The 55013-nt window shown below is 39.0% G+C and overlaps 3 protein-coding genes and 1 pseudogene across 3 annotated transcripts; 1 reads left to right on the top strand and 3 right to left on the bottom strand.

The window, feature by feature from the left end:
- The first annotated feature begins 8544 nt into the window (after positions 1-8544).
- LOC132165009 (chitinase 1 pseudogene) lies at positions 8545-9762 on the top strand (annotated as a pseudogene).
- A 176-nt stretch (positions 9763-9938) lies between these two features.
- Positions 9939-13747, bottom strand: LOC132166691 (putative indole-3-pyruvate monooxygenase YUCCA10). The gene is made up of 4 exons (XM_059577556.2): positions 13104-13747; positions 11231-11464; positions 10409-10531; positions 9939-10318 (listed from the first exon to the last, which is right to left on the bottom strand). The coding sequence occupies exons 1-4, from the start codon at positions 13710-13712 to the stop codon at positions 10142-10144; spliced, it is 1143 nt and encodes a 380-aa protein (XP_059433539.1). The 5' UTR covers positions 13713-13747; the 3' UTR covers positions 9939-10141.
- A 1783-nt stretch (positions 13748-15530) lies between these two features.
- Positions 15531-16328, bottom strand: LOC148583107 (uncharacterized). The gene has a single exon (XM_088511560.1). The coding sequence runs from the start codon at positions 16326-16328 to the stop codon at positions 15531-15533; it is 798 nt and encodes a 265-aa protein (XP_088367686.1).
- A 38126-nt stretch (positions 16329-54454) lies between these two features.
- Positions 54455-54949, bottom strand: LOC148583106 (uncharacterized). The gene has a single exon (XM_088511559.1). The coding sequence runs from the start codon at positions 54947-54949 to the stop codon at positions 54455-54457; it is 495 nt and encodes a 164-aa protein (XP_088367685.1).
- Positions 54950-55013: the final 64 nt, after the last annotated feature.

The raw sequence follows: 55013 nt of genomic DNA, 5'->3' as shown, positions 1-55013 counted from the left end.
CTCCCTTTCCTTTATTCCACTTGATTTTCAACCACTTCTCCACTCCCATGTGTGGTGATAGCTTGCTCATGATAATAAGTACACTCATCCTCCATGTAGTGTCCGTTAGGATTGGGCCACCAATTGACGTTGACATTCTTCTTCTTGGTATTGTTGAGGCCAATTGATGGGAGATGGCTCCTCCTCATGATAGTGTTGAGACCAATTGATGAGAGATGGCTCCTCTTCATGATATTGTTGAAGGCAATTGATGGGAGAGGGCTCCTCTTGGTATGCTTCTAACTTGGCAATGTATTCTAGCAATTGCATATTGGCCTCACTGTGGCTAATAAAGGAGTATGATTGACCATAGAATTGTGGAGATGACTCATCTTCATGATAGCAAATACTCTCTTCCTCCATATAATGTCCATGATCAGGAGTGGTCACCGACTGACTTTGGCACTCTTCTTCTTCTTCATTAAGGATATTAGCTTCGTGTTTGGGGTGTGCCTTCATTTTCTCAATTACTTGACGTGTCCTATTGGTCAACACTCTGATCTTATATAAAAACTCTTCAAAAACCACAGGAGGAGGTGGTTCAGCCTGATATTGCTGTTGTGGAGCTGATTGAGAGGAATATGAATGATCATAGAACTACATATTTGATTGATGATGCAGTTCATGAAATTGTGGAGCATGATTTTAAGGAGCTTGAGCTTGCCAGGAGAAATTAGACTGTTGGCTCCATGCTGGGTTAAAGGAATCTAAATAGCCGTCGTCCCCCGGTCTAGAGAATGATGTGTTCATATGCCCATAAGAATAGTTAGAAAATTGTCTTGTCAAAGGACAATCTCTAACATGGTGATACGGGTTATGGCAATATAAACATGGTCCATGAGGTGTTGAAATGTTTCCCCACATGAGTAAAACAACAAAAAGAAAATTAAATAACAAAACAAAAATAAAAAGAAAAAGAAAAAGAAAGACTCACAAACTACCTGAAGTGCTGGAACGTAGGTGCTGCCTAATAGTATGCTTGATTACATTGGTTGGTGCGCTCGATCGCACTCGAGGTAGAACTACAAAACAGAAAAGAAAACACAGCGTCTTTGGCGCGGCTGTTTGGCTTTGCGCTTGATCGCCCTGCAGTAGTGCGCTCGATTGCACCGCTGCAGAACAGAACTAAAATTCTAAAAACAGTAACAATGAAATTAAAATAAAATAAAATTAACTAAGGGAAAAAAAATTCTAAACAAAATTAAACAATCCCTGGCAACGACGCCAAAAACTTGTGCCAAATACTACATAAATTAATAGATAATATTTGGTACGTTTTACTCGCAAGTGCACAAGATCAAAACAATAGTATAGGGTGCAAGTACGAGATCCTTCCCATGGGGATTGTTGATTTTGTTTAGAATTTATTTTTTTAAATTAAAATATCAACTTTGTCACAAAATTGATATTATGAAAAATAAATAAAGATAAATGAAAAGGTAGGGCTTTGACATCCACCACTATCATGCTCAATAATATAACAATATGCTAATATTCCAATCATATTATGAATACCTAATGTTTGCCAACCTAAGGGCATGGGTGTCAACTCTTTAAGTTATGATCTCCCTAAGTAACGAATTAGGTATGAGTGTCTACTCTAATTCTTTTCTTTCTCAAAGGATTTAACATGAGTGTCTACTAAATTGTTCATTGAAAAAGCATAAATTTATAGAAATCGACAAACACATGAGGCTTATGGCATGGGTGTCTACTCTCGGTTCCCCATGTTGATTAACCCAAGAACCCATGAGGAGATTCTTTTGTCACTCTATTAAGCCCAGGACTCGATCATCTAAATTGAGTTAAACAACTAATCCATACCACATGCATATGTTGATCAGACACATTCATATGAGGAATTCGATAAAATATGAATTATTTAAGTTAAGCATGACAATATAATTATTACAAAGGCGTCAATATTGAAATATTAAAGAAACACAATTAGGGCTTCAATCTACCCCTACTAAAGTATTTAGTTATACATAATTAAAATAAAGGAAAAAAGAAAGAACCGAAAACCGCTCCTAGAAGTAACCTCCAAATTCTCCTCTCAAAGTTAGCATATAAAAATTTGTCTATTGAATGGTGTCTTGAGTTGTGAGGCTTAGAGGTCTATTTATAGGGCTTAGGAGAGTTCTAGAACCCCTAATAATCCTGGAAATTCGAAGGTCTAGGTCCTATTACAACTAGGACTTGGAAAACCTAGTTTGGGAAGGAAAAAGAGTCTTGCCGCGTGTTTGAATTTTCTCCAGCACCCGAGTGCGCTCGATCGCAGCACATTTGCGCCTTGTCGCACTCCTGCGATCGAGTCTTCATGCAGTGCCTACATTGATTCTTATTGCCCCCCTCCTCATTGCATTAGGGTTTCTTGGTTCATCAACACCCCTTTGTCTGAGTTTTTTAGGTGTGCTACGAGTTGACCTCGATTTGGGTGGCTCAATTTTAGGTTGGTTGCTTCTAGGCCATCAGTCTTCACCTGGCATAGGGTAGACAACGTAGTCATATGCCTTCAAGTATTTCTCCCTACTGTAGTACTCACTAAGATATTCAAAAAGGTCTCCACCTTGGTGTAAAATGGCTAAAATAACATGAGAACATGGGATACCAGTTATATCCCATTTCCTGCAGGCATAAGTTCTACCATCCACATCTACAACAAACCTTTTCCCGAGGCACTCAACTTCAAACATACATTCACCAACATATGTACACCAATAGTGACTGGCTTCATCCTATTCTTTTTCTAGCTTCCTCCTAATCTTTAACCCTAAGGCCTCCTCCACTGAATTGATCAACTCCTTCTTCCTCACATTCCTTCTCATTAACTTACATCTAATTCTTTCCAATATGCTCAAGATTGTCTAGTCACGGAACTTTTTGATCAAAGAATTGAAACTTTCACATGTATTGTTGTGTAAGGGGCCAGACTTGACATTTGTATTGAACCGGCCCCTACACCATGTGTTGGAGTCAATCTTCTCCAAGTAGGCATATGCATCCTTACTAATCCTCTTTATCTTATCCATTACTCTGTAGAACTCTATCTATGTGTAGGATGTGGCAGCTTTCCAAAGAATATCCTTCAATAGCACCCCCCGATGACCTTCTGCCTAACACATGTACGATGCTCAGAGTCCGGACATACTTGTTCTAGGCTTGGAATAAGGCCCTGCACAATAGTTGAAAACATTATTAGCTACATTACACTAAACACTCAGGAGAAATTACCTTTTCCCCCATCAACTACTACGCATTGTCAATTTCCCCCCATGAACTATTAGCCTTACTACCCGACCCTATTAGACTACCATTTTCTTTCCAAAACCCCTCTTCCACCAGTCACACTTGTTAAATTGGATGAAATATTCTCTTTTAGACGTTAAATTTCATTAAAAGATAGAAATGCCCCCAAATAAAAAATTCAAACAAAAAATATAGGGATAGCTTCAGTTTAGACCCTTAAATTATCACCCGATTTGACAAGCTCCCCCTCCTGGTATATCGGTTCGGTCGAAGTCGGTAAATGACCTGTAATCGGTAACCAATTAATCTGCCCACCCCTAAATGTAGTTGTTTAAATTAAAAATCAATCTGTGTAATATAAAAACAATAATAATAATAATTAAGAGATTATTGAGATAGGACAAAATAACAATTTAGTCTCTGTAATCAAATTCCATCAAATACTTGACGAATTCCATTAGTGTATCATGTCGTCACCAATAAAATGATGATATGTGTCATTCTTAATTAAAAGTAAACAAATATATTAAATATATCAATATATAAATTATTTTTTATTTTTTATTTTTTTAAAAATGAGGGGTGACTACTAGTTGGGGGAGGGGGTTACCAACGAGCCACCCCCAGAAATGGCTAGGGCTAGCTTGCCGCCACCCTCCGACCCATGAAGGTGGCGCACGGCCACCCCCAGCCACCCTGGGGTGTCTCGCGTGCCACCCTAGAGGTGGGGGTGGCCTTTGGGCCACCCTTGATCTGGTTGGGGGTTGGCCGCTTGCCACCCTAGCCACCCTAGAGGTGGTCGAGGGTGGTGCGCGGCCACCCCCCGACCCACGGGGATGGCTCATGGGCCACCCCTAGCAAGATTTGGGAGTGGCCCGACGGCCACCCCACCTGAGGGGTGGCACACAAGCCAACCCAGGGTGGTCGGGGGTGGCCGCGAGCCACCCCAGGGTGGTCGGGGTTGGCCGCGCGCCACCCTTGTGGGTCGCGGGTTGGCGGCGAGCCACCCCTGGCCACTTCTAGGGGTGGCTCATTGGCCACCCTCTCCCCCAAAGAGGGTGGCTGCCGCCCTATTTTTTTTTTAAAAAAATTAATTTATAAATTTTATATATTTATATTTTTTTGGTAACTTCCTTTAGACTCCTGAATTACCACGCGATTTGAGAAGCTTTCGAAACATCAAAATCTCTTAATTTAGACCCTTGAACTTTTAATTGTAATCAATTTGAACTCCTCGGTCAAATTTAGCCGTTAACTTTCCAGATCTACCCCTAAAAAGACCAAAATATCCCTGATTTTTTTTAAACTTTATTTTTATTTTATTTTTTAATTTGGAATTAAGGGTAAATTTTGGATTTTATAAAAGATTCAGGGGTATAAATGTCATTGTCTCAGTTTTAACATTTAAAATCTGATGAAGGTGTTCGAATTAATTGCAATTGAAAGTTTAGGGGTCCAAATTGAGAGGTTTTGAAGTTTGGGAGGCTTCTCAAATTACTTGATAATTCAGTGATTTAAAGTGAAGTTACCCCCTTTTAATATATAAAATTCACTCATGTTCGTAATACAAACTTCCACATTTATTTAAAATATGAGAATTTCATATTTTAGAAAATATAAGGGGATTTAGATCCAACGCTATCACGACCATGTTAAATCCATTTGATTGTGGTTAAAAAAGTCCCAATGATTTAATAAAGTTTGGATGACAAATAATCGCGTGCATTGATTGTGTGATTGTTCGAGTAATCGTGAGCAATTTAAGAGAGCGCATGATAGACTATAGTCCTAGTAAATAAATACGATGTACATTTCTTACAAATTAGATTATACTTCAGGAATGAAAAATACAAGATTTTTTTATTGATGTTATTAAAAAAATATGTGAGATATGTTATTAAAAAATAAAAAAGACAAAAAATTTCTAGGATTAGAGGAAAATAAAAAGGAGGTGAGAAGTACATGTTATTAAAAAAAAATTGTAGAAATTTCTTTAGAATTGTGTTGGAGGAAAATTCTCCCAACATAGTCTCTAAAAGTGATATATGTCCCTTTACATTTGAGAAACATATGTTTTTTTTATCCCCTTTTCCCCCTCTCTCCCTTTGAATAGAAAGGAGAAAAAAAAAAGAAAAAAAAAAAAGAAAAAGAGAAACATATGTTTTTTAATAGCATGTGATTTTCTCATGTTTTTTTTTTTTTAATAAAATCAATAAAAAGAAATTAGAAAAAAAAAATATATGCTTCTCATATATTTTTTGTTGTTAAAAAAAAATGTAAGGAACACATGATATTTTTAGAGACTAAATTTTTTTTTTTTAAAAAAAAATTTCTACACTCAGTTCATAAGAAATTTATGTCCACATTTTTGTGGTGGAAAACGTTTTGATAAGTGCTGCGACGTGATATGGGATTTGAGTAGCTATTTTTGGGTATGAGAGACTAGAGGTGTACAAGTGGGTGGTTATTAATTGCCTAAAAATCGCTTACTGCTTTTGTAGGCGGTTGAAAAAATTCGATAACTGTCTAAGACGGGGTGGCTAGCGGTTTAATGATGTCGCTTTGGTGCGTTTGATATAGGGTTTTTGTTTTGATTTTAATTAAATTGATCTTTATTCATTAAAAAAAAAAATCAATAATAATAATAATATTCTTGAGCTTTGTGATATTTTGGAGCCTTCTAATTATTTTAAAAATGTCTAAAATCATCTAAAATAGGCCCTAAAAGGAAGCTCGAAGAAGGCCTAATACACTAAAATATGCCTAAAATGCTCATTTCTAAAAAATTGGTTGTGCAGTGTGGTTATGAGTTTCAATAACCACTAACCGCAGTTATTTTAAAACCTAGATGCCTAAAGCAGAGCGGTTGCGATTATAAAAAATAAAAAATTGCCTAAGGCAGTTTCAGTTAATGGTTAAGGATAATAACCAATAACCGCAATAGCTTGTACACCCCTACGAGATATCACAATTCTCTACTTAAGGTAGAAGAACACTACAATACTTTACTTGGGGCAAGATAATACCACAATTTGACTAATTCTTTATCTGATTTCCTATTAACAACAAAATAATATTTAACTAAAAATACAAGTAGATAACACCTAAAGTGATAACACCTAAGGACCGAATATTCAAATTCAAATAAATTACTCTAATCCTACTGCTCTCGTCTCAAAGTAGAGCTCCCTTGAGAAATTTTTTCTCTCTTCTCACTCCTTCACAATTTCATCCACTCCTTCATCTACTTGCCTTCCACCATGGAACCCCAACTGGCATACATATACAACCTCATTTCCCAAACAAAATCCCTCAAATTGGTGGATAACCCTCATCTCCTGCCTACGGCCCACTGCGACCATCCTGGTAGGATGCATTATATCCCTATGCACAATCCAAAATCCAAAATTAGGAAATCCTTCCAAAACTTCTGGACATTCTTGAATAACCTCTCCTTTGCAAGCATTGTTGATAATAAATTCCTATTTTATTTCAAAAACCTTCAGGAGTTATAGAAAAGTCATTGAGCTTGGCCTTGACTATCCGGGGTCACCCTCTGGTTTTGAAAGCTTGGACGATTAGGGCACACAAGTCATACTGCCTTATGAAAACCCTATTGGGGATATATAATGTCTTAAAATCCAAGTTTATTGTAAGACATTTTAGTTGATATTGAATAATGTTGTTATTTATTGATTTATTTAATTTAGCATATAACATATAATCCATTTACAAGCTTATTTTTATTAATTATACACCATATGCATGTAAATGGTCAATGAATTGTATTGAATATGGCTTATGGTCATACAAGAAGATCTTAAACCATAAACCTTATCAGTTCATAATATATTGTTCGTAGTCAATGGGACTGGACATTCTATTGTATAAGACTGTAACACATCAACATTCCATTCGCAATCAATGGACGAGACATGTCTAATTGTGCATTGTGTTGGACTCTTAAATTGAACCCATTTTCTATTAGTAGATTAGTTGAGAGTTAGCCCCTTAGTAAGACCCAAGTAGTTAGGTGTTGAGTATATATATATATATAGATCACTAGGGCTGAAATAGCGGACGGTTAATAATCACTCACTAACCCCTAACCGTTAACCCCTAACTGTCTAATTGCCTAACCACTTTTGAAAGCGGTTAGAAAAAATTGCTAACCGCTAACCGCTATATATATATATATATATATATATATGAAATAACGTGTTTTTTTTTTAATTTTTTTTAAAAGCAGTTAGCAGTTATTAACTGTTTTTTTAACCGCTAATTAATTACCGGTTATTAAATAATTACTAAACGCCTAGGTAATTGCGGTTAGCGGTTTTAGTTAATAACCATTAACCATAACCGTCTTTTCACCCTTATAATACTAATGAGAGGATTGTACGAAAATTGAACATGAATATGAAAGCCCATTTCCTTTCTTGTTAATCAATTACACAACCCATTTCCAAAACCATTCATCTATCCATTCTTCTTCACAGTTTACATATTCAATGACATTCAAAAAAATAAATAAATAAAGAAGCCCATCACAAAATAAGCCCATTACAATATACAATATTGGGGGCTAAAGGGCTATATTTGGGCCAAGCTTAATTGGTTGATATTGGGTACACCATAATCTAATAACGTTTATCAAAAGCATCGAATTCCTTGAAGACTGGCCATTTGTCGTGGCCACATCCTAGCGTTAAGCGATCGAATTCGGCTTTCTTCCTAGCTAGCAAAATCGCTGCCGTTCAATTTTGGTCATCAAATTCTGGACGGCTTCTATAAAAAAATGATGCTGTATGCTAGCAAATATTGGATCATTAGCATAAACCTGGATGTTCTCACAAAGCAATTGCATAAGTCGGTGCTGACATATTCCTTAGAAACAACAACATTACAAAAATATACGACTTCTTGTAGCTTTCACCAAGTTGTCTACAAATGAACGACCATTTTTGCTCCATTTGTCAAATCAGAAATACCACAATGTTTTGGCCGGCTTACGTATCAAGTAGAAAAACCATATAAAGTATAATTGATTTCTTGGTCCACAAATTCGATCACACAAACATGCCAAGAAGGATGATCAACCTTCATCTCCATCTCCTCCCTATTGCTCTAATCACATTCATCTTACCACGAATTTGTGGTAATTAATGCTAATCATATATTAATTATCATTTTTTTTTCTCTCTCTATGCATATTCTAAGCTATATATTTTCCGTGGGCTTATAGATGGGAAGGTGATGATGGAGTACATTGGAGCCAGCGGCATTCCAGTCACATTTGCTCCTGTTCCGATTGAAGATGGGATTGACTTCCATTTCATACTTAGCTTTGCAATCGATGCAGACCCATCATGGAAGCCCAAGAACGGCAAATTCTCACCATATTGGGTTGAGACATTAACCCCAGCCTCTGTCGCAGCTGTCAAGGCACGCCCCCCCAACATAAAAGCCTTAGCTAGCCTCTCCCGCTGAAGCCTCGGCCGAAAAGTTCTTCGTTGGTATGTACCGTTAAATCTCCATTTATTTTAAAAGTTAGGTTGAATACCTTTTTGGTATTTGGGTTTTAACGCCTCTTATTTTTTTTTACCTAGGTTTCATTTTGTATCATAAATGATACCTAGGTTATAGCTAAATATTGAAATAGTAATTCTGTCTATTGACCCTGGGGGTGGTTCAGCCACTCCCTAATTGCATTTTGAGGTGAAAATCTGTTAATTTTATTAATGGAAGATGGACAGAGATACCATCTCCGTATTTAGTTATAACTTAAGTATTATCTATGATACAAAATGAAACCTAAATGAGAAAAAAATAAAGGCACTAAAAATGTATTTAACTCTTAAAAGTTTAAAGTTATAATAAATAGTTTATTTAATTTATTTAATTTATATTATAACAGGTATGATCCTGTAGACCCGGCCTCGTCTTTGGATATCTAATGCTTTCTCATCCCTCCAACCCATAGTCACCAAATACCATCTTGATGGCATCGACATTGACTATGAAAATTTCCCAAAACACAACTCAACTTTTGCTTATTGCATGGGGGAGCTCATGATTACCAAGCTGAAGAACCAAAGCATCATTTCCATAGCTACAATTGCACCCTTTTATTCAACTGCAATACCCTATGTCCTGCTCTTCAATGGCTATGGAGATGTCATTGATCATGTTAACTACCAATTCTACACCGACAAGGTGACTACTCCTCAGGGATACTTGAAAACCTTTAGGCTTCGTGCTAGGCAATTTGATAGGGAGAAATTGCTGCCTAGCTATGAAGTCAATGGAAGAGGAATTCAAGGGGATCCATTCTTTGAAGCATTGGATCTTTTGAAGGAAAATGGATTTGAAGTTAATGGGGTGATGATCTTCTCTGCTGATGCTTCTTCTTCCAATAACTTCTACTATGAGAGGAAATCACAAGCTTTCTTGCTCAACTCTACTAGTTTGTAATTAATGGAGGATTTTTCTCCTGACATTAATTTGTTTGCTTATTATGATATATGGTTGTCTTTTTTCTTTTATTGGCACGTACTTTAACCATTTAATCATATGCTGATACGTGTCAAGAAGTTGTAAAAGAGTTGTCATCAAATATATCTCGACGTCATTGAAAAATTCATGTGCAAAGGCGGGGGAGAGCTGCCATCTATTTATTAAACCATAAAACTTTTACACACGTTATTTAGGTTTAACATAATATATACATAGTACCACTTAGACGTACGTCCGACAATATATATAATAGACCACACTAACATAATTTCGACAACCAACACCAACTTATTTATATTAAACAAGTACACAAAAGTTCAAAGGTTCTCCAATGCTTCTATTTTCTGGCGCTTAAAACCTTTTCAACATCATTGGCTATGGCCTGTGCATCCATCGCAATCCCATAGAGCCCTCTCTTTGACAATCCAGCACAATACAGGCCATTCTCTCCCTTCCAGTGACATGGGAAACTATTTTTTGGCATTCCTTCATCATTAAGAGCATATTTGTAATCCTACAAAAAAATATTTAATTAAAAAAAATTAATCTTCAGCCTATATATAGGAGATGTAACTAAAGGGTGAAAGAAAGTGCATATATATGCCTTCAGCCAGTGATTAGCTGAGCTTCGATAACCAGTGGCGAAGACAATTGTATCAAACTTTCTCTCAGTGCCATCGTTGAAAACCACTTTGTCTTTCTTAATACTCGATATCTCTGGGACAATCTGTCAAAATAGCAACAGAAATTACAGAATATTGCATGTAATATATATATATATATATGCATATATATTAATTAGAATATTTTAAAAATATGAATAGCAATAAAGATGCATCAATAATGTCATCAATAAAGATGATATTATTTCTTAAGTATCATGATAATCTAAAATTAGTTCCCCAATATATTAATTAATCATCCGGATCAGGATCCCTACAATTTTAGAAAAATTATAAATTCTCAAATTCTGAAATTTAGACTATTTTTATGTATGGAAAAGCTTAGGAAAATGCTACCTATTAAAAAAAGGTGGTATGTTAACGTTACAGTTAAAAATTGAGTATCTTTTCATCTGGTATATATCGAAATGCTTGCTCTTTATGTTGTAAAAAAAGTTTGAGCCAAATATTGTATTTTGATTTTATGAAGAATATGCGTAACTTCAAAAGTGAAGAAGCTTTTTGGAAGGAAAATTCTTTTTGACTGCTTCGATTACATGCAAATAATTTAATATGTGACATTTTAAAAGAGTTTGGATGCTTAGAAATTGCCTAAATTTCGTAATTTGAAAATTTACCGTTTTAGAGAAATTTATAAGAATCCTAATCCGCCGTTTTTATCTTCATCTTCATAAAGGAGAATTATGATTTTATCTTTGTCTTCATGAATTATTAAAAAAAAAAAAAAATGTAAATCTACCTACCTGTATCTCTCCACCTTGGATCTTTTTGATAGTCCCAACGTCGATGACTGGAGATCTTCCTGTTATAGCTTTCTGAGTGAAGGGGCCTATTTTTGGTCGATGAATCCCAAATTTGGATAGATCTCCATATATGAAATTAGCATGCATTATGACCAGAGCATCCACCACATAAACTGGGAGATATTTCAGTAAGGACATTCCTCGAGCAACCGACTCTTTGGTGAGCACATGAAACTGCAACCAATTAATTACATATTACATTATTATTATTATTTTTTTTGAAGAAGAATATTTCAATCTCTTATTAAAGCTCAAAAAGAGCAAATCAGGAAAAGAGGAGAGTCCCCTCCTTCCTAATAATATCACCAATGCATGGTGGAATACAATGCCACCAACATATATAAGTGACATGGGTACAAGCCTCCTTTGCTAGATTATGGGCAGCGGAATTTGCTCCCCTTGGAACATGAACAAAACTAGATATTGCGAGTTCACTCCTAGAACTCTTCACATCTTCTACGAAATGTCGATAGCTACTCTTGCACGTTTCAGTAGAATTAATGGCCTTCACCACCGTTAGCGAATCTCCCTCAAATATTACATTTTCAAAACCCATCTCCTTTGCAAATATCACAGCGTGAAGGGCAGCAAAGGCTTCAGCCACCGTAGGATCCACTATTGTCTTCTTCTTGAATCCACAAGCCGCCATAAATTGCCCATTTGCATCCCTTGCTAGGAGTCCAATCCCAACACAAGATTTTTTTTTTTAATCTATGGCAGCATCCCATACTACCATAGATAAAAAAAAATCTTGTGTTGGGATTGGACTCCTAGCAAGGGATGCAAATGGGCAATTTAGGGATACATATTACATTATTAATAATTAAATAACTATAAACAAATATTAATTACTAGAATATATGATTAATGAAGAAGAAAGTTGGGTATTAACTTCTACTAATTAGCGGTATTAATTACAACTTTAATTTATTACGTTACAAATTATTTATGAACTTAATTATCTGTCTCGATCTATGCAATAGTTACTATACGTTACTCACTAAACATAATTAACTTTACCTTTATGTTTAATGAAATAGATTTCTATTGGCCAGCACACACTCCAAATAGCAACTGGAGAGAGAGAGAGAGAGAGGGGGGGTGGGGTGCATGCATGCAAGACAAATAAGTCCTTAATTATTTATTTGCCTTAAAAGACCAAAAAGATGAAAAGTAGCTATATTGGCATGTAGTTCGTCTATTTTGGCAGGACTTGCTGCCTTGCTACTTGGAGGGGTTCATTTCCTTTAAGTGAAACCAACATTTGCCTAAACCTATAATTAATTTCACAGTTGTCAAGCTGCATGCAAATGAGGAGAGAAACGCTTTTCTAAGCTTAATAATTGTCTCTTATAGCCCTCAACAAGATAAAACAAGCTAATGCTTTGCACTGAAAGCAAACAATGGCATATATATATTAACCGAGGGCGAAGCAATTTTTTTTTTAATTTTATTTCTTAGCTCAAAATCCCCCATGCAAGCAACCCTAAATAAGAGACAAAAATCTATATATAAAAAAGAGGGTACGTATGAGTTGTGTGAGAGGAATTAGTCGGGAAATGTTGCTAATAATTAAATTGATTTTGTCACTTAGCCTTGGTGACTATGAAGCATCATGCCATCTAAGGTTAGATTCCTTTTTAGAGCAAGTAATTTTTTGGAGCTACACTCGCGGACAAAATCCCAATCTTTATCTGACCTGTGTGGGAAGCGTTTTGCACAGTGTCTCGAAAATCTAGTTGAGGCAAAACCCCCTATATCTTAGTTAAAATAATAATAATAATAATGAAACTCTTGTGGAGAGAAATCTTACCGGACTTCTAACAACAATGTAGGGTTTGGCTTCGAAGATGGAGAGGTCATAAGCAATCTCCATCCCAGAATTTCCACATCCAACAACCAAAACATCCTTGTTTTGATATTTCAAACCCGATCTGTAGTGGTTGGAATGTACTATCTCTCCCCTATAGCTGTCCAACCCAGGCAGATCAGGAATGAAACCCTCACTGTTCTCCCCCGAGGCAATGACTAAGAATTCAGCAACATAAACCTCCACCTTCCCTGCAATGGAGTTCTTAGCTTCAACCCTCCATTTCCTCCCAACTTTGTCATACAAAGCCGACTGAACGGAGCGGAAATAACGAGGACAGATGTTAAAATGGGAGACATAATCGTCTATGTAGTGAAGAAAAGCATCTTTAGGAAGAAATGTTGGGGTTTTGGGTGGGTGTGGCATAAACGGCAGGGAACAAAATTCCTTAGCCAAATGGAGACCACATCGGTCATAGGTTCTTTTTTTCCAAAGAGAAGCATAGCAATCTTCCCTTTCAAGGATAACATAGGGGATGGAATGGCGGGTCAAGCAAGCTGCAGTTGCAAGGCCTGAAGGGCCAGCTCCTACTATCACTACTGTTATCTCCATGGCAACAACTGGGAGCTCAAGGACTTGTTCTCTAGTGCCCGGATATGGAGCTTCTTCCACTGCTATTTCCTACTTATAATGGATGAGGGGGGAGGGATTAATGACAGAATCTGGGACATTTGTTGTATGATTTATGCATAATGGAATATATATTTTTTTTTAATGGTTATCTTGAATCCTTTGCATCTAGTGCATGCAGGATGCCAATCTTCCACGTAACCAATGGTATTGGCTAGGTAGTGGGTGAACTGTCTCCGCTAGGGCTGTTAAGAGAGCAAGCCGCTTGCTCGCGAGCTCGGACTCGGCTCATGTTCGACTTGAATATTAAATGAAGCGTTTCATGAATACGAATCCTGGCTTAAATATTAAACGAGCTAGCTCGGCTTGACTCGGCTAAGTTCCTGAGCAGCTCGTATAAAGCTTGAATTGGAAGTTATTCACATAATTCCTCATATTAATATTAAAAATTGATAATTTTTTTTTTTTTTTCTAATAGTATCATTTTATTATAAAATGATGCATATCCTCTCTCTTCGAAACAAAGTGCCTTACTGTATTGACTCGGGCTCTATATTTTGTTAGCCAGACTAAGCAAATGTTCATATGCAAGCTAGCTTCTTAAGCCGTTTAAGAGTACTTGAAGTTTAAATTTATAATAAAAAAATAAATTAATAAATTAAATTAAATATAAGAGCCAGCTCGTGAATTGGCTCGGGTCGGCTTGACTTATTATGAGCTCGAGCTCGAGCTCGATTTTTTGGCTCGAGTAAAATTTAAACAAGCCGAGCCTAAACAAGGGAAGCTCGCTCAAACTCGGGTCGTTTACACTTCTAATCTCCACATGAGAGTGTACGTACTCTTATTTAATTAGGGTGTGTTTGATATTGTAATTTTATAGACAAAATGTGTGATTTTAAACCAAATCGGAGAAAATAGATTGTTTGGAATTGTATTTTTTAAGAAATTGCGATTTGAAAGATGGGTTTTTTTGGAAAAAAAAAACACACACACAAGTTTTAAATGCTAAATTGTGATTTTAAAGGCCAAATTGCTATTTTGTCAAATTGTTAACTGCGTTTTTAAAAATCATGTTTTAAAATTGCACATTGTAAAATCGTACTGTTTAAAATTATAAACCCAAATGGATTCTTAGAAGATAAGTAATATTGCTAGAAATAAGACTTTTGTCTCCCTCTTGTTCTTTCAAATGTGATGTGACTTTTACAATTACGAGTAGATTTTGATCCAATGGTAATTTTAGAAGTTACATCATCTTAAAGAGACAAAAGTCTTCCTTCGAGCATTACTCTTAATAGATTGTTATATGATTGTTATACAGTTGAGATGGTGTGGCAATAAAACTCAACTATTGATTTTTTTTTTTGTTAGTACTGATCTAATGGTTGATTTTTACTACTACATTAGAGCATTATTTACAGCCTTACCAACTTTTTTTTGGTTATTTTGTTGAGGTAATTTGGTGAAAGTGGCTAAAAATTCCCCTTTTCATCCTCAACATTTTAATGAGAAAAAAAATGGTCAATGAATAGTACTATTAATAGTGAGTACTGCTCACTCACTTATAGAATAAAAAACTAATTTCTCTCTCCCTTTCAATTTTGTCGTTTCTCTCTCATCCTTTAATAGTTAGAGAAAAAAATAAACAAATCTTTGACAAATAATATTTAAATGAGATAGTGAAAGTTAACTGTTAAAATAATAATGCTGGGATGTTAAAAAAAAGTGAGTAGTTTTTTTTTTTTTTTTTTTTTTTTTTTTTTTTTTTTGAGTAATAGGTATCAATTTCTCATTATAAAATCAAGGAGTTTGAGCAAATTGCTCCAACAGAAGTAGGTCCCGAATACAATTCGGTGGTTCCCCCCACAAGTGAGTCACCTCATGCTGTACAGCATACTTGGCTAACACGTGGGCTACATTATTTCCTACATTATTTCCTTCCCTCTTAACATGCGACATCTTCCATTGGGAAACATAGAGAAGTTGCTGCTTGATATCCTCCAGCATGTGGCCTAGTCTGCTGCAGTCCACCTCTCCATTATTCACTGCCATCACCACCTCCTTCGTGTCACCTTCAAAGTGGACCCTCGAGAGCCCCACCTCAGTGCACCAGGTAATTGCCATCAACGCTGCAGTAGCTTCAGCCTCCTTAGGAGTTGGATAGCCACGACAAAACATGCTCCTAGCCACAACCAGCTTGCCTGTGGAATCCCGAACCACCATAGCACACCCCATCAGACCCCGGTCAGCCGCCAGTGAAGCATCCCAATTCGCCTTTACCCAATCTTGTCGAGGAGCGAACCAGCGGATTGGAGACAATTCCCTTGTTGACATCAAGGATGAGTCCCTCACCTGCTGGACCTGCTGAACCTCTGTAATCGCCCTAAGCGTCGTCTGGAAAAGAGTGTGTGGTGAAGTCATCTTCCCGTTGAAAACTACTTCATTTCTTCTCAGCCAGATACGTCTGGCTAGGCCAGCAAACTGCACCATTTCCACCTGTCCACAACTGTTCAAAAAGCTCATAAAGACATGCTTGAAGCTCGGTTCAGAGAAAGAACTATTTTGGATTCTTCGACTAGCCATACACCATACATCCATGGCAGACGGGCAATGCCAAAGAACATGAAATGCAGTCTCCTCGGCCAAACCGCACAACGGGCATGAGGAATCTGAGATGATGGATCGTCGACACAGATTTCCTTTAGTAGGGAGGATATCATGGCTGGCTCTCCACAGAAAATTTTTCTCTGAATTTGGGATTGGCAAAGCCCACAATTTCTTCCAGAAAACTCCAGACCCCTCCCCTTATGATGAGCTTTCCGCCTTTCCACTGCTCTCAATTTCCTGTTGGATAAAATACGCACTTTTGACGGTAAACCGTCCAGTTGCCGAGCCCCTCCAAATGAGTGTATCCGGTTGGTTTGTGCAGCTAGGTGTTATAGTCAAAATCAGTCGGACCTCCTCCGGGGTGAAAAGAGTTTCCAACAGGTTGGTATTCCACCATTTTGTTTCCTCCACCCATAATTCGCTAACCGTAGCATTCGGATGCAGCCTGCTAGTCGGAGAGCTGATACGGTATGTGGTAGGAGAAGGAAGCCATCTGTCCTTCCAAATCCTAACTGTAGACCCATTTCCAATTCTCCACACCAAACCCTCTTTTAGGAGATCACAAGAAGTATGGATGCTTCTCCATGCAAAAGAAGGCCTTCTTCCCACTTGTGCTTCCAAAATAGATGTTTCAGGATAGTATTTGTATTTCATCACATTTGCCACTAGGCTGTCCGGGTGGTTCCATAGTCTCCAACTTTGTTTGCTCAAAAGAGCTTTATTAAAGCATGTAAAGTCACGGAATCCCATACCTCCCGAAGCTTTAGGGTGACTCATACGACACCAACTCATCCAATGTACCCCGGAATCTCTCCCGTTTTGACTCCACCAAAATTTGCGCATAAGCGCATTAATCTCCGCACATAAAACTTTCGGGAGGAAGAATAGACTCATACAGTAAGTGGGGATAGCTTGAATTACTGCTTTAAGTAAAATCTCCTTTCCGGCCTGTGACAAAAATTTCAATTTCCAATCGGATAGCCGCTTTCTAACTCTATCAATAATTCCTTTGAAAGCATTAACTCTAGATTTTCCCACCAGGATTGGGAGACCCAAGTAAGTGTCAAAATTTTATGTGGCTGGAATACCTGCAACTTCCAAAATTGCTGCTTTATCCTCAGAAGAAGTATTCCTACTAAAGAAGATGGATGTCTTATTATTATTAAGGCGTTGACCCGAAGCCTCCTCATAACATCGAAGCACATTTGTCAAGGAATTCCATTGAAGAATATTTGACTTACAAAAGAGGAGACTATCATCTGCAAAGAAAAGGTGGCTTATCCGAGGTCCCTTTTTAGACGTGGGAACCCCTGACAAAACCCCCTCTCCGTGAGCTTTTGTCAATAGAGAACTTAAGGCCTCCGCACACAAAAGGAAAAGGTAAGGTGATATTGAGTCACCTTGCCGTAAACCCCTCTTCGGTGTTATGGACCCATACGGTAGACCATTCACTACAACTGCATAATTGACCGTCGTAACACACATCATTATTAGGTCAATCCACCTTCGGCCAAAACCCAACTTAGACATAACTGCTTCAAGGAACCTCCACTCCACTCTATCGTATGCCTTGCTCATATCCAACTTTATAGCCATAAACCCCTGTTTTCCTCTCATCCGAGAATGCATCGTATGAAGTGCCTCATATGCCACCAACACATTATCCGTGATTAGGCGCTCAGGAATAAACGCGCTTTGAACCGGAGATATAATAAAAGACAGAATCTTCTTTAATCTATTGGCGAGGACCTTGGAGATCACCTTATCGAGGACATTGCAGAGACTTATGGGCCTAAAGTCAGTGACACTTATTGGGTTTTTCTTTTTAGGGATAAGCGCAATATGGGTCCTATTTAAAAAGTGGGGCATAATACCAGAGTTGAGGGTGCCAAGCACTACTTTACAGATATCCTCACCCACAGTATCCTAATGAGTCTGAAAAAAACCTGCAGGGAATCTATCCGGACCCGGGGCTTTGGTAGGAGCCATTTGGTTGAGAGTGAGCGACACCTCCTCCGCCAAGAAGGGTTTTAATAGGGAAGTATTCATTTCATCCGTCACCTTTTTTTCCAGTGGTTGAAGGCATGAGTCCAAATCCCCTCCTGATGAAGAAGTGAATAAGGAATTAAAATAATTTACAAAAGCATTCTTTACCTCCTCATCGGTTTCACATGGTTGATTATGTTCATCCATAATGCTAGCTATGAAATTTTTCTTCTTGCGGGCAGTTGCGCATGCATGAAAATATCTCGTATTCCGATCACCACCCTTTAACCATTCAGTTTTGGCCCGCTGTTTCCAGTACAAATCTGATTTCTCCATCAGAATTTGCAACTCACTTCTGACTTGGAACATCTGGACGTCACAGCCTACCGCATTACTTCCCTGCAATTTTTGGAGCCGATTATACAAGTCTGCAATCTTGGCTGTATATGACCCATTTTGGCCCACTCTCCATGTGCGTAAATCCTGTCTGCACCTCCCCAGATTTTTCTCAATACCTTCCCATCCCCTTTCTGCAACTGGTGAGTCAGCCCATGCATTTTTGATGACCTCCCGATACCCCTCCTCCATCACCCACTGTGTCTCGTACCGGAAGGAAGTTTTTGCTCTTTCTCCCATTCTCGCCGCCGACATATAGAGGATTAAGGGGGCATGATCAGACCAGGTTGACCCCAACACTACTACTTCCGCCTCCGGAAAAAGATCCTTCCAACTAGAGTTTGCGACCCCTCTATCCAGACGTTCTTTTATAAAATCTGGACTATGTCGAAAATTACACCAAGTGTATTTAGCCCCTCTGAATCCTAAGTCCGATAGATCGCAATTTGCAAGAGTTTGTTGGAAGGCCAACATCTAGCTTATGGGACGTCTACTCCCTCCCCATTTTTCAGATAAAAATAATATCTCATTAAAATCTCCGATGCAAACCCAAGGGGCGGGATTAATATTTTTCAGGTACTCGAGGAGTGCCCATGCTTCATGTCTCTTCGATGGATCCGGGTGGCCGTAAAAACCCGTAAATTTTCATGCCTCATCAACACCCGGAATTTTTACCATGCCATTGATGTGGCGATGGCTAAAGTTCTGAATGTCGACTATGATATCATCTCCCCACATCAAAGCTAAACCACCACTCCGTCCCACGCTATCAACTACTAACATACTCGGAAAGCCTACCTTAGAACGGATACTCTCCATTTTATCTTCCGCAACTTGGTTTCCATAAGGAAAACCATAGTGGGTCGCTTTTGCTTTACCAAGCGGCAAAGCTCCTGAATTGTCGAAGGATTCCCAAGCCCTCGACAATTCCAGCTTAGTATATTCATTGCGGTCGGCGGGGTTGCACTGCAACCGCCGCCAATCCCGAACCATGTATAAAGATTGTTGTACCGCCACTCTCCTGGACCGCCCCACTGGTGTCCCGTTTCTTGCTTTTCCCTTGGGACTGATTAGCTTCATTAACTGGGTCAGGGTCCCCATCAGCTTTACGCTTCCAAGACACTATTTTCTTCTCTTCAGCACCCACCCCCGAGAACACACTTTCCTGGCCACCCAGATTTTCGTCCAGCAAGTTTTTTTCCACATAAGAAAAAAGTGGGCTAGAGTACCTGTTCAGCTTGGTTGGGCTTCTAGGCATTCCTTCTAAGCCCAAAGTGTTTTGATCCATGTGCAGCTTAGAAAAAATTGACCCACCGTTAGGCAATTCCTTCAATGTGTCACTGGCAGGTATATATGTCATCTTTCCTTTCCCAGCTTGCTTCTCATTAAAACCTTTATTCGTCGAATTAATTCTCATGGAAGAATCTTGGCTTTGCTTACGCCTAGCCCCCATTCGTGCTTCTTCCCTTACAAATGAATTCTTGCCAAATACAAAATCACCCATATCTCCTTGATTTGCGCCTATATCCCCACTGTTTCTATTTTGGGATTTAGGGTTCTCAGCTGCCAATGGCACGTCGGCTGCGCCTCTCATCACCTCCGGAGCTCCGCCGCCCTTGGTTTCATCACCTACTCGAGTTCCCTTCTCCCTACGTGGATCCTTCGCTTGTTTTTCTCCCCTTCGTGTAGGAGACTCTGCACGTAGCCACGGCCCATAGTCAGGCTTCTCTTGATGTCGAAGACTGCTTTTCCTGGTGCACCCCGTAGTGCCATGGCAGATGATGCCACAGGAATAGCAGAATTTCGGAAGCCGCTCATATTGAAATGTAATCCAGACAGATACCCCTTGCACATTGATTTTCCTGCCTCTTGGTTGAGGTTTTCGTAAGTCAAGAAGGATTTTCACTCGTAGGAATTGGCCCCAGCCTATCCCTTTTGCATCAGTGTCGACAATCTCAATTGTTCCAACAGTTTCACCGATCCTACGTCCAATCGATTTCCCCATGCACCCCAGCGGTAGATTTTTCATTCTCACCCAAAAAGCCGCCTTCTCAAAGGTTTAACTGGATGGAGAAGTAATACCATCGAAATCTTCAACAAGGAAAAGACTTCCTTCGTAGACCCATGGTCTCCCTTCCAATACGCGTTTTTTATCTCGCATATCAGAAAACTCTATCAAGAAAATATTTTCACCAAGGATTTTAAAAACCATCGCCCCGTATAGTTTCCACAGCCTTAGAAGCGTTGTCTTGATCGTTTCTTTTCCAATCATTCGATCAGCTATCAGTTTTGCCACAACACATGATTTCCCATATGCTGCTACTTCTTCATACTCCCCTTCAGGTATCAATATCTCCGCCTCTTCGTCCTCTGTAAAAGAAAAACTTGCAAATTGATTTGACAGATCATCCGCCATTCTACAAAAATGACCGGATCCCACAACTCCTTTCACAGTCGTCAATACGTCTGGAAAAACTGTTTCTTCTCCACTGTATCAGATGAGGGAGAAAACCTTATAGAAGAATCACATATAGCAAACCTTTCTGAACAGCCGGCCAATACCGTTTCCAGAATTTCTGATTTCTCCCAAATGGTCTACCGGACAATAGAATGTGCCACCTCAAAGGCTACCCATTCCATTGTCCCCATAAGGTTCTTCGAAATAGAGATTCTCGTCAGAGACGGTTGCCGGAAAAACTATTGCCGGAAAAAAGAAAAGCTCTTAACATGACAAAAAGTGAGTAGTTAAAATATATAAAATTGTACTTTTAGTAATTCTAGAGAGTAAAATTTGGTGAGACTACTAATAATGCTCTTATCTTAGTTGTTCGGTAGTTATATAGCAGCTTACTAAATAGCATTACTTCGCTTAAAAGGTCGTGAAATGAACTTATATATAAACCTTTAAAAATAAATAAGAAAAACAATGATTATTAAAATAATCATAATTATGGGCATTATGAAAAAGAATATCCCTTAATTATCTTGAATAAGGGATATCTAACATTTTTTTCTATAGATGGCAATGAATTAAATAAAGAACCAAAAGAACTTCAGTCTACTCGTCTTCACTAGATGTTGATGTGAAAAAATTTCAATCATATAATTAAAAATAGGATATTCCTCTAAACTAATTTGGAAGAAATTTCATTCAACCCAGTTTAATAAATGACAAGTGTCATCTCTCACATATATTTTTTTTAATATTTTAACTGTCATTTATTGTCATTTCACTAATCTAGGAATCAAAACATTGATTTTTGAAAAATTCAAATATGTTAAATGACACTTATCACTTATTAGAGTAAGTTGAAGGAAATTTCCTCCAAAGCAGTTTGGAGAAAATTTGTGTCTTAAAAATAGTCATAATTTTAAGAATTTTACCCTTTGGGGATATATATTATAGGTGGACTCCACTCAGTTAGCCTCTATCTTGCTAGAAGATAATCTGGTCATCAAAGAAAAGCAATTTGAGAATCTTATCTACATATTTCTACACACTTTGGGGCCATTAATGCCATATACATGGTAAATTACACTTTATAATGAAAATCATACTTTACTGGGATCAAGACTATCATAATGGAGTACCAAGGCATGAGTTCAAATCTCCGCAGTAAAAAATTCTCAGATATGTCTGATTAGTATTAGAAATTGATGGAATGATGTAACACCCGAGAAAATTGAATCCTTGATTTTTTGTAGATTTTAAGTCAGCAGTTGAACAAACGCAGCGAAATAAACAACCAATACACAACAGTTAATAAAGATATTCAAAAACAACTATTGTAGTTAAAATGAATCAAGCCAACAAAAATAACAACCACAACATTTTTGTTTGGCATAAATTTTTAGGTATTAAAAGTACTTTTTAACCTCTCTACCGCAATTCCAAACAAGCCTTTAGTGTTTGAGATGTGTTTTCGATGATATGGATAATATAGTTTCAATTAATATATATTGTTAGAACAGTTTTCAACACGGTGGATTGCGCGTTCTTCAGGGCCTTCAAGATCTGCAATACGTCGTTGTCATGCACTCCAAATCACTACAAAAGTGCAATTGTCAAAGGGGGTCCCCGGGGACCTGACTTTGGCATTGGAATGTCCCGGGGAATTAGGGACACTCTGATGCTAAAGTCAAGACAGTTTCTAACAGAAATAAATATTGTGTTTCGACGTACAATAATTCAATATGCTCAAATGGACTAATTGATAGGGGTGCAAAGGCGGGCGGTTAAAAACCGCCCGCTAACCGCTAACCGCTATAACAGCCAACCACCTAACCGCCTAACCGTCTAACCGCATTAACCGCTAACCGCCTAACCGCTATAACCGCCTAGTGGTTAGCGGTTAGCGGTTATTGGGTCTACTAACCGTAACCGCTAACCGCTAACCGCCTTTTTATATAATATATTTTTATAATTATAATTATAAAAATATTTATAGATATAACATAATCACTTTATCATTAAATCACAATTTTTTTTTAAAATAATTAAATCACAATTTGAGTATTAATATATTATCACTATAATTTAAATGATTATATCATATAATCACTTGATCATTAAATCGCAATTTTTTTTTAAAAATAATTAAATCACAATTTGAGTATTAATATATTATCACTATAATTTATATGATTATATCATATGAGATTGATCATTAAATTATTTGATTATATAATAACAAATTATACATATATAATATGACATAACTCATAAGTATACCAATTCATACTAATACAACAATTAAATATCTAGAAACTTATTTCCAATGTATGTTATAAACTTATAAGTCTATATAAGTCTACATATGTATATGAATAATATAAATGTATAATATCAATACTTAATCATATGATTCAATGACAATTCAAATACTTTATTCAAGACTTCAAGTGAATCATATTATTAATGTACAATGATGATATGATTCGTATAATATCAAATTAAGTAATTGACATTAAATTAAACAATGACCAATGTGTTACTTATAAACACAATTTAAGTATTAATATATTATCATTATAATTTTAGTAATTTATATATTATCACTATAATTGATATGATTATATCACATGATGATTTGATCAATAAATCATATGATTATATAATAATAAATAATACATATATAATATGACATAACTCATAAGTCATAAGTCTACAAGTTAGTCATATGATTCATGTACAATGATAATCACAATTGATTCAATTGAATTAAACAATATATTACTTATAACTACAAGGCTACAATTTAATTAAAGCATTATTAGATACTTTAGGAATTTAGGATTTAGGAGTTTGAACATTACCATTTACCATTAGATATTAAGTTCAATTCAAAAAAAAAAGATTATAAGTAAATATGATAAGAATTTAAATAATTAACCGGTTATGATTTAATATTTAAATAAATTTTTTTAAAGTACAAGTAAATGTAAATTTTGGGTCAAATATTTTTGATTTTTCAATATGGGCTCTTTTTATAGCAATTGGGCCCAAGAAGATATTAAAAATACAAGAAAAAAAAGTGAGGGTAAAAAAAGCCCAAAAAGCCCTAAAGAAAGCCCAAAAAAAAGCCCAATTTTAAAAAAGCGGTTAGCGGGCGGTTATCTATTTCGCTAACCGCTAACCGGCGGTTAATCGCTAACCGTTAACCGCTAGGCGGTTAGCGGTTGCGGTTAGTAAAATCAACTAACCGCTAAGGCGGTTACGGTTAGCGGTTATTGCCAGTTTGCCACTAACCGCTAACCGTAACCGCCTTTGCACCCCTACTAATTGAGCTCTAAGAGAGAATATTTGGAGGGTATAAGAAGATAGTCGATTATTCAAGATGTCTTTGTACCTTGTGTAGGGGCCTATTTATAGGCTTGAATTAGTTCTCCTTGTTTGAGTTGGTTTGAGAGTCCAGAGTTGAGATAGAACTCAACAGCTATAGTGTAGAGATAAACCTTTAACAGTTATCATGTAGAGATAAACCTGAACGATTATCTTGTAGAAGCTAGGATTCATGGGAGTTTGAGCTGGAATTGAGCTTCTTCATTCCGATATTATCCTAATCGAAATATTTCTTATCAATTAATAGCCCTTGCTTATTAATATCTTCGTGGGCCTATCCTCGGCCATTAGGCCTAGAATTTGGTGGGCTTGTAATGTGAATTTATTCCCAACATATATAATGATTCTTAGTAGATACTCTAGTTGTAATGGTAAATGTTGATAGAAATATCATATGTTTCCACTTTTTAATTAGTATTATCTTTTTAAGGAATAGAGACATCTTGGTCTTATTTCTTATGGAATTTGACCCGGGCGTAAGTGTATTTTTATCCATGCTTTCTTGGATTGTGGTGATTGATTTTTTTAAAATTACAGGTGTTCTTGAGAACACGTATTCATCCTCCTTTAGGTATTGTTATCGGATCCTATTGCAATTATCAAGTATATATGATTGACAAATTATTAGAATCCCTTAGTTTTAAAGGGGAATGGGCCGCCTTAAAACTATGGGATTCTTTTGTAAGCACTTGGAACTGTGCTACACCCAAATCCATTATTATTAACACAAACAATATCAGTTGTGACCATATGCATGATGAGTACACTATTTTGAAAGAAAATTATAGTACTCCTACATACATGAATTGAACTATAATTTTTTGTGTGGAGAGTCTAAACTTACGTAAGCTATCACTTATTTTGCAGTTATACCTCCAAACTTTAAAAAGTGGCATTGGGACCTCCCATATTATTATTGTGTATCAAATTAAACACTTTTGCTTTTTTCTTCTCAAAATACACTTATAGTTATTCAAAAACAACAATTTGAAAAAAATTAAGCAAAAAAAAAAAAAAAACTCAAAACACCAAAACTGGGTGGCCCTCTCTATATTAACCCACTACAAAAAAAAAAAGAAAAAAAAAAAAAGCATTTTCTGACGTGGCTACAGTACATGTTTTGTTGCCACGTCATTAATTTTCTGACGTGAGAATTTTACCACGTCAGAAAATTAATTTCTGACACGTGAATAGTGCCACGTCAGAATTTTCTAACGTGTTTGTTTTCTGACGAGTTAAATATTGCAATGTCAAAAAATTGTTACAGATTTTTAAACTTAAAAAAATATATATTTTCTGATGTGGCCATATTTACCATGTCAGAATTTTCTGACGTGGTAATGTACCACGTCAGGAAATTCTGATGGGGCAAATTACCACGTTAGAGAATTCTGACGTGGTACACAGCCACGTTAGAATTTTTCTAACGTGGTAATGTATCAACGTGGTGCACCGCCACGTCAGAATGTTCTGACGTGGTACACTGCCACGTCAGAATGTTCTGACGTGGTAAACTGCCACGTTAGAACATTATATATATATAGATAATTATGTAGATAATTAGATTTTTTTTCTCGAGTAGATTCCTGACGTGCCATGTGTGGCACGTCAGGAAATTTCCTCAAGTCCCTCCCCGCGCAGACGCGTCCCATCCCCCCTGCTAGCGCACCATGCCTCTTAATTAAGAGGCCTAGCGCAATGAGGAACCTGGTGCCATCCTTCTCTAGAGTGATACACAACGAGGAACCTGGTGCCATGTAATCAGCTTTGTTTGTTTAGTTTGTAGTTGGTAAACTTATAAATATTTTGTTATTATCTTGTTGATGTTTACCGTTACATATAATTATGTCTAGATTCGGATTTGGTTGTTTATAGTTTTTGCACAAAAGGCATGTTTGTCATACTTGATGGAGTTTGTGATACTTGCATGTTTGTGATTAATGTGGAGGTTCATTTTTTATGAATGATTAATGAAAAATTCGTTTAGGATTTAACGAATTTTTGACGGATGATTAATGTTGTTTCATGAATATATAGTTCAAACAAATGTGATGGATGATTAATGTGTATTAGGTCAAAGGCCCTACAAATTGGCCTTTCAAACAAATGTGAAAGGCCTTTAAAAAAAAAAACAAATGCGAAAAAAAACAATAAATCGTAAATTAAACAAACAAATGAGAAGAAAAAAAAAAACAAAAAAAAAAACCTAATTTTCTGACATGGGAGTTCTACCACATCATAAAATGTTCTGACGTGGCAGTATTCCCACGTCAGAACATTTTCTAACGTGGCACTAGTAGCACGTCAGAAAATTCTAACGTGCTACTCTTCGCCACGTCAGAAAATATTTCTGACATGTCATACAATAAAACGTCAGAAAATTCTAACATTCTAACCACTAACACATTAGGAAAAAATTTTCCTGACCCCTATACTTCTGACATTCAACATACGTCAAAAAAAATTTCTGACGTGTCAGACACCATAAAACGTCAGAAATTGCTATTAAGGAAAAAATTGTTTTTTTTGTAGTGACCCCTTACTCCCTCTCTTTTTTTTTTTTTCTTTTTTTTTTTTTTTTTTTTCAAATGGTTATTTTTATATATTTTTTAATAACTCCACTAGCATTTTGGAGATAAAAATGGCAAAGTGTCTAATTTGACATGCAATTATAATATGTAATGTCTCGATGTCACTTTTTAAAATTTGAAAATATAATTATAAAATAAATGATAATTTGAGGAGTTCAACTATAATTTTCCCTATATATAATTTCTTTATGTACTCATAATAGAAAGCAAAATATTAAACATTTGACAGGACTATAATATAAGAAATAATATTTTTATAAAAATTTTAAGAACTTTTAGGGTTCCGGAACCCGAGGACCCATGTAGGACTAGGTCCTTTCCTGATCACTGCGTAATACGTATGTATTTCATGCATGCATACGTACGTAGTGGGAAAGGGAGAGAGAGGTGAGAGAATTTACCGGGCTTCTCCGAAAGGTCGGTAGCTTATCTCCATTCCAGAGACCAGAGTTGCCAGAGCCAACGACCACAACCTCTTTATTTTGATAACAGATCGAGTTTAGAATTAATGGTGTCGAAAAAACATCTTAAACTGGGAAACATAATCATCTAAGATTCAAAGTAACCTGCGAATGTGTCTTTTCGACATGACATATGGGGCAGTGAAGTGACAAAATTCTTTAGCAAGATGAAGCTTTAATCGATCATATGATCGTTTCTTCCAGAGAGAAGCGAAACAATCTTCTTTATCTTCCATGGCTGCATGCAATCCTCAAATGGAGAAGACTTCAATATTGTTTCCATATATATATATATATATATATATATATATAGGATATGAAAAGTTGCAACCCTTTTACGATGAAATTCTTCCAAATGGCACCTCGTCCTTTTTAATCACAGCTTTAGTTCTGTAACTCCCGTGCTAATGCTACTTCATTTGTGTCTTTTCTAGAAGGGACAAAAAGATACAACCCATCAAAGCAGAATCTATGCAGGATGTGCATGCTTGCATGGATTGTTTTGTCTAAATGATGAACACTTGGAGGGAGTTACTGTTATGTTCTGCATCTTAGGGAGATAATCAAGAATACTTGAAGATGCATATCCATGGATATTGTAGTTCTAAAGTGATTTATCCTTAATTTTCAAACGTCATCTGTATCCGCCAATATAGCGTTGAACCTATTGAGGAATTCTGGTTAATACCGTTCGTAACTTTCTCTTACATACCGAAGAACTAATGAAGTGTTAGGTCTACATCGTGTATTGAGTATATTAAATTGTATTACACTGGTCTTTATTTATAGAGAGGCTAGGGGTAGTGAACAATTAAACCTAGACTATAAATAAGGTGGGAAATAAACCCTACCAAGAAATAGAAAATTAGAAAATATAAAATATTTTAACACATTCTCCCTCAAACTGAAAGTGTAAACTTGATTTTGAAAAAGAGAAATTTTTTATTTTTATTTATTTATTTATTTTTCATGAATTGAAAAAAAAAAAAAATTGTATAATTTTGAATTAGCTTTCCAAGGTTACTAAGTTTGTCTTCATTTGATTTTGGAAATAAAATTTACAGTCATACTAGTACTCCAACTAGGTCAAATGTTGAACACCGTGAAAAACTTTGAATTCTAATGTCTTGAATCAACCAACTTTTTCACCAACTTAACCCTACACTTAAAACATACAACTAAACATGTTTTAACACTAAATGTGCCAACACAAAAAACCTAATAGCAAGGATCGGAGATCAAGAGTCTTATATGGAAGGTGCATGGTATATTCGCATGAATATCTTCAGGAGATGCTCAAATGAATCCTCCCCTTATTGAACCAATCCAAAATTGGCAAGACTGTTAATGAAGGGATACCTTCCCTTCTATGGTCCCCTTACTATACATCAATCGGGCAAGTGACTAGCGGTTGGGGGATAGTCGGTCGACGATCTCCTTCAGGGGACTAACCTGTCGGGTGCTCATTCCACACCGAGGGTGGATAAACCTTTTTGGGCCCAAGTGTTAACGAGCTTTATTGGGTTTGAGTGGACCCTTTGAGACCTCTAATAGATAGTATCACTGCTTAGGATTGTGTTAGAAAAAATATTATGGAATAACATACAAACATATATATATATATACACACACACACTAATGCTTGATTGTTGTTAGTGACAATTTTCTAAGTGATGACGTGGCACGTTCTAACATGTTGACTGAGGAAAGAAAGATTTCACACTATCTCCGAGTAACACGATGTTCGAAGGTCAATTGGGTTTCCCGCTGTGTGCCAGTCTGCTACTATGTTCGAGTCTGCTATTGTGTCCGAGTCTATTGCTAAGAAAAGAGAATAACTGGATTAGAACTGCCGGTGTTGTGCCAGCGGGGGTTAGCTCCGATGTTTAAGTCAGTGAAAGGTTTAAAGAGAAACAATAAACACAATCAGAACTCAGAGAGAGAATTTACGATTACCTAATAATGAACTAGAGCTTCCTTTTTATAGGCATTTGAGGATGATTACCACCCGTTGGATTCCAGCCTCACATCTCTATTCGCTGCTCAGTGTTGATCAAAGATATTGGTTGTTTCATGATCTTAAGGAATTCAAAATTCGAATCATGTGATCTGGTTAGGTGGCAAAGATAAGTATATCGAGTTATTTTTGGTGTAAATCTTTTAATCTGGCACTATCTGGTGAAGATAATGTTGTGGCGAATCATACAAGCTTGCTTGATGAGTTAGGAACGTCCCAGACTCGTTGACCTTAGTGTCGGGATGAGCCGTTTCTCATTTGGGCTTTGTGTAAATGGGTCTCGTGCATCAAATGGGTTTGGACAACTTGTTGGGCTCCATGTGGCTGATCCATGACCCAACAGTTACCCCCCAATTTCCTTGTCTGAGTGACTATGAAAATTTTATGTTTTTAATGGATAAGCTTTCGAGTTATCGGCTTGTTTTCGGATATATGGGTGGGAAATTTTTTGACAATTGGTGGGAAAACTTTCCTGTTGCCTGCCGATTATTGTTGTGCAAAAATGTACCTAAATTAATAGGTAAATAATTATACGTTTTACCTGCAAGTGCACAAGGTCAACATAGTAGTATATGGTGTAAGTACAAGATCATTCCCACAAGGATTGCTGAATTTATGTTTAAAAATAGATTCCTTAAGCAAAAGCAAAACAAAGATTGATTGTTGAAGTGATGATAATAAAGGGTAGGGCTTTGATATCCACCACTAATTATATTTAGCTAATATAACAATATGCCAATGCTTTGACCAGGTTATGCATATCTAATATTTGTCAATCTTAGGGCATGGTGTATACTCCTAAAGCTATAGATTTTCCTAAGCAACAAGTTAGACATGGCATCTACTCTAACTATTTTCATTCCTAAGGGATTTAGCATGATTTATACTAAGTTGTTCCTTAGGAAAACATATGTTTTATGGAAATTGAGGGCTAAAAATATGAATATTTTAGCACTTATCACACCCCCAAACTTACATATTGCTAGTCCCTTAGCAATAAAAAACTAAAAACAAGAATGAAAAAACAGAAAACAAAAGATAAATCCATATTTTGTGGGATGTACGATTGTATTTAGCGTATGCAACAAGCCTTTTAAACCACTAGGAATTTCCTAGTGGACGAGTGAAGTCTCGTGAAGGTTTTCCAGAAATGTTTCTCACAAACATCATGCACAGTTCATGTTATACCAAAAATTAAAGTATCACTTCAAGATCATGATTTTCATTCATTAACAAACTTAAAAAGATGAACTCTATCTTCACAGTGACTTGGAATCTCAAAGTGTAGTTACTTACATAGGACATGCTAAATCATCACAAGTTTAAAATTTGTGTACATTGAATTAGTACAAAATTATGAGACTTTCAAATCTTTCCAATATGCAATGTCTTCTTATCTTAGAATTCACTGAAATCCCTATTAGAATGACATACGGGCATATGTCTTTTTCTCTCTCTTCTTCTTTTTTTTTTTTTTTTTTTTTTTTTCTTTTGGTCAGGTTGTGCAATGTTGATTCTCTTAAGCTTTCTAATTGACCATTGTAGCGAGTGTTAAGTCAATGACTTTCAAACCAGATGGTTTTAGGGCATTAGGTGTAGAGACACCTCTAATGACCTACTAACTCGAGTCAAAAAGGCTACAAAACCAACTAACCATGACATTGATCAAATCCAAAATTTTCACCTTTTGACGTGAACACTCAATGCTTTGAGACAAGAGGTCCAGTGTAAACATGTGTACCCATACCCCCAAACTTAAATGACACATTGTCCCCAATGTGTCTAAGTAAAGGAAAGAATGTACCCGGGAGATGGTCGACATAGTCTTGGAAAGCATGGCTCATAGCACACCCCCAAACTTGAATTGAAGCACACTTGTCCCTGCAAAATAATAAAACACACCAACAAGTAAAAAAGGAACAAAACAAAAATGAAATAAAAATTGAACAAAACAAAATAGACAATAACTATGGGATGCTGCCAAGTGCGCTCGATCGCACATGTTGTACATTCGATCTCACTAACAGAGTGCGGTGAAATGACAAATGGAAATTTGCGCTCGATCGCACGCAAGGTGCTATCGATCGCAGTAACAGAATGTAAAAACGTGAAGAAAGAAAAAAAACTTGAAACATGAAAAACATCAAAGTAAAATAAAACACAATCGAAAACAAAAATAAAACAAACGAAAACAAACAACAAAATAGAAAGGATATGCTATGGGGTGCCTCCCATGAGTGCTAAGTTTAACGTCTTCAGCCAGACGGTTGTTCTTCCTTCATTTTCTTATTTCTGTCCTGAAGAGGAGGCTCCAGGATTAGGTATTGTTTGGGATGGAAATCCACCATGTTTCCTTTCACTCAGCTCCTTAGCCATTTGCCCCATTTGGACTTCCAATCTTTGCATAGCTTGCTCGGTTTGTGCATTGAATTGTCTTTGATCATTCATGAATTCCCTTTGTGTGGTTGCCAAGGTGCGTACCATACTTTCCAAGTCATTCGGCTTTGATTCTTGGCTTGTTTGGCTTGCTTGTTGGTAGTTCCTCTCCTACCCTTGATGGTTCAGAATATTCTGACTGAGGTTGCATGTCTTGTTGACTAGGTGAGACTTTCTGAGCAGTCATGGCTTTGGCAATCATATCCAGCTTTCTTTCCACAAAAGCCATCTGATTTGGGGGTCCACCACTCATGTTCACTTCATACATGCCCTTGCTCTTCACTCCTTGCCTCCCTTTGGATGAGAATTGTTGGGAGTGTTTACTCAAAGTCTCAAAGAGCTCGATGGCTTCCTCACTGATCATCTTGAGGCATGTTGTGATGTGGACACTTAAGAAGCAGCATATTGAAGTGGTCTCATGCTTCAAAGAACAAATCTCCATCTCTTTGTTGGAAGGATTGAATCTCCCTTCTAAGCTGTCTTGTCTTTTGAGTTGGGAAGAACTTCTTTAGGAACTTGCTGAGCCTCTCTGGAGTTAGGCCTTGAACATGTTGAAGCTTGCAAAGATCAAAGAACTCCCAGAGGTGCAAGTTTGGATCCTCCATAGTTGTGCCTCTAAAGTGAGTTAAGGCATTCAGTATTTGTGGGGATATGCAATAATTGCCTTCTACCCCCGGTTGGTAAGCTATGCATGAGGGCTGGTTGAGGTTCTTTGGGATGAAGGCCTGCTTCATGGGCCTTCGCACTGGTTGCGGATTTTCTGGCAATTCTTGCATTGTTTCCTCAACTTCTTCTTCTTCTTCTGTGTCGAGATTGTCTTTATGCCCTTATCGAATGGTCCTCTCAATTTCTGGATCAAGTGGAAAGATGGTTGAGGCTTGAGATCGACGACCTTGCATAAGAAGAATTTTCCCTTGTGGTCATAGCAGCTTCAGTACTACTGTGTGGAAGTCCTCTAGAACTGCGCTCGATCGTAGTAACAGAATGCCGGGTGCTTTAACCTGAAACAGAACAGAAACAAAGAAGTAATTGGAACACAACCAAAAATTATTTTTACTCTCTTTTTTTTCTTTTTTTTTTTAATAAAACAGGAATTAAAATTAAAATAATAGACAGGAAACAAAATATATATATATATATAAAGAAAAATAAATAAAGGCAAAATTGCTCCCTGGACCTGCGCTCGATCGCACTGCGCTCAATCGCACTCGGCCTACGTTCGATTGCAGTAACAGAATGCAGGTTCCGCAAGCTGAAACAAGACAGAAACAAGGAAGTAAAAAGAAACAGGAAAATATTTTTTTACTTTTTATTTTTGATATAAACAAAATTAAAACTTGAAAATTAAAATAACATAACTAAAGGAAAATAATTTTTAAACAAAATTCGCCACAATCCCCAGCAACGACGCCAAAAACTTGTTGTGCAAAAATCTACCTAAATTAATAGGTAAATAATTGTACGTTTTACCTCCAAGTGCACAAGGTCCACATAGTAGTATATGGTGCAAGTACAGGATCATTCCCACGAGAATGATCAATTAATAGGTATAGGATCATTCCCACGAGAATTGCTGAATTTATGTTTAAAAATAGATTCCTTAAGCAAAAGCAAAACAAAGATTGATTGTTGAAGTGATGATAATAAAGGGTAGGGCTTTGATATCCACCACTAATTATATTTAGCTAATATAACAATATGCCAATGCTTTGATCAGGTTATGCATATCTAATGTTTGTCAACTTTAGGGCATGGCGTATACTCCTAAATCTATAGATTTCCCTAAGCAACAAGTTAGGCATGACATCTACTCTAACGCTTTTCATTCCTAAGGGATTTAGCATGATTTATACTAAGTTGTTCATTAGGAAAGCATATGTTCTGTGGAAATCGACAAACACACGAGGCCTAGGGCATGGCATATACTCCCGGCTCCCCATGTTGATTAACCCAAGAACTCGGCGTGAATTTCTTTTGTTACTTATGTTAAACCCAGAACTTGGCCATCCAAATTGATTTAACTAACTAGTCCATACCACATGCATATGTTGATCAGGCACACACATATGAGGAATTCACGCAAGCAGGTATTAATCAAGTTAAATAGCACAGAAATATTAATTAAACATAACTAGGGCTTCAATCTAGCCCTAAATAAAATATAAACTATATAATAAAGATAAAAGGTGGAAGAGAAGAAAAACCCAAACTCCTCTTGATTTAGCCTTCAGTTCCTTTCCAGAGCTTGTGCCTCTTTCTCCACACCTATTCCTAGAGCCTAAGAGGTCTATTTATAGGGTTTAGAAGTCCTTGAGACACTAGTAAACCTAGAAAATTCGTAAGGTTTTAATCTTATTACAAGTGGGAATTGGAAAACACTAATATGGAAGGAAAGGGGGTCTTGGCCGTAGTTGATGTAGCACTTGCACGCGGGTGCGATTGATTGCAACCCGTGTGCACTCGATCGCACGTTTGGGATCGATCGTATGTGCGCTACGCTCGATCTTGCATGACTACTTCGCGGCTGGTCCTCTCTGGTAGTGCGCTCGATCGTGGGGAACTTGCGATCGATCGCAATGTCTGGAACTCCATTTTTTCCAATTTCTCTCTTTTGAGCCCAAATCTTCTAGTTTTACTTCATTTTCTTCCAAAAGCCTACAAAAGCATGGAAAACACAAAAATGAAGTAAAATGGCATAAATTAACTAAAACTAAAGGATTAAAACATGTAAGTTAAGGGCTAAAAATATGAATATTTTAGCACTTATCAATTATTCTTCAGGTGTAGAGACACGTGTCACCCTTGGTGTGGCTATATTCTCGGTGGGTATGTGTCAACCCCTCTACGGTTTAGTGAGACGCGCCTTTCCATGAGTGCATTTAATGTCCATGCATGTTTTCAATGCCAAGACCTATCATTTTTGCCCAGCGCCGTCTCACCCTTGGTTTCCTTTGCACTCAAGTGCTTTGCTTTTTGGACTTTGTATAAAAACCTATTTTCTCCTTTCTTTCATATTTTTCTCTGTTTGAGTCTTTGTGCGACCCTCTTCAAAACTCTGTTTTCATTTTTCTGAAGCTCTGATTCACTGGCTTGCTTACACCCCAACTGTTTTTCTCAATTTTATTGCTTGAGGGTAGTTTTCTTTAGGGTTTCGTTCGAGTCGGTGCCTTCTGTCGGAGCTTTCGTTCACCCAGATAGTCCTGTACTCAAGTATTTGGACTTTCTTCTTCCTTTGATCGAACTGGTGGTAGATCGGCTTCGATTGAGTGTAACACACCTCCTGATCCAACGAGGTTCTTCCTACATTCCCCATTCGCTATTCCCCGAGCTTCTATACCTTATGGGTCGCAACAATGGGTATGATTCGGATGACGCCCTGGGTAAAGCATACCCGGCACTGTGGACAGCGGATTTGATAGACTCTGACAAGCCTAGAATCAGGCTTGACTGCTACATCCCTTATGATGTCTCACTCTGTTTTGACACTAATTGTACAGGGGCAGTGGTGAGAGCCGACGAGCATGAGGTTTTCTTGTACAAAGCAATGTTCTGAGCAAGGCTCAGACTTCCCTTTCCGAGGGTGATTCGGGAGTTGTTGAGTTATCTCAACTTAGCTCCTCACCAAATTGTCCCCAATGCCAGGCTAGTCTTCTTCGCTTTTGCGGTCCTTTGATAGCGTGTTCTTGGAGAACAACACCCCCTCACTGTTTGGGAGTTCCTGTGGGTGTACATGCTTATTAAGAATTCCAACTCAGACGACCTTTACACCTTTAGGGCTTGCCAAAGGTGGAAGTTCATTCAGCTGGAGAAAACTTTCACTAGCAACAGGAAATGGAAGAATATGTTCTTCTTTGCGAAAGGGTGCTGGGAGTTTGTTGCCTCGGAAGCAGTTGAAGGACCAAGAGTGCCTCATAAAACAAGTGTTCCCTTGGAAAATGCTCTTAAGGACATCCCCCTTTTGTCTAATGATGAAACGAATCGGATAAATATGGTTATTGCCTTTGCTTGGGAAAATGAGAAGGCGATGTTTTATAAGGCTTTGGCTTCAACCAGTAATTTGTGGAAGTTCTTTCGGGGCCCTTTAGAGAAATCTAGAGGCCCTATTCTAAGGAAACCAACGCGCGTGTCTTCGAGGGTGCCGATTGTTACTAGGGAGCCAATCATCGAGGCTCCGAGGTGATGCGAACCTCAATCGATGAGCTTTTGAGACCCAACAACAAAATTGGAATACGGACCCAAGAAAGCTAAAATTCAGATTTTGGATAGAAAACCTTGACCCAACGTTTATAAATGAAACGTGAATCAAAGGTACAAAGTAACAACCCTCGACCCAATGATTATAATGGAATCACGAACCGAAGGTATAGAGTTTGAACGCCACAAGGAAAAATCCTTGATAAGTTCAAAAGTTCTTTGAAGAACCAATAGAAGAAGCAAACCTCACTTTTTATAATTTTCATTCGTGATCTCCATTACAATGAGTGCATGCTATTTATAAAGCATGGCTGAAAATTTGACTACCTACTTGCTATGGAAAGGAAATTAAATTGGTTCCAACATTGGAAAGTAAATAAAGTAAAAAAGGACTAACTAATAAAAGCCTAAATTAAGGTTGATTTGGTCTGAAATTTGCAGCTCCTCCATGCCAAAAATAGACTGAGATTGGCAATTAAATCACGCCTAAGGAAGGTCTTGAAATAGGTAAGTCAATCAACCAACTAATTGTGATGTAATTTGGCAAGTCAATCATCCAATTAATTGGTATGTAATTGGATAGTCAATCAGCCATAATCAACCATTAATCCATGCCATTGCTAAGGAAATTTTGTGCAATCTGCTCCATGAATAGCTTGGATCAAATTTATTACGCCTTCATCTCCCTTTGGGCCAAGTTTGGAATGCCCCATTTTAGAATCAGCCCAAATCTCTTGAATCAGCCCATTAAGTGCTTCTTTGATCTTCTTGGATCTTGCTCTAGTAATAGGCCCAACTGGAACATGCAACGGATCCTTTAATGGTGCTTGTTGAATCTCATCACGAGGGGACCTGCTGGTAGGGTGTTCGAGGCTCCTAGGAGGCCAATAGCAGATAAAAGGAAGAGGAAGGTGTCCGAGACGAACTACGTCAAGGATCAAGCCTTCCTTAAAATAGGGGATGAACCCGAGAATCCCTAGATTCCCCCTTTAAAGAGGAGGAAGTCGGACAAACCCAAAGCTGACTTAGGCCCTGGGAATGTCTTTGCCAATCTGATGGGTGCCTCTCGGAGGACCTTTGCGGTTGGCCCAATCATTCGTCCGACCGTTGACCCCGAGGCTCTTCTTGGTGACAGGCCTTTGAGGCCACTAACTATAAAGCCGTTGGCAATGCCAGTGGCTGCTGTGTCAGTGGAGTCGTCTTCATCGGCTTTAGGCTCGAACATTTGGCACATTTTAGAAGATATCGATCAGCAGCTTCCTAGAGGTTCATCAAAAATTGAGGTTGAGAAAAAGGAAGTCCGTGTCGAGTAGGCAGACGCTAAGGCCACACTGTCTGTGGCTGGTTCAATCGGCGCCGAGAATGATCAAGGCGGAACCGAGGATGTTCCGAAAGAAGGGAAGTTACCGGACAAGGGTAAAACCCCAATGTTTGAGATTCCGAACTAAGGCTCCATCTCGTTCACTTGAGCCAGAGTGTGCTTGGAGAGGTGAGGATGCTTCCAGCATCGCTTCTACGAGTGAAGACTTGGTCAGGCCCTAAACTGTTGATTGGGCAATCAGGGAGCCTATGTCTAAATTTGGAGGTGACCTACGGGGGAACTCGTTTAGCGCTCTTGTGGACTTAATTCCTCATGAGCAGTTGATTGGTACCCCTGATCACTCAGCTCTTGGTATGGCCGAGTCTGTGATCTACTAGCAGCTTAACGTAAGCTTGCATTTTTTTTTATTTTACTAATACAATATTCTAACTTATTCTTTCATCTGTGATAGTGTGCCATGTGTTGTGCCAAATACTACCTAAATTAATAGATAATATTTAGTACGTTTTAACTCATAAGTGCACAAGATCAAAACAATAATGTAATGCAGCAAGTACGAGATCGATCCCACGGAGATTGTTGATTTTATTTAGAATTAATTAAAATATCAAAGTTGTCACGAAATTGATATTTATATGTTGAAAAGAAATAAAGACAAATAAAAGATAGGGCTTTGATATCCACCACTAATCATGCTCAAATAATATAACAATATGCCAATGCTCTAATCATATTATAAATACCTAATGTTTGGAAACCTAAGGGCATGGGTGTATACTCCTTAAGCTATTGATTTCCCTAAGCAACGAGTTAGGCATGGGTGTATACTCTAACTCTTTTCTTTCTTAAAGGATTTAGCATGGGTGTATACTAAGTTCTTTAAGAAAGCATAAATTTATGGAAATCAACGAACACACAGAACCTAGGGCATGGGTGTATACTCCTGGATTTCCATGTTGATTAACCCAAGAACCCGGTGTGGATTTCTTTTGCTACTCTTATTAAACCCAGGACTCGGTCATCCAAATTGATTTAATTAACTAATTCATACCACATGCATATAATGGCCAATCACACATATATGAGAAATTCAATAAAACAGGAATTAATCAAGTTAAGCATCACAATATGATTATCACAAAGGCGCCAATATTGAAATATTAAATAAACATAATTAGAGCTTCAATCTAGCCCTACTAAAGAGTTAGTTACACATAATTAAAATAAAACTAAAAAGAAAAGGGAAAGAAAGAACCAAAAACGACTCATTGAAGTAGCCTCCAATTCCTCTCCCTAAAGTTGTCTCCTTGAAAACCTAGAAACCCTAGTAAAATCGTAGGGTTTAGTCCTAGTGCAACTAGGATTAGAAAAACTTTAATATGGAAAGCAAAGGAAGTTTGGCCGTAGCTTCTGGAATTCTCTAGCGCACGGGTGCGCTCGATCGCACCTCTGTGATCGATCGTATGTCTTCTACGCTTGATCGCAATGCGATCGAGTCTTCTCTTGTGCACATGAGCACACGCCTTGCTTTTCACTTCTGGACCTCTCTGGAAGTGCGCTCGATCGCAGGTCCCCTATGATCGATAGCACTACCAGAATGCTTTTGCTTGTTTCAAATCTTCTAACTTTTTCCAATTTTGTCCTGTAAGCCCGATACTTCCAAGAATGCTTTCTTTTCTTTCAAAAACCTATAAAATAAAGAAAATACAAAAAGGAAGTAAAATAACACAAACTAACAAAACTAAGGAATTAACAAATATAAGTTAAAGGCTAAAATATGAATATTTTGACACTTATCACCATACGGTCAATTCTCCTATACTACGATTCCAGGAAGTCTCTGCGATCCTCGGTTGCCGAGAATGAGGACTTAAAGGATAAGCTGGCCCGCTCTGAGCCTAATTTGGCAAGGCTGAAGGATCTGTTGGTTGATCAAGACGTTGAGCTACTTACTACAAGCCAACTGCAATCCGAGGCTACCGAGACCAACTCCCAGTTGCAATCTCAAATTGGGAAGCTTACGGCTGAGTTGCATTCTCTTCAAGGGGATCACTTGATTGTAAAAGAGGATCTTCGGCAGCTGAAAGAGAGTCGGCTTGTGGATGTCGAGCAACTGGAGGAGGCCAAGAAGGTAGCTAAGGCCCAACTGATAAGAGCTAAGGTTGCAGAGAAGAAGTTGGAGGTCACAGAATCCGAGCGAGGTTTCCTCAAGGGCAAGCTTAAAAAGACAAGGCTCTAGCTGAAGGGGGCTAAAGACAAGGCTCAGAACTACTTCAGACAGTTGTCCTTTGCTTCATGGACACGGGATATTGGCTGGGCCCGAGGCATTTCGCTAGGCTTTGAGACCTTCTGAGCTTGGGCTTTGGACCCTACCTGTGATATCGACCTTGGGACTGTCAAAGCCGACAATATTGTGCCGTCAACTATTGCTATGGATGAGATAGCCACCCTTGGATCAGAAGTGATGTCTAACGCCCGAGGGATAACCAGACTTGGATATAACCCCTTTGCCGACCTTGAACCTGTTAAGGCTTCCTAGTTGAAGGCATCATCTGATATGCTGGTTCTCCTAAGGCTGAAGATATCGTACCGCTTAAGGGCAAAGATTAGTCGTAAACAAATATTTTGTATTTGTTCGTATTAATGAAGTGTTTTTGTTCAAACTATTTGTTTGATACTTTCTTGCCTTTGAGAAATTTTTTGCTTGAAATGATCTTGGTTGTTTTCTCTTTTATTTGCAAATTTAATAACAATTTAAGTTTAAAATTGAAATCAATCCACGGTTCTGGTCCTTAGGATCAGTAACCTTAGATTGTTGGGCATGATGCTAACTGGGATCCTAGGTTAGCCTTTCCGAGAGTAAAGATTTGTAAAAATCTTTGAATGGTCTAATAAGGAAGAGATCTCGTTTGTTCATTTTGCCCTTGGCAACCCTACAGTAAAACTTAGGAAGTTTTAATTTTTTGAATTGCTTGTGTATATAGTTGGTCGAGTGCTTGGCAGAGTGCTTTGGCCAAATGCTTGACCTCGAGAAAGCGTTTTCTGAACAATCCTTCTTTAGAGGCTATGTTCTTAGCTATATTTCCTGACGTATTTTAACCTTTGAACAATCCGACTTCAAAGGCTTTATGTTCTTAATAGGTTAAGTTCAGAAAGTGATAAGCACTAAAATATTCATATTTTCAGCCCTTATCTTACATGTTTTAATCCTTTGGTTTTGGTTAATTAGGTCATTTTACTTCCTTTTTGTGTTTTTGATATTTTTACAGGCTTTTGGAAGAAAGTGAAGTAAAACTGGGTGATTTAGGCTCAAAAAGAGAATATGGGAAAATTGAAGCTTCCCGGTACTGCGATCAATCGCAGGGTACCTGCGATCGAGCGCAATACCAGAGGAGATGCTGCACGAGCCAGGCCAGGAGCGATCGAGCGCAGGCAAAAGAGGCATCGATCGCAGACGTGCGATCAAGCGCACACGGGCTACGATCGAGCGCACCCGTGCGCAGGAGGCATTCCAAGTGGCGGCTACAATGTCCTTATTTCCATATTAGGGTTTTTCGAACTCCATATTGTAATAGGATTGAAACCCTGCGAAAACCTTAGAGTTTACTATTTTTTCAAGGACTTCTAAAGCCTATAAATAGACTCCTAAGCCTTTAGAATAGGTAGGCTTGGAGAAGGGACAAGAATAGGAGCTCTCAAGTCAAATCTCGGGTTTATTGTTTATTTTCTTTTCTTTTATTTTATGAAGATGTTTAACATCAACTCTATGTGTAGCTAATTTATTTAGTAGGGCTAGATTGAAGCCCTAGTTATGTTAAATTAATATTTCAATATTGGCGCCTTGTGATGATCATGTTGTGCTATTTAACTTGATTAATACCTGCTTGCATGAATTCCTCATATGTGTATGCCTGATCAACATGTGCATGTAGTATGGACTTGTTAATTAGTTCAATTTGGATGGCCGAGTCCTGGGTTTAACTTAAGTAACAAAAGAATCCACACTGCGATTCTTGGGTTAATCAACATAGGGAACCGGGAGTATGTATCCATGCCCTAGGCCTTGTGTGTTTGTCGATTTCCATAGAACATATGCTTTTCTAAAGAACAACTTAGTATAGACATGCTAAATCCTTTAGGAAAGAAAAGAATTAGAGCATGGACCAAGTAGCTAATTCGTTGCTTAGGGAAATCAATAGCTTAAGGAGTTAGAGTTTAACCCTTAGGTTGGCAAACATTAAATATGCATAACTTGATCAAAGCATTGGCATATTGATATACTAGTTCAACATAATTAGTGGTGGATATCATAGCCCTACCATTACCTTTACCTTTTCATTTATCTTTTTATTTCCTTTTTCTCAATATCAAATCTGTGACAATTTGATAATTTTAATTAATTCTAAATAAATTCACAATCCTCATGGGATCGATCATGTACTTGCACCATATACTACTCTGTTGACCTTGTGCACTTGCAGGTAAAACGTACAATTATTTACCTATTAATTAGGTATATTTTTGTACAACAGAAAGCGCTTTTGCAGCTATATTTCTCGAACGTTAACCTCGGGAAAGTACCTTGGCTATATTTCGCCAAGTGAGACTTGAGAAAGTACCTTGGCTATATTTCACTGAGGGGTTCAGTCGAAAAATCATCCTTCGATGAGGATTTAATTCTAAGTTGGGCTGGGTTTGGAAAGTACTTGTACGGCAATATTTCACAAACATTGAGGAAAGTACCTTGGTATATTTCGCCGAGTTAGACTCGGAAAAACACCTTGGTGATATTTCCTGATTTATCGAAGCATTTTTTGACATTGTAATTGCAGAAGATTATTATTAATAATATTTTTTCCAGTAGAAATTATTCAAAAGTGAAACTTCAATAGAATTACAATTACTAACATAGTACTTCTTGAGATGCTCAACATTCCATGGCCTTGGTAGTGCTTTTCCCTTTAAATCTTGGAGATGATAAGCTCCAACTTTGTGGTGTCCGATTACTTTGTATGGCCCTTCCCAATTTGGAGCTAATTTTCCTTCAGTTGGGTCTTTGGTGGCGATAGTGACCTTTCGCAAGACCAAATCTCCCAGATTGAAGCTTTGATGCTTGACCTTCTGATTGAAATATCGAGCCACTCTCTCCTGGTACGCTACCATAGTTACTTGGGCTTGATCTCGTTTCTCCCGTAACAAGTCGAGATGTAATTTGAGGCCTTCATCATTGGTTTATGGTTGAAAAGTCTCTACGCGGAAGCTGCCCGACCCAACTTCGGCTGGTATCACCGCCTCGGTCTCAGAAGCTAAAGCATAAGGGGTTTCTTCGGTTGGCGTCCTCTTCGTAGTTCGGTATGCCCAAAGAACTTCAGGAAGATCTTCACCTCAGTTTCCCTTGCGATCACCGAGCTTTTTCTTCAAAATTTTGAAGAAGGGTTTATTGGTGGCTTCTACTTGTCCATTCGCTTGGGAATGTCCCGGGGATGAGAAAAAGTTCCTGATGTGGAGCTTAGCGCACCATTCTCGAAATTTCTCACATTCGAATTGTTTTCTATTGTCTGTCATGAATGCATGTTGAATGCCATAGCGACATATGATACTTTTCCAAAGAAATCGTTCTATGCATTTGGCTGTAATATTCACTAGGGCCTCAACTTCTGCCCATTTGGTGAAGTAATCAACAGCTACTACTGCAATCCGAACACCCCCCTTTCCTTTGGGTAATGGTCCTACTATATCCACCCCTCAATTCCTCGGGGGGTTGTTTGGAGATGTTGGTGAAGCACTGGCAATTATCGTAAGTTTTGACCATTTTCATCGAATCCCGACTCATGTTCAGCCAATAGATCTTGCTCGGACTACCTTGTGTCCTAGAACTCTCGCTCCTGAGTGACTGCCACAGATACCTTCGTGAATCTCTCAGAGAATGTAGTCGCCTTCCTCCTTGGAGACACATTTAAGAAGGGGTAACATGAACCCACTTTTGTAAAGAGTATCATTTACCATGGTAAACTGAGCAGCTTTAGTTCGAAGTTGGACTGCTTTCTTCTTATCAGTTGGAAGAGTGCCCTTTTCCAAGTATTCTACATGTTCTTCTGCCTAGTTGGGCATTTCCCCTGTAGTTATAACTGAGATATCCTTGGTTACTGCAGGCTTTAGTAAGGTTTGTACTAGTTCCTCGATTTCTTCCTCTCTCGTTCTCCCGCCTTGGGACCTTTATGATGCAGAATTTTTTGAACAAATTCTGCATGTTCTGTACTTTGACTAACTACAACTTCATTTTCTATCCTTCCGCTTCAAAGTCTCCTCGGATGTGTCCGACAATTACTTGAGAGTCACTTCGTACTTCAATAAATTATGCTCCCATTTATCGAGCTAGGCTCAGTCCTGGCAAGACCATTTCATACTCGCCTCGTTGTTAGTAGTCTTGAATTCCAACCTCAATGAACTACATAACTCCTCTTCGTCCGGGGTGATCAATACTACCCCAGCTCCTCCGTTCTTCTTAGTGGATGATCCATCCACATAAATCACCCACATTTCATCTTTTGGCCACTCCTCGGTTTCTGGTAAGTTTGTGAATTCTACCACGAAATCGGCAAGTGCTTGCCCTTTTATGGCGTTCTAAGGGACATACTCGATGTCAAATTTCCCGAGTTTAATAGCCCAATTAGCTAATCTACTGGACACCTCTAGCTTTCGAAGTATCTTTTTTAGGGGATATTCAGTTAAGACCCAGATGGTGTGGGCTTGAAAATACGACCGAAGCTTTCTTGATGCAATGGTTAAGGCAGAGGGCAAGCTTTTCCATCTGCACTTACCTCTCTTTCACCCCGCGTAATGCTCAGCTGATGAAGTACACTGACTTTTGTACGCCTTCTTCTTCTCGGACTAACATCGCACTAACCGCAGTAGGAGATACGGCTAGGTATAGGTATAGTATTTCTCTAAGAATGGTGCGGCCGAGTAGTGGGGGGCTAGCTAGGTACTTTTTCAGTTGCTCGAAGGCCTGGTCACATTCCTCGGACCACTCAAATGCCTTTCTTAATATCTTCAAGAAAGGTAAGCATTTATTAGTTGACCGAGAGATGAACTTGTTCAATGCGCCTATCTTGCTGGTCAATTGTTGAAGTTGATTTGTACTCCTCGGAGATTGTATTTTTGTAACAGCTTGCATTTTCTCGGGGTTGGCCTCAATACCTCGATTTGACACCATATAACCGAGGAATTTGCCTGAGGAAACTCTGAAAGCACACTTTGTGGGACTCAGCTCAATCCCATGTTGCCTCAGCATCTGAAACGTTTCTTGCAAGTCGTGTGTATGATCCAATAGCAAAACACCCTTGACGAGCATGTCATCTACATAAACCTCCATGTTGCGTCCGATTTGCACTCGGAACATTTTGTTAACCAAACTCTGATAGGTTGCTATAGCATTTTTCAAACCGAAAGGCATAACTTTATAGCAGTATAAGTCTCGGTCAGAGATAAATGCAGTCTTCTCTCGATCTTCTAGATGCATGTAGATTTGGTTGTAGCCAAAGAATGCGTCCATGAAACTGAGTAACCCGTATCCAGCTATTGAATCCACCAACGCATCTATCTGTGGCAGTAGAAAGCTACATTTTGGGCATGCTTTGTTCAGATCGGTGAAGTCTACATACATCCTCTATTTTCCATTGGACTTATTGATCAATACTACGTTGGCCAACCAATTTGGTAGTAAACTTCTTCGATGAACCAAGCCTTAAGAAGTTTTTCTACTTCCTCATCTATGGCCATGTTTCGCTCAGAGGCGAATTTTCTTCTTTTTTGTTTCAATGGCTTCATCATCGGGTTGCCGTTTAGCTGGTGAAGTATTTCATCAGGATTGATTCCTAGCATGTCATCATGAGTCCAAGCAAACACATCAACGTTATTCCGAAGAAAGTTGACGAGGCTTTCTCAGACTTGTGGTGTTAGTTGGGAGCCGATCTTTACAACTTTGTCTTCTCCCATAGATACATTTAGCAGATCCTTAGCTGGTTCGCCTTTCGGTTCGCCATCTCTCTTACTGGCCACACTGCTAATTATAAGAGGCGTAGACTCGAAACATTTTTTCATGGAAGTGTTTCTTGCTGCGACCTAGTCTCTTCTGACTTCTCCAACTTCGTCTTCTGTTGGGAACTTCATCTTCAAATGGTAGGTCGAGGTGATTTCCCTCAGCTTATTTAATGATGGCTGACCAATAATTGCGTTGTAAGCAGATGGTCGATCAACCACCAAGAAATCCATCATTATCATTGCTTGTTTGGGGGCTGTTCCCGCTGTGACAGGAAGAGAAATGAGGGCAACAGGCTGAACCTACTCCCTCGTGAATCCGACCAGTGGTGAACCAAATGGCTTGATCCTATCTCTATCTATTCCCATTTGTTTCAAAGCTGGCCAATATAGGATATCAGTCGAGCTTCAGTTGTCCACCAGAACTTGGTGAATGGCGTGATTAGCTACTGTTACGGTTACCACGAGCGCATCAATGTGGGGCATTGCCAATCCCTCTGCGTCTTCTTTCAAGAACACTAGAATCATCGGATCTTTCTTTTGGGCTTTTAACAGCCTTTCAAGAAAGAGAACCTCTTCCATGTTCACTCTTCTTGTGTGAGCTTTCCTTGCTAAGTTTGACTCACCTCCACCAGCCAACCCCCCAGATATTGTATGGATTTCACAAATCACATCTTGGTTCTAAGGGTTCTGGTGCTCAGCCAGAACCATCCTCGGTTCGTCATCGTGTATTGGCCTTGCAACATGATCATCCCGCCTTCTTTCGGAGGCCTCGTTACCATTTTGTTGTAAAGGCTCTGGAGAGATAGCAAGTATGCATGATTCTTCTTATGTTTTCGAACCGCCAAAAACTAGGCTAGAAACAATCGTCCTAGGGTTTTGAAATTGTCCACAAACTTAGGATCCAATTCCCCGAACCAATTCTTAGCAACCCCCTTCAAGGTTAAGGGGAAAGCACGACAAGCAATCTCATCAGGGGTACCATGGAGAATACGGTGAGCTTAGAAACTCTCCATATGCTCGGTGGTATCCCCACTTCCGTCATACTTTTCTATCTGCGGAACTTTGAATTTGTCGGGGAGAAGATACCTCATTACACGATCTGTAAAGGGCAGATTGGTACTTTGCATTAGATCTTCGTACGATGCTCCATCTCCTCCATCTGCAATCTGCTTTGGCATTTTTTCCATCTTCTTCTTGAGGTCCTCCATATCTGCATCTCGGCATCTTTCGTGATGAGAATGAACAGATGGACTATGTTGGGATCTCTCACTTTTGTGGGGTGATCTATCATTCTCACGATGAGAATGGCGGGATCCATTTTCGTGATGAGAAGGATGAGATCCCTACTCGTGACGAGAAGGATGAGATTCACCATGATTTTCCTCCTAGTTCTGCACTGTAGTATGGTGGCTGCCATGGACAGAACTAATATGGTCCTTATGGATCAATGGTCGTTTATCTTTATGGATTCATTCATGCCACTCTACGTGCTCTCGGGCACTTGCACGCCTCTCTTCACGTTCTTGGTCCCTCTGGCTATTACGGCCTTCATCCACCATGAGTCAAGTAGCAAGATCTTCATTTTGCTTCTTCAACGCCTCTACAAACTCATTCATGTGCTTCCTGAACTCCTCGAATTGAGCGTTTGGATTGTTCGACGTTCCAGCTACGCCTTTTGGAGGAGGGAGAGGGTGTGAACGTGTTTGCACCATCTCAGATTTTGAATGATAAAAACTGATGAAAATCGAGTTCCCATAAACAGTGCCAAACTGTTAGTGACAGTTTTCTGAGTGATGACATGGCACGTTCTAACACATTGACTGAGGGAAGAAAGATTATGCACTATCTCCGAGTAAAACGATGTCCGAAGGTCAATTCGGTTCCCAGTTGTGTCTGAGTCTACTACTGTGTCCAAGTCCATTGTTGAGAAAAGAGAGTAACTAAATCATAGCTGCCGGTGTTGTGCCAGCAGGGAATATCTTCGATGCCTAAGTTAGTGAAAGGTTTAAAGAGAAACAATAAACACAATAAGAACTCAGACATAGAATTTACGATTACCTAATAATGAACCGGAGCTTCCTTTTTATAAGCATTTGGGAATGATTACCACCCATTGGATCCGGCCTCACATCTTTATTCGTTGCTCAGTGTTGATCAAAGATATGGGTTGTTTCATGATCTTAAGGAATTCAAAATTCGAATCATGTGATCTGGTTAGGTGGCGAAGATAAGTATACCGAGTTATTTTCGGTGTAAATATTTAAATCTGGCATTATCTGGTGAAGATAATGTTGTGGCGAGTCATACGAGCTTGCTTAACGAGTTAGGAACATCCCAGACTCGTTGGCTTGAGTGTCAGTCTAAGCCATTTCTCATTTGGGCTTTGTGTAAATGGGTCTCATGCATCAAATGGGTTTGGACAACCTGTTGGGCTCCATGTGGCTGATCCATCACTCAACAATTGACATCCGGTGGTAGCATGGAAATAACGCTAGAGGTGATTATTAAAAGTAATATTGAAAGGCTTATCCTCTATTCGTTTAGTGATAAAGAGGAGCTAGACCCAAGGAAAATACAAAAAACAAAAACTGCCATAGTAATTAGTTAACTTAAATAGCCAGACACCTAATTAAGTTTGATATTGAAAAGAAGATATTGTAGTTTGAAAGATATTTTCTCACTTGAACAAAGTGAAAGGAGGGATCATAATTCTAGACTCGCTAATTATAAACAAAAAAAAGAAAAAGAAAAGAAAGAAAAGCTTTGGAAAATGACTAATAATTTATAGATAATTAAACAATAATTATATAAAAGCTACAATTAAGCATGGAAATTAACAAAATTTCTGGCCAATGGTGTTTCTTGGAAAATCTTTAGTATAACTTGTATTAATATTGTGCTGCCATTCCGTGGGATAAAGTTTGAATTTTTACTTAATTATTTTGGGTTTATTTTTTTTTTTAATTGAATTTTTGAAGAGAAATGCTAAGGATCAATAAGTTCATCATATTTGGCCCATATTCTCCTACAATAAATAAATCATTAGATTTGTAAGGTCTACTATTGACTTATGTGAGATCCACATAAGTCCACAATTTTAATGGTTGATTTATAAGATGAAATGAGAAAAATATGTAAAAAAATATTGACACCTAACATTTGAATATAACGCCATTAAACATTGGTCCAACTAAGCCATGAAATTATTTTTTCTACCACTGTGAATCTTTGTTCAGTTGTGGAAAGGAGATTTCTATTTGGCGCCTTTTTTTTTTGAAAGAGAGAGAGGGGGCAATCAAGTAAGACCTTTTGAGCTCTTGTAATTGTTACTCAAATTGTCGAATGTTGAAGCAGTTTCCAGTATGGTGAACTTGAGGGAATCCAAGTTTCCAAGCTATGCCCTTCGTTGTTCACCTTTCTATAAACGTGCAAAACAAAAGCACGCGTTAAGAGGATGCGCCGGGTGTTGGCCGATGGTTCCTCCTCCGATGCTTAAGTCAATATGTATATAAGCTTAGTATGCATCTTAGTGGTCCCTTCATACCTTCGGAGTGAGGCCTTTTATAGCTGAGCATGCGGAGGTGGTTATGATGGCCAGGCGGAGGATCTGGGATTTGGGCGTAAAGGCTAGAAGACTTAATATTTATGTCTCCCTTCTTTATGATCGGTAAGAGGCCGTTACATATGTTAACAGAATTATGAGGATGGCATGTATCGATAAGGCATCTTTAAGAGCAGGATCGTAACCATCCTGGTGATCTTGCTATGTGCGAGCCATCTATGTAGCCAAGCCTTTTTCCTGATATGATAGATGCATCTGGATGTTAAGTGCGGGAGGTTCATTGTGGCCCAATATCTAGACTTTTGGCCATTCGAGAGTGTAGGGGATGACGTCGTATCCATTGCTTTATGATGGGCACGTTTGGTAAGCCCATTTGGATGCACCGGGCTTTCTTGAGGCCACGGGCCTTTGACCCATGGGCTCGGTTGATGGGTTTATGTGTAACAGTTACCCCCTGAATTCCTTCTGCCGAGACTTCGGGAGGAGAGAATTCAAACTCTCGATCTTCTGGTGGTGTTCTTTTCTCGAGGGTAGACCGTTCAAGTGTCTTTCCCTGTTTGGTTCCCTCTAGCCATTTTTATTGGCATCTTAGTCATTTATGGAACCTAACATCCGCACGTCCCGGATATTCTGAGATCTGCTGTAATCTTACGATTTTCAAATCTTTTGTCTCTATCTACGTAAATGCGCCGTTGTTTGTCCACGTGTTCTTCTGGACGTAGTTCAAAAACTGACAAAACAGATATCAATGTGTGAACGGTGCCTTTGGTTGCATTTTTTGAAGGGAAAGCTGGCTTGAGTCTCTTTGGTTCAGGCGCGACTGCGGGCTCATGATGTCCTTGCATTAAATGCCTTGCACCTTGTCCGAGGTTTCCCATTCTATAAAGATTTCGCCGTCGACCTTCATTGCTTAAGCCTTCTAGATTTCCATCCATTTATCAGATCTTAGTGCATTTGATTTTTCCAATGATCATGTCTTCTTAGAAAGTTCCTGTACAGGTTGACGAGATCATCAATGAGCAATCATCGGAGACTTCTTTCACTCGCCGCTCAGGTTGCTCTTCAGCTAGAGTGTGTCCAGTTGGTGAAGCATCTCCTTCATCCTTGCCCCTAGACTTCCCGTGTCGGCAAAGATCCTATTTCTCGGTAGAGGACGAGAGGGTGCTCTGCCACAACTACGACATACCCTCGTCAGTTTCGCTATATTTTCCAGATGACTCTACTGGAATGGTTGCCAGTCCTAGAGAAATCTATATTCATGAACGTATGTTCATGGCAGGAGTTCGCCTATTCTTCTCTCCCATAGTGAGGGAAATGTTATCTTTCTTGGGGGTGGCCCCTGTACAACTTATGCCAAATGGCTGGCGTTATTTCATGGCCACACTTCTGCTGTGGTCCTCCGTATTTTTCGGGAAAATCCTGTCGATCCCCGAATTTTTAAATATATTTGGGCCTCATTTTTACCCTACTTCCGAAACGGTCACCTTTATGGTTAGTGGGAAGAACCAATTTATCGAGCTTGAGAAGACACTCTCCAACAACAAGCATTGGGTGGAGCAGTTTTTTTTCATATCCGGAGCCTCGGAGGCGTCGACGTCCGAGGTTCTCCCCTTGCAACATTCTATTCCCCGAGAATAAGGAGCCCCCAAGAAAGCTGTAAATGTTTTCGGTTCTTCCTCTCTTCTTCTTTATCCTGCTTTACACATCCTTACTTCCCTTTTCTTTGCAGGGAAGGAATGCCCTGCGCTGAACCCAAACCAGCAAGGCCGGGTTGACTACATCCTGGAGTATTCTCAGCTTCCTGAGAATGCAGATCAGTTGCATTTTGGTAACGTCATTACTGATTCCGCTCTTCGTGAGTGTCAGGGGTACCAAATTCTGGAGGACAAGGCTGTCTGGGATCGTCAGGGGAACCCCAAGAGACCAAATCCAACCGATGACAAGATGGTTTCGAAGTCGCCTGCTCGGCCCCCAAGCAAGAAGAGTCAAGCACACAAGAATGTCTCTTCTTTGAAAACGTCGACTATAACTGCGGTGTCTGCTTCAAGGGATTCGAATTTGGCTTCCAAGCTATCGGATCCCCATATTCAGGGCCATGTTTCATCAGCTCTGGTATCTGTGACGGACCTGCCAGTGTCCAAAAGGAAAGCTGATAGAGGCAAAGTGCCCCTGGAACAACTTTCGAAGGAAGGGCGTGCGGACAAATCGAGGGATCTCCTTGACATGTTGTCTTATGTTCGGTCTGATTCCATACCGATAACTTTCGACCCTCCTCGCAGCTCAAACAAGGCTTTAGAGCCTGTTTCTGTAGTGGAAGCTGCTCCTCTCCATATAGTACCCTTGGATGCGCGACCTCGGGAGCTGGGAGAGCCAGTGGCCACTTGTCGTGAGACCCATACTACATCTCCTTCTGAGGATATGCCTGTACACCCCGAGTTTGAACCATCCGACCAGGCTCCCGTATACCAAGGACAACCACTTAGGGGGCATTCCAGGAGGAGTTCACCGATCATTAGATCTTTGGCCTCAGATTTGGTGGGAAACCCTTTATCGGCCGTCACCAGGCTGCTTCCAGCGGACTATACCCAAGGAGAGGGTTGGTTTACCCTGAGATGTTTGTGGACAAGTTGATCCATTTTCATTATTTGGTAAGTTATTTATATTTCCTCCTTGTTTCCCTATACCTTTGCTGTTTCTGACGTGATTTCCTTTCATGTAGTGCTCCACTCTCATTGCGAGTTGGTATAAAGAGTTTCAAGAAGGCCAGCGGGAGTATGCTGATGAGAGAGCTAACCTTTGGGATTTAGTTCAGAAGCTAAGCAAGCGGCAAGTGGCCTCTGGTTCTCAGGATCCTAATTCTAAGGTGGAGAGTCATCGCCGTCTGTTGGCAGAGAAGGAGAACGAGCTCTTTGAGATCAAACTAAGGCTCAGTGAGTCAAAGTTGGCCAATGCCCATCTTCAAACGTGCCTAGATATTGCCAACCAGAATGGCCAGGAGTTGGTGGAGCATGTTACGGAGGTGGAGTCCACAGCTGCTAGGTCGGTTGCAGAAAATGTGAAAATCACGAATGAGCTTTCTGAGGTTCGGGTTTCTGAAGAAGGCTTTTAGAAACTTTTTGAGACACTTGAGGCTCAATTATCCCAATCGGAAGACGCTCACGAGAAGCTTGTAGGCGATTTGGGAGCTTCCCAGGCCAGATGTGATCAATTTCGCCAAGGGTACCGCTTTTGGAAAGCTAAGGCGGTTTGTTACCTTGCGGAGCTGTCGTTTGTTCCCTGGCTTCGGGATTTATTGTGGACCTGCGGGTTTCATTGGGGTTTTGAGAATCATCGGTACCTCACCATCCATAGAGATCAATTTGGCATCAACCCTGCCACAATGGAGTCAAACTTCTTGGAGGTCAATGTGCATGGGTTCTGCCCGGAAGCGAACTTACCCCCCGATCATTTTGGTCCCAAGATCATCATAGATGATGATGCTGATGAAGTGGGAGCAGTTCACCATACTTAAACATTTTTTCATTTGTTTGTATAAGGATTTTTGCTCTGTGTTCATTTGAACTGTTGTTGAACTTCTGATAGTTTTTGGATGCTTTGAATGCTTTTGCTCTATGCATATTTGAACTGTTTTTGAACTTCTAGTATTTTTGGATGCTTTGATATTTTCGGGCACTCTTGAATGCCCTCGTTGTTGTATTATGTGGTCAGGAGTCCTACCCCCCATCGCCGAGGATTAAAATGTATTGTAAACCTCGGTCATTAAATTCTCCGTTAGTCTTTTGGTATCTGTCGTTTCAGATTTTGGAGTTCATCATTATTACATGCACGGTCGCCGATGGTGGGACACGTGGTGCGTCGCCGTTTGGATTTCCAGGCGATTATGCGCGGGATATCTCTTCTCATTTAAAGGCGACCCTTCATTTTCCAAGGGCTTACGCACTACAAATATCCCTTTTGGTTGAAGGTATTTTCATTCAACTGAATACGCTATTTCACTTTGATTTCTTGCTGCATGGCTTCTATTTCTTCATCTGGGATTTTGGTGAAGACAGAGTCATCGGCTGCTTCTCCCTCCCATCGACTAAGCGGCCTCATTTCTGTGCTCTTTGCGATTTCGAGGCAGAAATTGCCAAACTACACTTGCTGTTGGAGGCATGGGAGCAGTGTTTGGTGGACGGCTCTAACCAATTGGCGAAGTTGACAGCTAACATCGAAGTGAAGGATTATCAAATAGCTTGGAAAGATCGGCAGCTGGAGTCACGAGACTGGCAGATTGCGGATCTCAAGGCTTATCTCGTTAGCATTCACGAGAAAAGACGAGAGAAAGCCTCCGATTTTTACTCTGCCACTCAGCTATTTCTGATGGAGGAAGAGAAGTGCCGGAGGCTTCGCAGAAAATACTGGCTCTAGAAGGCTATGGCTCTTGAGAAAAACGGTCCGTCTAATGAAGGACATCGACAATAGCCTTCGATATAAACGGCAATGGCCCTTCCGGGGCCTTAAATTTCTTGTTCATCATATTCTTGGATGATTGCTCAAATGTGATTCTTTGTACAATGTCACTTTGGGCGTAGAGTGCTAGATCGAACTCGGATGTGATGCTTTCGATGTAGTTGGATAAACAAGTAGCCGAGTGTCTATTGTCGCTTGATTTTTCATGTAATTGTTTTGGCTAGATCTTTTATGGCTTTCGTGACTTAATCTTCTTGTACTGTAAAAATCTTCAATGAAATGTTTACCTTTGATTCCTCTGCTGTGTTGGGCTCTGTCTTCCTTGATCCTCGGTTCGTTTCTTTGTTTACCTTTGATCCCTTTCTTGGCTTGGTTTATTTGTTTTGTCGTGCTTGAATGTCTGTGTTGATTGATCCTCGGTTGTCTCGGTTAGATTTTGCTAAGGGTTTTTTCCCTTGTTTCCAAGACGAGGGACTTTTTGTTATGGGTTCATGCCCTTGTCCTCGAGATGGGGGATTTATTTTGCTAAGGGTTTACTCCCTAGTTCCCGAAGTGGGAGTTTTTTTTTGCTAAAGGTTTATTCCCTAGTTCCCGAGGTGGGAGGATTTTTTTTTTGCTAAGGGTTTACTCCCTTGTTTCCGAGGTTATTGCAAGACAGGGAATTTATCACCGGGCCCGATGGTCGTTTTGACCAAGGGTTCTCCGACGCTCAAATGAGTCTTCACGAATAGATTTTTATATTTAAATAGTCAAAAATTACAAGAAATGAATATAATGGGAAAATTACTAGTGGTATCTCTTCAAATGATCGGCCTTCTAGGGTCTTGGCAGTGGATTTCCTTCCGCGTCCTGTAGGTAATAGGCTCCTTGTCGATGACTGTGAATAACCTTGTACGGTCCTTCCCATTTTGGTCTGAGCTTTCCTGCCGCTGGGTTCTGGGTGGCTATGCTAACCTTCCGGAGGACCCAATCCCCAATCTCAAACTGCCTCGACTTGACCTTTTTGTTGAAATACCAGGCTGTTCTTTGTTGATAGGCTGCCATCATTGCCTGAGCATTATCCCTCTTTTCTCTGAGCAAATCCAAGCTTAGCTTCAATCCTTCTTTGTTCATCTCAGGGTTGTAATGCTTCACTCGAAAACAAATCGAGCCGATTTCCACTGGGATGACTGTCTCGGATCCGAATGCCAAAGAAAAAGGGGTTTCTCCGGTCGGTGTTCGGATGGTCATTCTGTATGACAATAGCACTTCTGGAAGGATTTCTACCCATACTCCTTTTTTGTCTTCGAGTTTCTTCTTCAGAGTTTTCATCAAAGTTTTATTTGTTGCTTCTACCTGACCATTGGCCTGAGGGTGTCCGGGAGACGAGAAGTAG

The sequence above is a fragment of the Corylus avellana genome, chromosome 11, assembly GCF_965113065.1.
Source record: "Corylus avellana chromosome 11, dhCorAvel1.hap1.2, whole genome shotgun sequence".
In the NCBI taxonomy this organism is placed as follows: domain Eukaryota; kingdom Viridiplantae; phylum Streptophyta; class Magnoliopsida; order Fagales; family Betulaceae; genus Corylus; species Corylus avellana.
Note: the sequence above shows the minus strand (reverse complement) of the source record. Positions and strands in the feature narration are given on the sequence as shown.

Coding starts and splice junctions, on each gene's coding strand:
- LOC132166691 (XM_059577556.2), bottom strand. CDS start 13,712: ATGGAGATAACAGTAGTGATAGTAGGAGCTGGCCCTTCAGGCCTTGCA. Junction 10,532..11,230: donor TCCAAGGTGGAGAGATACAG/GTAGGTAGATTT, acceptor CTATTTTGACAG/ATTGTCCCAGAGATATCGAG. Junction 10,319..10,408: donor CAGCTAATCACTGGCTGAAG/GCATATATATGC, acceptor ATTTTTTTGTAG/GATTACAAATATGCTCTTAA.
- LOC148583107 (XM_088511560.1), bottom strand. CDS start 16,328: ATGGATGTATGGTGTATGGCTAGTCGAAGAATCCAAAATAGTTCTTTC.
- LOC148583106 (XM_088511559.1), bottom strand. CDS start 54,949: ATGAAAACTCTGAAGAAGAAACTCGAAGACAAAAAAGGAGTATGGGTA.